General features: G+C 51.2%; 1 protein-coding gene across 1 annotated transcript; it reads left to right on the top strand.

Annotated features, from left to right (window-relative positions):
- Nucleotides 1-27,892: 27,892 nt before the first annotated feature.
- SENP5 (SUMO specific peptidase 5) lies at nt 27,893-42,043 on the top strand. Its single transcript, XM_054206478.1, has 9 exons — nt 27,893-28,983; nt 32,309-32,414; nt 32,565-32,712; nt 33,340-33,387; nt 35,261-35,338; nt 37,977-38,114; nt 39,744-39,827; nt 41,210-41,260; nt 41,350-42,043. Exons 1-9 carry the CDS (start codon nt 28,038-28,040, stop codon nt 41,458-41,460), a joined length of 1,710 nt encoding a protein of 569 aa, XP_054062453.1. The 5' UTR covers nt 27,893-28,037; the 3' UTR covers nt 41,461-42,043.
- Nucleotides 42,044-60,852: the final 18,809 nt, after the last annotated feature.

Here is a 60,852-nt window from a genome sequence, read left to right as displayed (position 1 = left end):
AACTGAATACACGGTGTCCGTTCACCTTGGCTCTCCTTCCATCAGATATAACTAAGAACATTTACATGCCATCAGAAGGTGATTTTGAGGATATATTCACTGGTGAGAGATTGAAATATCCCATGTTATTGGGTACTTGGAGGTAAAATAGAGATAGACCAGTTAAATACTATTCTTTAATTGGGTTTTACTCTGTGAGAGTCAACAGTGAGACAAGACTCGTAGGGAGAGACAGTCTCTTTCATAAGACCAAACCGGAGTTGACCTTCATTAGTCTTTTAAAAGATACTACATCTCTCAGGGAACTTTTTCATGCTTGATTTCTTCATCGGGAAGGTGGTGTAGCACTGGAACAGGTCACCCAAAGCGGCTGTGACATCTCTGGGTTTGCGTGTTTGTAAGATGCTGTCAGGCCGCGCCGCCGCTGACCCGACCCAGTGTCGGCCGTAGCTTTGGGTGGGAGGTTGGGCTGGGGACCCCCAGAGGTCCCCTCCAGCCAGCATTGCTGTCACTCTGCCACTCTCGGCACCTTTGTCCTACACGGAAGTACCAAAGTTGTTCTAGGAAATATCTCTGTCTTTGGGCAGTGGAAGCAAACGAGATAGGTGTTTCTTATCCTTTATTGCTAGTATTAAGCATTCTAACAAAGGTGACTCTTGACTAGCCCTGCTTGCTGGCTCTCTCAAAGCAAGATTAAGGATCATTATTACATTAGAGTAGATACATGATCCACTTTTCAAATGAATTTTTATATTATATCCATTGGTTTTGTGCATTACATAATATATTGGATAACACCATACTTATATCACTTCTGTATAATAATAGCAAGACAGAAAATTGCCAAGCAACTTTACAAACGTGCTGTAAAATACAGCTGAAGTCTTTGCCTTATGAGGATACTTGAGGCTGAAATATCTTCCTCACCTACAGACTTTTCAAACTAATACATATACGCTCTACAGAGTTAGCAGCTGTTACTGTTCCACTAATGGAAGTATTTTCTTGTTCTTATGTTAAAGATAAATCATTATTCACTTCTTTGTGTCTTATGTTCATGGTCTAAATAGTCCTATCTCTGTGATAGAAACCAGCAGAACTTAATTAGTCCTCTCAAAACTCCTTGTGACTTGTGTGTACGCTCCTCTACCTATTCATGCTAAACGCTCTCACATAAAGAACGAGAACTGTAGCGTAGTAATAACATGAGGATCTCATTTTATGTTTTTATGTTTGCTGCTTGTTACTATTTCATGTATATGAACTCATATAAAAAGAGCGTACATGCATATTTACAAGGATGCACAATGTAACGAATTCTGCGTGGTTCTGTTAATGGGCTTTTAAATCCTGGCTTTGTCTGTGCAGGAAAATTGTTGGCATTTGCATCTGTCATTTTGTCCTGATGCATGTATGAAAAAGGTATGAATGACACGTGCCAGGAATTAGGGAAATGAAAGCTACAGAAATTCAAGCCCTCAATGGATGTTTGGTTGTCTTGGCTTATTCCTCCTGCTGTCTTACAACTGCTACCTTACATCCATGTGAAACACCTGAATTCTCCATCCCTGCAGTTTTAGTCCTGAAAAAAAGAAGTTTCCTTTGATGTCCATCTATCTGATAATTTAAATGTTCGTTTTAAGCACAAAGGTCCAGCTTGTTCCTCTGCACCTGCATGTGCTGGGGAAAGCAGAAGGAGCCTCCCGTCCCCCGCCGTCCCTGCTGCGTGCCTTCGCTCCTCCCTCTGAGCTGCCGCCTCCAGAAGAGAAGCAATGGCAGCACCCTTTTGGCTGATGCCTCGGAGCCCCAGCACGGGCCGAGTGAGCTGCCCCAGGAGCAGCCCCAGCACGGGCCGAGTGAGCTGCCCCAGCACAGGGCTCCCGGGTGGGACTGGAGCTGATTTGTTCCACGTGCCCTTGGGGCTGGCGATGTGCTGCCCGTGGGACCCCCCACCTCCTTTCCCCAGCTACTAGAACTGTGAAATGCAGGGAAGGGTGCACGCTCTGCTGTCCTGTGAGGTGTCGGAAGGTGTTTTCCAGGGTACATAGGGTCCCCAGGAGGGAGACACGGGTGCAAGGGCCGGGAAGGGTCATTGTGCGGCGGCTGGTCCCCATCTCAGGCAGCCGGCTGTCGGTGTGGGTCTGAGGAGGGCGGTATTTGCCAAACAGGCAGCAGACCGAGCAGATGGTGCCAAATCACAGAAAGTTCTTTTACCATGGGTTTTTTTTTTCTTTTTTAAAAGATGAACTTAATAGACTGCTCCCAGTCTCAGGAGGTAGACAGCAGTGGAGGGTGCCGTGCCTGCCGGAGCTGCCTGGCTCTGGAATGACATCTGAACACAGAGACCCACATTACTCTCTCTGTTCTGGAGGGGTCCATGGACGGCGCTTTTTGCCATTATATCCAGAGTGCGTGGATTCGGCGCCGGAGCTAACAGCTGTCTCGTGTCATTCGCTGTCATGTTCTCTGCCCGGGCAGGGAGCAGTGCAGCTTGTTTCAGCAGGGAATGTCTGTCTAAATGTGTACTCTGCTCTGTTTATGTTGGAAAAGGAAAGATCAAAGCATGTGCTCAGAGCCAGAAATGGAGGCCGTGTGATTAGGGACCTCGCGCACGGCCGGTCCCATGTGTATGTACATGTACTCACGTACGTACCCCTGCCCCTCATCCCGCTGGGGCCGGAGACAGCGCACTCAAAATCGAGCTGTTCCTTCAGATGGCCATCAGAGGTCAGGGCTGCCTTGGAAGGGAAGCAGACTTAACCTCAGCTGGGATTAATTAGTTGTCTGCAATGAGGAGAGCCCCAAGATCAGGTGATGACAGTGGCTCTGTTGAGTCAGACCAAAGCCCGGTCCAGCCTGGTGTCCTGCCCCGGAGAGCGCAGCACTGGGAACACAAGAAAGAGCATGAAAGGGGGCACCGAGACAAGAGTCCTTTTTCTGATATGTCTTTCCAGCTTCTGGCGCTCTGTGTGGAGGCACTTGCTGAGCTCCAGGCTGTACCTGCGCTGCTCGATGCAGTGGCTCTTGGTGGATTCCCGCGAATTTATGTCATCCACTTATTCCTTTGGATTCTACATCCGTGACCTCCGCATTCAACTGCCGTTGTGTGAAAAGCATTTCCTTTTTGTTATAAGGAGCAAAGAGTAATCGTTCCCTGTTTGCTTTCCCCGTCCCACTCCACGCTGAATCCCTCAAGCACACCCAAGTCCAGCCGCCGGCTTGATGAGCGAATGGGTCCTTGTCTATGAAGTCTCCTCAGTTACAGAAGCCATTTGGTGCCTCTGACGGTCTCGCTGCTCCTCTTCACTCTGCGATACCTTTCTGAGATGCGTGACCAGAATTGCATGCAGTGCTCAAGACATGGGAACACCGGGGATTGGCAGAATTGCAGAATGATGTTTTCCATGTTGTTGTCTCTTCCTTTGCCATTTGTCCTTAGCAGTGTGTGAGAGTTAACGAGCAGCTCCATTGTTAGCAGAGCCCGCAGGGAGAGCCTCGCCGGCTCCTCCTGGAGGAAGGATGCTGGTAACAGGACATGATTTATCTGTTTAATTTATGTTGGGCTGTTTGATTTTGCAAAATTAACTTCCTCCCTGAAGAAAGATGTCAGATGAAATTTTCGGTTGAAAGGTGGAAGGGGAGAGTGAGAGATCAGTGTTCACCGCCGCGCAGGGCCGTGCGCTTCGATGCCTCCCCGCGCTCGCTGCCCGGCTGCGCTGGGTCTCTCGCCCGCAGGAGGAGGGTTGGGGGCAGGACCGGGGAGAGTTTCTGCCTTATCCAGAAACTGCCAGCCGGATTGTTTCCCTTGGACCAGGCCCTATCTCGGCACTTCTGTCCTTGGCTTTTCGCATGCAAATTATGAAAAGAATGCACTTTATTAAAAGAAACAGGATACTTCCCAGAGCCTGACAGCTTGCATTCTGAACTATCACCCCTAACAAGGGACCTTAAAACTGACCCCAAGACGTTAATTTAACCATTACAATTCCATTAGTATAATTTGTCATGAAACATCTTTAACTAATTACCTGCATTTGTAAGTTAGTCCACATGCCATGAGATAAGAAGTCAAGCACAGTCACAGGTCACTGCTCTGGGCGGCCATCACATAAGACAGACCCCAGATGAAAGGGAATTTGGAGCCGATAGGAGGAATCTAAATGACAGCTACTCCGTCAGTACAAGGCAGCCGGGGCCGTAATGTAAAAATCGGACCATTGTTTTAGAAGTGGTGTTTTGGAAAAGATGGGGCATGCCCTCATTAGCAGAATAAGGTCTAGGCAGCCTGAGCATAATGCATTCCCCGTAAGTGTTTGTCTTGAAGATGGAAATGCGATAAATACAGGTCCCCACTGAAACCATTTGCTAAATTTGGCGGGCAACAGTATCAAACGTTCATGACTGAGTTTAGAACTGTCCCTTTTCAAGCTGACCGGATTATGTCCTGAATGTTACTTTAAAAAGCTCATTTGGGAACGGCTGTTGGTTTCTTCAAACGACAAATGTTGAAACAGAGGGAAACACCAATTAGGAGTCCGATTAAAGGTTGCTCAAGCCTTTCACTGAGTAGTATGTTTGGATTCAGCTCCCTGTTACTCGTTGGAAATCTGCCCGTGAATTTATAGTGGGAGCTGCAAAGCGCTGCGTGCCACAAACACCTCCCTCTCTCAGATTCAGGCAACTGCAAACTTCCCTTCGCTTCTCGTTCCAGTGCCCATGGCGTTCCCCCAGAGGCCAGATGAGAAGAATACGGTATGTGATTAACGCGGGATGAAGCACTCAGAAAACTTCCTCGCTCTTGTTTGTTTCCCTCCTCGCTGAGAGAGGAGGGGCAGCGGAAGGCGGCCGAGAGCGATTCCCCCATCGACACACGGCGTCATCGTCACACCTCTGGCTGGTGTGAGGGGTGATTAAATCCCCGCCTCCCCCCAGCCCTCGGTCCCTTAGCTGATCCTTCCAGAAGCAAATGCAATTGGATTCTTCACTTCCATCACTCATTTGATCAATACAAAGGGCCAGCGACGACACAGCTGTACTGGCCAGGCCAGCCCTACTGCTGCACTCCCCGAGCACGGCTCTGCCCACGCCATAAATCACAGCCACGACGAATTATGGAGGCTGCCAGGAGAGCAGAGGGCTGGAGCGGGAGCTGCTGGGATCCCAGCAGGCAGGGGAGGACGCGGAAGCCCTGACCAAGCCGTCTCTTCTGTACTCGGGACATTATTCAGACAGAAGGAAGAGCGCGGGCCTGGGGGTCCCTGTGCTCCTCGTGCCGGCACAAGGCTGCCACGGGGGCTCAGCAGTGCCCTGGGGATACCCGCTGTCCTGGGGAAAAATCCAAATCCTCCTCCACAGGGTAGGGCAGTCACTGGGCTCAGGAGGAAACTTCCCGTGGTGGCGTATTACTGCAGACTTGATACCTACAGAGACCTCCTTTGGCATCCCTGTGGGGAGATTTGTGCCTTCCCCGGTACAAACCGGCCCAGCGCCAGGTGCTCTGTCCCCTGCGGGGAGGAGCAACGGCATCGCCGGGCTCCCCCCGGCTCTGCAGGGCTTGGTGCTGTGAACACCGCAGCACTTCTTTCTTTCCTAGGTGGAAGTTCACCTGTTATTTTCCACCAATATTCCTCCAAATCTTTAAAGATAAATGAATCTTTAGGCCTCTGGCTCTTCAGCCTGTCTGTGATGGGCACAAGGTGTCTACCAGCCTGTAATGAAAAATCACAGACAATCCATCCTTTCGATCTCGTGCTTTTACCCCAAGCTGATAAGGGAGGCCCTCCCGTGCTCGGCGGCTTTGCATTCCTGTGTGTGCAGCGTGGCCGAGTGCTGCGGATAAAGGTGAAGAGTTGAACAGGGAAAAAAAGCAGGAGCGAAGCAGCTGTTTAATGAGACAGAGGGGCTTTCCTCCTGAAAACCGCTTATCCGTATCCTGTCTGTTGGTAATTGCACAGAGTATTTTCTTTATGAAGCATGTTAGCGCTGTTTTCCCTCTTCAATATATTTTACCCTTTTGCAGGATCATCTTTTCACCTTGGTAGCATTAAGTCCCTCTTTACGAAATTGTAAGTGACCCAGAACATATTTTTTCAAGCTGCATCTTTTGTCTTCAAAGTTCAAGCTTGGATGGTCTCAGCCTATACCGAAGTTGGAGCCCTCGCGGTTCCAGGTTTGGAAACTCCTTTCCAGCCGAGCCTGTCTCAAGCTGTCACAGAACCTCCAAAGTTACAAATCCCGCTATTGTTGACCTGACTTACGGGGGTCGGCCGTGCTATGCTGGCAGTTAGAACCAAACCTCGAAAGGATGAGCTTCTTGGCGCCTGTTTTAGCTTAGTCATGCCACCAGCTGTCTGTCTTTCTGCTGGAGTTATTTTCCTTTTTGCAAACTCTTCCCTGTGCCTTGCTCTGTTTTTCAGCTCGATCCTTCATCTCCTGGTGCCCCTGAGGTCTCAGGCGGGACAGCTTCACCACTGGACCCCACGGCTCCGTCGGTGGAGTCATTTGCTGGGATCCACCTCCAGAAAGAGACCGAAGAACCCATCATTACAAAATCTGCATAAGCTTATGGGGGCCAGAGCAGCTAAGAAGGATCAGCGGGAAACGGCTCGTGTCCGTGTGCTGCCACCATACGTGCCGCTGTCCTTGGAGGTCCCTGGAGAGGTGCTGGGAGAGTACAAGAGCTGCTGGTGGAGAACAGCAAGAGAAGAGAAAGGATGCGTCTGGCGGGGAGAGACGCCGTCCTGACTCTGGCTTGGTGTGATAGAGACCTGGCTGGGGACAGGCCACGCTCCCCCCAGCTCTCTCCAACTTGCTCCTGGAGGTCCTTCCTCTGTGGCTGATGCGGACAAGCCTGGCCCTTTACTGCAAATTAGGTTAGAAACAGGAACATCGCAGGGTTGGGAAAAGAGTGATCTGGGATTTTTCTGATGCTAAAAGTTTCTGATCGCACTTGCATACATGATGACACGGTTTATATATGTATAAATGATAACGAGGGGGGTGGAGAAGTGGTGGGACCCTGGGTTGGGACAGGAGGGGTCTGCTGTGAGGTGGGGGCTCTGAAATGGCAGAGGCTTGGGGTCAGAGTCTGGAGAAGACGGAAGCCCTGGCTGGAAGAGTGTTGTCACAGTCTGGGGCAGGAAGGGGCACTGGGTTTGAGCTGTGGGACAGAAGAGAGAGAATCTGTGTCACAAGGGACTGAAGGAATTTATTTTGGGGACTTGAAGGAGTGAAAGAACTGATTTCATGTGACTGTCCCGCCCCCATCCCGTGCACATGACTGCACACAACACTCATTTTTGCTGATGGAAATGTGGTCGCTCTGTTTTCTGCCCCACCTTCATCTCCTTGTCTTTTTACTTGTCCGTACAGTATCACATACCCTGTGGCATCATATAATTAAAATAGATGATTATGCAGATGCAAATGGATCCCTAAGGAAACCTAGCACATGGACATAACACCACAGGCAAGTTTTAACTGATTATGCAGCTATAAAGAAGTTTCTTCTTTTTAAAATTAAACTTTTTTAACTGTTTTTTCTTCTTTTTTTAACGCTAACAGCTTAACCTTTTCCTCTCCAGGTGAAACCTGAAATGGCAGAGAGGCAGCTCAGGCGTGCCACGGCCGGAGTACCTTCTGGAAGTGCAGGCTGCAGCTTTCCGGCTTTAGAAACCTCTGGAGAGCACAGCTCTCCCCTGCCGTGTGCAGCGCTCCTCCCCGGCACGCAGACTGCAGACCCTGCATGCATTTGGCTCCCACACCTGTGACTCCCACCCTCCTTTTTATAAGCTGTGAATTTTTTGCCTTTCAAAGCAGAGATTCCCCCCTTCCCTGCCCCCAGGAAAGTTTTTGCCCCGCAAGCGCCCTGGGTGTTTAAACAGTGTGGAAACTCCCTGTTTCATTCCGTGTCTGTGCTGCTGCCTCCAGCTCATGATTTCCGTTCCTCTGTGGCCTCTGCTAATGCACAGCGTGGCCCGAATGGGCTGGTTTTGGCTGCAGCTCCAGTGAAAGGTGGCTGTGTGGTACAGGCACGGACAGGGATGCTGGAGGGCCTGGAGCCTTCTCGCTAGCACCGTTCCATGTCGTGTACTGGAGAAGAGGTGCCACTTTTTCCCCTCTACATCATCAGCCTGATTGTATTATTGTTACCAGCAAGCGATGGCAATACTCTTCATGTTTCCGTGTCCCAAGGCTTGATGGATACAGTCAGCGCCCATCTGAACGCCTTTCCCTTCTCAGTAGCCCCTTTATGATGGTATTGCTTTTCCAAGCCACAGTGGATCTTACAAGCCTTCACACTGGTTAATCCAACCTCTTTTGGCTGCCAGGCTTTGAGTTGTAAGGGGAACGCTCAGCAAGGATATTATCCCTTGATATCAGTGGATCCAGAATTTCTTCTTTTCTTATCTACAGGGCAGCTCATTCCTCTCCATTGCTATCAGCAATGAGGGCCGGATACTACTTACAGAATATAATCATAATTTTAAAGGGAAATAAGAAAGAAAATAAGGAATCAAAACTAAAGCTATCATCTACGTTTTCTGTCTGAATGTACAAACCAGGTGGAGCTGCCCCGACACTTGTGCTGCTGATTAAAAGAGAGCAGGTTGTGTAGAGAGAAATACACAGTCTTCTCTAGCAGTGACCTTGCCGTGAAGCAGGAGATACCACGTGTGTGGAGGGACCAAGGATTAGCCGGTGCCTGAAGCAGAGACGCTATGGGCAGCATCTCCGACAGCATTCGTCAGAGCAGCACCAAGAGCTCTGGCAGACCATAGCGGAACTTTTCTATTTCGTTTTGTGCTGAAAGCAACTGTTTTCTACTTATTAGACACTAATCAAGGTCACCCCTTCGCTGCTGAATGCTCTGCATTCACTACACTCTTGGCAGGAGGGCTTGCTCTGCTCCTGTGCACTCAGGAAAAAAAAAAACCCAAAATAAAATAAAAGGAAAAGAAACCCTTTGGCCAACCATCTGTTGGAGCACAGGCCGTGGACACAGTGCAGATACTAACGCCTGGATGCATTTTGCAGGTGTGCCCTGTGACCCATCTTTCCATGGAGGAATTCACTGGGAAAACAGATTGCACTGGACCGTTCCTGCAACTGCAGCTAATGGCGCCTTGTCTGTGCTACTGCTACAGGATTAACACAAACATAGCTCCTGTTTTCAGGCTTATCAAAGGCGGCAGCACATCTCTCTAATCTCCTATTTCCTTGCTCTCGTTACAGTGTTCAAATGAATGGAGCGCTGATGAGCAGGGATGCGGTGCCAGCAGGGAGGGTGTCATTTAATGCCTCACCATTTATGCTGTTTAATGCCTGTGTGGCTTTATGTGTCCTGGGCGAGCTGCTAGCCATCTGGCACCCTCCAGCCCCTCACAGGACAGACAGAGGTGCAGCAGCGTCTCCACTTGTCTCCAGCCCAGCGCGTGAGCAGCAGCAGTAACGCAGTGCGGCTCTGGGGTGCCTGGTCCCCCACAGCCTGTCCCTGCGGCCGCTGGGGGGTGAAGCCTGGTGGCCGTGGTTTGGTGACCCTCGGTACCCGGCACTTTGGATCTCAGCGAGCTACGGGCACACACCTGTATCTCTGTTGAATGGTTGGCACACGCAACCTGCAGTTCTCTTCCAGCTGTAAAAAGCATAACGCCACCTGCTCTGCCCTAGCACCCGGCTGTGCACCGTTCGCTTGTCAAAGGGCTTGAGAATCAGCAGAATTGTCTTTTATCACATCAGCTCCTTGTCCGAAGAGTCCTAGAGATGGATTTACTGTATCATTGAATCACAGCCTGAATTTTTAGCTTTATTACATTCACGAATCACAAATACTTGGGCTGTGTCCTCCAGGCTACTAGGAAGTGGGCTGGGATCCGCCCTCCTGCTTTCACACCGCTGGCAGCTGGCGTTAACTCTGTCATTTTCTCCTGTGAGGCCAGATTGAAGTCAGTGACCTACAAGTAAAATACTCTGTATTGTGTTAGGAAGCAGTCCCTGGCGTTGAGCAGTCTAAGTTGGGAAGTTTTCTCAGCGAGCTCTTTTGTATATATCTTCCTGTGGCAATTGTACTGTAATGGAATCATAAAATCATTCAGGTTGGAAAAGACCCTTGGGATCAGCGAGTCCAACCATCAACCCCACTCTACAAAGTTCTCCCCTACACCACATCCCCCAACCCCACATCTAAACGAGTCTTAAACACATCCAGGGATGGTGACTCCACCACCTCCCTGGGCAGCCTATTCCAGTGTCTGGCCACTCTTTCTGGGAAGAATTTTTTCCTAATGTCCAGCCTAAACCTACCCTGCTGCAGCTTGAAGCCATTCCCTCTTGTTCTATCGCTAATTACCTGTGAGAAGAGACCAGCACCAACCTCTCTACAGTGTCCTTTCAAGTAGTTGTAGAGAGGGAGGAGTGTTACCAACAATCTTTTTTTTGGTAGCAGAATTTATTAATTGCTTTCCACTTTCTCCTGTGTATCAGATCAGAGTGAAATAAGGACTTTCTTTAGTTTGTGGAGGGGCCAGGATACCCTACGGTAAAGCAGTGGTTTTCCATGATGACGTTCTCAGAGATTATATCACGGATCCCCTGATATTTCTGCAAGGAGCCGTGTTTGAGGCTGCCGGCCCCGCGGCTGGCGACACAGCTGGGGGAGCTCAGGGTGCCTGCAGCAGGAAGGACGAGGCACGGGTAGAAGCGTTTCCACAGCCAGCCCTCGTGTTTAGGGGACCACTGGTGGGCAGTGCCGACAGGCTGCTGGGAGGTGCTGGCTGCCCTTTTCGGTGCGGTTGCTGACGGTTCATTTTATTCAGCATTTTATGGAAGTGCCCAGCTCACATTGTAACTTTAATGCAGACTGTTAATACGAATAAGTTGTATCTCCGTGGTTTTTTTGTGTTTAGATTCAAGGTCAGATCCAGTTGGCCGCTCTGTGGCGGTATCTAATGAATTGCCCGCGTCCCAGAAAGCATACGATTTGAGATTAGAAGCGGCACCACCTTATTACCATGACAGGCAATTGCAAGTGGACGTGCTGTGGCTGGAAGGGCAAGGTAATGTAACGTGTGAGCGGAACAGCACTCACTCCGGGTATTAGGAAATTGTCATTCTGTGCCACTGTGCAGCATAAATGGACTAATCTTCAGTTTGAAAATGAGCAGAGCTTGACTGTTAAAGAATAGGTCATTTGGCTTCTGGCAGCAGCAGAAGATGCTGTAATATTAGCTGTAAGAACTTGTGCGTTCTTGGTAAGGAGATAAAAATGATTAAATTGCACTGCTTGCTTCTCTGTCTTCTAAAGTAATTCGTATTTGGACCTGGAGTCATCTAAGCATTTGCATAATTCCTCAGGCCATTCCTGATCAGCCACGCGTTTCGGCTTGTGCTTAAACTTAAGCAAGTGCCGAAGTTCTTTTCAATTCCTGGGGCTTCAGCTTTGCTGAACAAGGTCTTGGCCATGAGTTTACGTTTCGGTAGCTTCTGAGACTGCTATGCTGGAGCAAACTGAAGTTCGCTGTTATTTGTTGTAGTTTGGGCTGAATATTCTTTAATGACTTAAGGGTGAAGATCTTGGGGCCCTGGAGAGCACCTTTTTCTATAGACTCCTCTGTTGGGAATCCAAGAGCCAGAGAATTGGGGTCACGTCTCCGAAGAGTCCCGTGGACTCTGCAAAGCTGGCAGTCACACCGGGTGCCTCCTCCCTCCCTCCCTTCCGCTGAGTTCTTCCTCAAAAGGAACGAGCAGAGCCAAGGGGAAGGTTTTGTTGGGCTCTTTGGGACGTGGAGCTCTTCAGGCCAAATTCTGTTCCGAATTACGCTTTATTATTCCAGAGTAACTTCTTAACTTTGGTAGGGCTGTGCCAGGTGGTAACCATTGTCGACGGGAATTGTAGTTTTAAAAACATGTTTGAAAAATTGCAATATTACCGTATGTATTTCTAGCCAAACATGGGAGGGGGGGATGGAGAATACCTCGATATGCTGAATTTTTTGTTTTGTGGGGATGGAAAGTTCAGAACATACTGCCTGGCATTATCAAGCTATTGTGTGTCAGTTCGGTTTAGCACCAGAACCCGTCAGCCAATACAGTTCCACTGCTTCAGGAAGACATGTGTGGGAACTGGAAATTTTTTAATTGGGATTGACCCCAATCTAAAATGAAAAGTTTGGTTACAGCTTTTTAAAGAAAAGACAATAAAACAATTGACTTCTTTTTTCCTTTGGAAAAAATAATTTTCCAACATTTGGTAGGAAACCGTCTACAGAATAGATTTATGGCCTGAAGTCTTGTTCACAGGGAAACTGGTGGGAATTTTGCTCTTGGCTTTCATGTAGCCAGAATTTTACTGAGGTTTCCTTTGCAGCAGAAGGGATTGTGTGGCTCTTTATCTGGAAATATTAATGTAACTTCAAAGGCTCTTGGCCCATTTTAGGAATAAAAAGTGTTCTTATATATCTCATCAGTCTGTTGGAGGTCTCGCTCCATTGAAAGTAACGTGGCTTTTGTCTCTATCCCAGAGGGCCACAAGGAACTTCATATTGGTTAAAATGGAGACCAGTAACACGTTCTTCTAACGCACCGGCAGCAGAAGAAAGGGCGAATGTCCAGGTTAGTGCTCGACTTTCCTGGGCTGTCTTCAGGTCTTTGCGTTAAAATGTTTGCTGTGGGAAGGGGAATGGGTGCCGGTCCACAGCGGGATCACCCCTGCGTGCATCGCACCGCCTGTTTGCCTGGTCCCAGCGCATGAGGCGATTCCCCTGCTGCAGGCGTTCCCTGGCTGTGGAGCAGATTTTACTGGCCCCCAGAGAGGCCTGTTTGCAAGCTGGTTTTCCACCCCAAATCGGGGTCCCGCTACTAACAATCTCTTGTGAGCAAGGAGCAGTTCGTTCCGTTGCTGGGGGACTGGAGCGCTTTGCCGCCTCTGCTTTACCTGGGACGAGGTGTCAACAACCGCGAGAGAGGGGAGAGAAAGGACGGGAAGAATCAGAGGAGGGGAAGAATAAACCTCTCTAAGGGAGAAGGAGTATTCAGGGAGCAATTTTCATGAGACACACACATTTGGAAATTTGCTAAAATATGTTTCCAATGCTTTTTACAAACAGCATTAAATGAAAGTACAGTTAGTTCTGGACTTAACCTACCCATTTGTCCTTGGGTTTAGGGCTAGCTCAGAGCAATTTTCCAGTTTTGCACTTCAAGCCCATCTCTACCTGCTTTACTGGCAGGTTCCACTGCTCCGGGGACACGAAAAGAGCAGGACCTTCCATGGAAGAAGTGGTTCCTAGGAGGGGCCTGAGAGCGGAGTTTCAAAAGCACCATGTTCCCAAAGAAGGGCCAAATTTTTCCGCAGGGCTGAGCAACAAGCACTCCTGCTGTGACAGATGGCTGAGTGTTTCAAAAGATCTTGCCATTAAAGCTGGCTGGAAATTGTCTATTCTCTTGTTTTTGACAGGAACTTGGGTTTTCTGTTAAAAATAATAGTAGTGCAGAACGGGCAGATTTCCTTTCATCATTCTATTTTTATATGAGTTTTAATTGTTTTGGTCAGGGAAACTCTTGCTCCCATAATACATTCATTTACAACTCCCCGTGCTGGAAAGCCATGGAATGGACGCTTCCAAAAGTCGGATCACCTGGTGTGGTCCCTGGGTGACACGAAGCTTTGCTGACACAAGCGTGTGTGATGTTGTGGACAAAGCACTCCGGTGCGCTGCTTGCCTTCGGGGTTTTGGGGGTAAGTTCCCACTTAGGATTTCTAGAGTGGGTTAAGCTTTGAGATACTCGGTTTGGGCTCCTCAGCACGGGGGTGAATGCCTTCGCTCCCGGCCGCTCACAGTCAGGGCTGGGAGTGCTCAGCCCCCTGAAAGCCCAGATGTGTTTAGATGTAGCTGGGCACTCAGAAAGTGGGATCTTGGAACTCGAGGCTGTTTCTCAAAATGTGTTTAACTTTCCCATCCATGAACTGGAGGTAATTCTTCATCCTTAGCAAAGGACCTATAAAGTTCAGTGTTTATGCATGCGACTTTGGAGAAGCAGAAATACAAAAAAATCTTTCTCTTCCATCTGAATGTCTCAGAGCTCTTTTAAACTGTTAATTAATTGAGCAATCATAATGATGTGCCTGTGGGGATGAAGGGGGAGGAATAATTTACAGGTGGGAGAAATGAGGCATGAATGACTTCCTAGCCTTACCCGCGCCGTGCTGTTAGTCTGTGTCAGATCCAGACAGATACCTTCTGTCCCGTCTCCTTTCGCATCTGTGACGGGTGGCTGGGAACATCAGCTTCCTCCCCCCTTCCGCCTCTTCTTCCATAGGGGACCCGTTTCCTTATGGTCAGGCTGCGGTTCCATGGAAGTACAAGGAGTCCGCGTGGCCCGTCTCTTCGAGGAAGCAGGCTTGGAAGCTGGGACGTTTGTTTGAACTCCCAAGTGCCACCCGCCGAACAGGACGTGGCCCGAGAGCCATCTCCACTGCAAGGGAGAAAGGGAGTCAAGAAATGAAACCTCTGGGTGCTTTTTGGACAACTGCCCATTCTGCCTTCCTCCTCCTGCCCTTAGGCACAGCTGGAATACGGTGTGCCGTCCTCCCCACGCCTCCCCCAGCAATTCAGGTTACATCTCTGCTGCGCTGAGCAGAGCGGCTCAGGAACGTCTGGCCTGGCTCTGAAATACCAGCTCACCTCTGAGGAGCCACGCGGCCCCTCCTTGTCACCCGCTCCTTCCTGCCTGAACCCTGTACCCGGGGTCAGCAGGTTAGTTCAAATTGTTTAAAATCTGTGGGATGGGCGGGGTAAAAATACTGCTTAGGAAAAGGTCCAACGCACAATTGCATCTGCAGTTTGGCGGGGAATCCCGTTTAAATGTAAACACAGCTGTGGAACTCATGAAGATGTCACATCGGTTGCTCGCCCAGCAACCTTCATAGCCTCCCGGGAAGGCAATAAAAACACCAACAGTGCGCAGTAATTCTAAGAGGCTGCTTTGCGTCATTCTTCTGGCTGCTCCTTGTCGAGCTCCTGCAACTCAAGACCTGAAGTTCTTCCTCTAGCCAACCTGCGTCCAACTGCTTCTCCCTGTCAGTTATTCATATCTGAAAAGGAAAAGAAAAGTACTGACAGAATTTGCTCATCCCTGGAATACCAGGTTTTTTAATGTAACTGACAGGGCTTATGGTTACCTTTAGGCGTAGCTTTTAAAGGACTTTTTAGCCGGATAGCCGTGATAAGCCCTCCAGGAAAAAAGCACTGTTAAGTGGTGGCTCATGGTAAATATTTTGTCATGTTTTCTATTCTCTTCCAGTTTATGTACCTTGTAAAAATTTTCTGGAAGAGCCGCTACCCCTTCTGTGGTGAATTTAAGCCCATTGATTCCTAGCTTTCCTAAATGCATTTTACAGACCCCCTACTGCACCTGGGACCGGAGCTGGAAAGCCCTGTTTAGGGAAAGGGATTGTCCTCTGCAGGTCGTTGACGGCCCGTGTTCTGCCTTCTCTAAGCCAGGCAGCCTGCAGCCTGCTCTGAGCTGATCCCCGAAGCAAAGGGGGGGTGTTTTGTGCAGCTACAATGCTTACGCGTACCCTTCCCATCGAGCAGTGACTGCAGGAGCTGCAGGCAGGTCGAGCCCGACCTCGGCGCCCGGTGCTCGTGCTGCGGGGACGCGGTGCCTGCGAGCATCTGGCTTCTCCGCACCGCGGCAGGTGACGGGTTCCCGCCCGTCCGGCAGCCCGTGCCCACGGTTAGCACACGCCGCTGCGAGAAAGCTCATCAGTCAAAAACGCCTCATAAATAATTTAGAGGAAAGCAATTAGCACACACAGCTGTAGCTGTTTGCAGAGCCACAGTTATACCTGCCAGGGCAATCTGGAAACGGAAATTTCAAACCCATTTTTTGAAGTAGCCGGAATGGTCTAGCTTGGAGCTAGGGTTGGTGGGTAGTTGTTGATGAGTAAGGAATAATTGCACTTTCATGTCTTTTTATGTGTAATGAAATCCAGGAGAGAATTTTAGTATTTTTTGCATATTGGGAAAGGGATCAAAGGGATGCATAGTTTGAAAAACTCCAGCAGTCACGGCCTTATCCTTCCAGAGGCTCTGCAACTCGTTCAGCTTCAGCATGAAGGGGACAAGCTTTAATAGAGACTTGGACTTGCATTTTGGAGAAATCAGCTAGGTAAGGCTTGTCTATAGGCACGGACTGCCCAGGGAGGACAGGCAGGAGGAAAAGGGAGATGGTGTCGCTTGAAATATCTGAGCGTGCTTGCCTTCACAGGTCGACGTGAGTAAATGGTTTGAGAACTGCTGAATAGTGGTAAAAGGGAGAGGAACCTGCTCTTGAAGAACCTCAAGCAGCTACAGGGAAGGTGTGATGACAAGTTCGTTTGTGCAGGTGAGTCCTGGGAGGGGGTATCCGTGTTAAATCTAGAGACGGCCCCAGGCTGGGGAGGGTGCGTGTAAATACGTTTTAGGACGTACGGGCAGTTCTGGTGCTGCAATGACTGTAGCTACGTACTGCCGGAGAAGGGGTCTGGTAGTTACAATAACGGGGTCACTTGGGGAAGCTGATAATCAAATCTCTGCTGCAGGAGGTTTTTACCTCTTTTTCTTTCAAGTTCTAAGAATTGCAACGACAGCTTTGCCCTGCCACTAATTTGTTCCTTATTCCATTTCACGCTTTTGTTTCTGATGAAACAGCCCCTCGCAGTCTGATATGAGTGAAAGGCAACACAGCGTCAAAAGCAAGCCCCACGTTTGGCTGCCAAGCAAGAGACAAGATGTACCAGTAGGATGCTGGTGCTCGCAGGAGGCGGCCTTCTTCCAGCCCTTGCCCCAGTGTGTCGCTGTGAGAACACAACCAGCGCCTTTTAATGAAGAACACCGGCTGTCGGCTGGAAGAGAAGAGACCGTATTTATCCTTTCTGTAACGCCATTCGGACTGGCGTCAGTTACACGTGTTTAAGAGTTGCTGTTCACGACAAAAGCAGTGACTGGGCATACCTGCTCTGAGACCGTGGCTGCAGGTACGTTTTTGCTGGCGGAACTGGATTCCTGCCTGCCCTCCCAGCCTTGGCCGCTTCGGCCTGCCCCTGCCGCCGGTGGTCCCTGTGCAACTCCGGAGGAAACTGTGGAGTATTGGGGTTTGGGTTTAGGTTTTGGGTTTTTTTCAAGCATTCAAGCATTCCGTTTCCACTGAGCTTCACAGGTAGCAGTACCGGCACACCTGCAGGGACAGGGGAGGGGAACAGAGGTCCAGGAGTGAAAATGAGTGACTGGAGGCAAGAAATGTCCCCAGCTGGTTCCACTGCCTAAATAAACATGGGGAATTGTACCTAGAACGCGCTTTAAATTACGTAGCAGCCCCGGTGAGCTGCAGAGTGCAGCAGAGTGTAGTCACCTGAATATTTTCTGGGTTTCACAAGTGGGCTCTGCCGCGGGCGCTGGTACGTGGTAGCCTGGCGCCATGAGGCCCTGCCTGGGCTACCTGGAATAGCTACTGCAGACACAGCCGGTGCGCGCTCTCGGCGAGCTCTGCGCTCTGCAAACATGCGGCAAGATTCAGTGAGGGACTAGCCAAGTCCAAAGCTAAACACTGCCAGCGATGCCTGCCTTTCACTTCCACGGCCCCTTTTACAGTTATATCTGGGGCCCGTTGGCTTCAATCTGCTTGTTTTCAGAGCACACCCGCAGGGCCGGGCAGCAGCGCCGTCCGTGTCCCGTCCAGCAAGATCTGAAGCGCTCAGAGACTCATCTGTTTTGCAGGCAGCACGGATCGCTTGGGACGTCCCTGCTCCCGCCTGTTTGAGGGCAGTCACCAGCGCGGCAGCAGAGCTGGCGTGTGGCGCTTCCCCTGCGGCACAAGGCCGGGCATCTGCGCTTAAACCACCGGGGAGGGTGGCCCAGGCTGGTCTGACTTAATGCCAAGCGGCCAGGGAACACAAGTATCTTCTGCCCCGCAGCCCGGGCTGGGGAGGGACCAGCCTCCAACAAGTGCTGGTGGCCACCGCGGGGCGAAGCACCGTCCTGAACTGCCAGACACAGGGAGGTTCACTCCGGGAGACTGTGGTGGAGCAGGATGTTGATGCTAATACACGTCATCCTCGATCACTAAGCGTCCTCCCTCCCTCAGGAAAATTAGCCTTCCCTCTGAAATCCTTGTCAGTGCTGTAATTACGAAAGTACAGATATCTTAAATGCAGTTGAGCAAATGTGCAAGTAGCGGTGGCTTTGTACTTAAAAAGCCCTGCCTGTGTTGATATAATTGGGTTATAATCACAGAGGAGGAACTGAAAACCTCGCCCTGCAGCGATGGCAATGCCAGAGGTCCCCTCGCCCCACCTCTGCCAGAAGTAGCCTTGGATGAATTGTGCAGGCCGTGGGGCACACTCTAAACAAGCCAGGAGAAGTCTGCTTTTAAAACGTTGTGGGTTGTTCTGTTGTTGTTTTTTTTTTTTTAAATCAGGTCACTTTGCAGACCCGATTCAGTGTTTGCTGCCTACATTATATCGCCAGCCCTTGCTTTGGGATAATTGGGATGTGGTGAGATGAGCAGCTGGGAAATTGGCAAACCAATTGGAAATTGGCAAATGAGGTTTGTGCCTATCTACATGGCTGCAGTCATATAAGGCTTAGGCTTTATCAAGTCCATTGAACTTGAGCGAAGAAGAAATGCTGCTTCGTGTTATCTGTGAGGTAAAAGCCAATGTTCAAATTTTAGAAGGTTCCCCTCCGAGATCCGCTGAAGTGATCTTCCTTTCAGGAGCTGCTGGGCACTTGCCCTTGCCTGGGAGGACCCAGTGAGCGGTCGGGGTGGAGGCACCGCAATGAGGGGCAGTGTGAGCGTGCGGGTGGCCACGGGGACGGCAGCGGCAGGGACAGAGCTGCCCCGATGGCTCGGGATTCTCGCCAGGGGCTGAAAGTGCAGCAGCAGCATTGTGTAGTGGGGATGTCTGGGGTATCTCTGCTGCATGACTGCTTCCTGCCCACCCCTCGTGTTGCCGCACTACAGAGAGGTTAACCTCATGAAGTGTCTTATGGCCTGCAGAAACTTCACACTTCCCGAAGCAGGGGCCAAAGAGTAGCCGTGCTCCGTTGTCTGTAGTTGCATTCAGGTTAGAGTTCGCCTGCTGAGAACGTACCTTTTTTAAAGCTTTTTTACTTTGTTGTAATTTAACAGCAATCATTTCAGTGTATTTACTGACAAGTATGTGCTGAGACGTATCACAGAATCACAGAACGGTTTGGGTGGGAAGGGACCTTAAAGGCCACCCAGTGGCACCCCCTGCCCTGGGCTGGGACACCTCCCACCAGCCCAGGCTGCTCAGCGCCCCGTCCAGCCTGGCCTTGCAGATATGTACAGATATTTCTGCCAGCACAGTTTTTACATCACAACTTGAAGCTATGTGAAGGAATGTGCAAGCTCTTTGGAGCACTCCTTCATTTTATTCCTTTTCAGAAGTGGAAAAATAGGCAGGGACAACAAAGCACAAATTTAATGTTCCTTCTTAAACCCTGCCAGTTTGAATAATCTTTTGCTGAGTTTCCTGATGTGGCTATTCACATGCTTTCATGAATTCAGACTGGCTGTTAGCAGCCTCCAAATAAAACATGGTTACACGGAGATTTACCTTGGCCCTGTTCTTGCTTGGCGACACGAGGCGCGGAGCAGCCAACTGGTTCGGCTCATGCTCCGTGTCCTCTTCCAGCGACTGCTCCTGTGCAAGCTCACTGCTGCCCAAATTAATGGGATTGTTGCTTTAGCTCAAGATGTAGGAGTCCTGGTGTCTGTGTAAGCCATCAACGAAGTCAGGAAACTGCCTTTACAGAGCATTCAAAAGCCCTTTTATTCTGAAAGAATCAAATCCAGGCTTCTGTTAAATGCAGCAAAGGCTGCCATCATTAAAACATTGAGGCTGCAAGTTTGGCCACAAAAATGTTACAGTACTGCAGTTGGTATTCAGTCCTTTCTGTCCGCGCTGCCAAGTCTGGCTTTTATTTATTTATTTATTAATTAATTTTCACAAGTCCCATGTCTTTCCTGCATTCCATAAAGCCTCAGTGTTTACAGTCATCTTACTCATCTGAGAATTTCAGCTTCCAGTTTTTAAAGATCTGCTACTCGCCCTCGCGGGCAGGGAGGAAGCGTGAGCATGTGATAAGGCTGATCCTCGCAGGCAAAACCAGAAGGCTTATAAAACCCCACATTTAAAAAGTCAAATCATGATTTTTTAAGAGGATCTCGTGAACCTGGGCTCCCATTTATGTGTCTCAAGTGCCCAGTGTCGACTGTACTAATGATGGCCTGGGTCAGGCCGTGATTTGAGTGCAGAGATGCCGCTACGCACAGAGAGCCGGAGTGCGCTGCAGCGCTGACGGATTGGGGCAGGAATCCTCTTTCCATTTATTATGTCCCTGCTTTAACTTCCTGGCCTGAGCGTTGCCTTGTGCGCCCTGTTTACTGTGTGTTTCATAAAGGCCAGAGGACTCATCCTGTTGCTCTGAAACTGCTTAGCCCATCTTTGGCCAGATTTACTGTGCAGGAAGAACAAACGGTTGCTTAGGAAAGTGCTGTATTTAATGAGGGAGCTGGGCTGGACTTTTTTCAAACGAACAAATAAAAGCCAGCAACTCGCAGTTTGGCACCGACTTTGCTGTTTTGTTTGTTGCATCACCCCATTGTCTTCCCTATCCCTTTTTTATTTCTTTGTTACAGCATTTCACAACCCATGGCCTGGATACTGCAGTTCCTGGAGGAATGCAGAGCACCACGGATACTGCTCGATCACAAAAGAGTTCACCTCATGCACAGCTGTACAGAAACGATGCATCGTGGCTGTGTCCCAATCTTCCCTGTTTCGTCGACGTTTTTTTTTATTTGGAGAAACGCCTTTAGCCTCTCCTTACAGGGGCTCCCTGGTGAGAGGGATCACAGACTGTCGGGGTGGGAAGGGCCCTCTGGAGATCACCCAGTCCCACCCCCAGCCAGAGCAGGGTCACCCACAGCAGGTGGCACAGGAACGCCTCCAGGCGGGTTTGGGATGTCTCCAGAGTTGGAGACTCCACCACCTCTCTGGGCAGCCTGTGCCAGGGCTCTGCCACCCTCAGGGTAAAGAAGTTCCTCCTCGTGTTTAGGTGGAACTTCCTATGCTCAAGTTTGTGCCCGTTGCCCCTTGTCCTGTCCCCGGGCACCACTGAGAAGAGTCTGGCCCCGTCCTCTTGCCCCCCGCCCATTAGCTCTTGCTGAGCATCGATGAGATCCCCTCTCAGCCTGCTCTTCTCCAGCTGAGAAGGTCCCTCGGCCTTTCCCCCGCACAGGGATGCTCCAGCCCCTCAGCATCTTCGCAGCCTCCGCGGGGAGCGTCACCCTCCCGCGCCCCACGCGGCGGCCCTGGCGCACTCCCCGTGTTCCCGCTGTCTCTGCGCGGCACCGCCGCCCAACCGGCCGCATTCCCTCCCCGCGCCCGGGGCGGCGGCGCGGCCACGTCCTCCGGCCCCGACCGGCCGCCGCGGCCTGGCCCGGCCCGGCCCGGCCCGGCCCGGCGCGGCGCGGCGCGGGCGGGGGCTCCGGGCGGGCCGGCCGCGCAGGCCCCGCAGGCCGGCCGGGCGCAGGCGCGCTGCCCCGCCGGCCGCTGCCCCCCGCCCCGTCGCAGGGCTGACGCGGCGGCGCCGGCGCAGCGCTATCGGGCCCGGCGTGCGGCGGCGGCCGGGATGAGGCGGGCGGCCCCGGCGGGCGGAGGTGAGGCGGGGGGCGGCGGGCCCGGCCCGTGCTCGGCCCCGCCGTGCGGGCCTGGGGAGCGGGAGGCGGCGCCCGCCCGGGGCTTCTCTGCCCGGCTTCGGCCCGTCCCGGGGCGCCCGGCCGCCGCGGGCCGCTGTGCTGCCTCCCGGCCCTGCTGCGGCCCGGCCCGGCCCGGCCCGGCCCGCCCGGGGGGCGCCGGGGCGGGCGCTGGTTGGTGGCCCCGGGCCTTGTGGCGGCGCCGGCGGGACCCGGGAGAGCCGGGTCGGTGCGGAGCCGCTCGGTGCCGGCCTCCCCCGGGGAGCTCGGGCGGACCGGCCGCGACGCCGGGACCGGGAGAGCCAGGGTTTGGTGGAGCCGGGCGGCTGCAGAAAGGGGTTCTCGGTTGATATACATCGGTATCTTTTTTCCATCATCGTGACCCCAGCGCTCAGCCCCCGGCTGTGCCCGGCTCGCAGGGAGGCTCCCAGCCGTTCCCGCTGTGTAAGCGGAGCCGTATCTGCTCGGGTGCCCTTTCCCTGTCCCCACCCGAGCCCTCCCAGCCCGGGCTGCGCTGGCGGCGGGGCCGGGAGCCCGGCGGGGGCTGGGGCAGCGGCAGGGCCGCTCCCTCGGCTGGGGCTGGGCTGACACGGACCCCCTGCAGCCACCGCCGGGCTGGGCTCCTTCCAGCTCCGGAGAGAAGCGGTCGCCTCTGGTTATAGCCTCACCTGTACTGACCTGCGTGCCTGTCACTAACACGAGTAGAGAAGTCATCTTTTTACAAAGCTGCAGGAGCATGTGTTTAATGCTGGTGAAAATATTCTGTTTCTTAAGGAAAGCCTTTACAAAACATAAGGGAGACACGTGCGAGGACCTCGACTGAGATCGCAGTTTCTGTTCCCTTTGCAGGGCTTGGACAGCAAAGGTTGATAGACTTTGTTTCAGCTATTTCCATGCTTCTTTCTTGCTAGAGGTATTCAGGAGGGAAGGGACAAAGCTGGAGTGAAGTCTCATTGAAGTCAATTTAAAGCCTGAAGATTAAAAATTATTTATGTCCTTATGCCTTATTTGTACAAAAGTAACTTTGGGTTCTTTAATCCAGAATTTTTTTCTCTTTCATCACTCTGATTTGTGACAATATTTCTCTTAAGTGCCTTTTTATCTGATATACATATCTCCGCTCATCTAGTTTAGCCTAAAGGAGGATGTTTCCCTAAGTAAATTGTAATCATCTTGCCAGAAATGAGTTTAGCAGACGTGTAGCCGAGGAGGTGAGACTGTGGGTGAGTTCCCCAGAGCAGGAGTTGAGAGAAGGGAAGAGACCAAAGTGCTTGTAAGAGTTCAAGCCTTGCGCTGCGGTGACTGAGGTCATCGGCTCCGTGCCCTGTTGGCTTCCCGGGAGTCGGTAACTTTGGACTTTGGCCATTTCTGTGTGGTCTTGTGCTAATACTCTACGTTTTGTCAAAGCGCATTTCCCTCAGGCTTGTTTCACCTCTGGGGCAAAATGTTTGGTTAACAGCTCACAGCACGGTGCTGGGCAGGTCAGAAAAGGAAGCGAAGAGGAGATGGTTCCCGGTGCCATGACCCTGCATTGCTTCTGCGTGTGCTAACTGAATCGTTGCAGACTTCCTGGCCTCGTCGGCTGGGTCCTGGCCAGGCGGTTTGAGAGACACCCTTCCCCAGCTTCCCCTCTCTCCTTCCAGTTTTGGATTCCGGATGGGGGAGGGAGGGCATCTTCCTGCACCGTGTATCCCGCCTCTCCGACCTCAGGCCCGCGTTCGCTTTCCTGCCTGTCTCCTGCCTCTGAGAGCCTGCCCCAGATCTCCACTGGGAAAGGCTGGGATCACCCAGTGCTTGCGAGAACCGCCGCCTCCCGTGGGAGCGGGAGACGCGGGAGCCACCGTGCCTGCACAACGCCATGCTCCCAGCGCTCTTTGCTTTGCTTACGGTACTGATGCTCTTCAAAACAAGCTGATTTTACATTTTGAATAGCACTATTAAAATCTGGTCAGTCTGGGAAAAGAACCCTAGGAGTTAGCCGGTGAGCTGTGTCCGAGTCACCAGCTGTGTGTGTACCTAGACCTGCCGCCTGGCCGCGGCCCGGGGTGGCTCATGGTGACGGAAGCAGGACGTGGCCGCGGGTTTCTGCCGCTGGTGTGCAGGCAGAAGGGTGCTGCGGCCTGAGGCTTCAGCCGGCAGCTGGAAACCCCGGCTCGCAGTCCTGTCGGCAGCATGGGCTGGGACTGCCCTCTTCCTGCCTGTGCTCCCCGGGTAGACCTGGGCTTCGAAACCTGCCACAAATAAATAGGACTGCCAAGGATTAATTAACGGTTAAACTGCAACAGGCTTAAAACTGGTGAAAGATGCAAATGTGTAGTGTCTTTTCCAGTACTTAATTTCACTGAAGGTGACATAAGCTGCAGCCATGTAAGTTGCAAATGGAGAGAGCTGCTAATTGCTCTAAGGAAAATAGAGCACGTGTCTGCGCTGAATCTGTTACTCAGTAAAGGATCAAGGGCCTCGCGTTCCCCCGTTCCTCTTGTGTAGGTGTTCAGTGAATTTTATGCCAGCTTTCTGTTGGGTTGACACAAAGTCCTGCTCGCTTGTGACTTACCAGAGCTCTTGGGATAAGTCTCGGTTCTGAAAACTGGGCGGCTCCCGAATATATTTTTAAAAGCTTAGAGTACAAAGCAAATTTATAACCAGAATCTGCCATTAGTCAGACCTGTAACAGTTTGTGGTCGTCTTTGTCCAGTGCAAAAGAGATTGTGCCTTTTAATATTTAATCATTTGCAGATGGTGTCTCAAACACAGCTGAAGGGCTGAGGGCTAATGACAGTAAATCCTCTCACTTCTGGTCTCAGGGAGGTTACAGCTGTCTTGGGCTTTCCTGGGCTTAAGATTTCGCTGGTGTAGGCTGGGCAGCGGCGGTACAGCTTGTACCGGCTAAATGACTCCTTTAGTGGTGCCGGTTCCTCGGCTGCAGAGGTTTTTCATCTCTGTCAGTGTATGGGGCGAAGATGTGACTTTCTCTTCCTGTCCCTAAACTTTGGGTGGTGCTTGATTTATTTCTGGTCTCATGTTGCTCGCTTCGGTTCCTTTTCTAGCAGCGCGCTTCTAAGCTGTCCTTTCGCCTTGCTGATGTATGTTGCCAAGGAAAACCAGTAATACTCTTGCAGCACTGATGGAAAATAAGTTCTTCAAGCAGCACCTTTAATTAAATATTTGCGTATGGATTATCTTTTGTCACTCTAAGTAATACTGCTGTTAGAAAAGTGAACTGTTTCAGCTCCCAGGACTGGGATTAACTGCTCCTCGGAGGCCTTTGCTTTAAAGGGATCCAGACTCAAAACTGATTATGTTTGAAAAGGGAGAGGGGAGGGCAGGAAAGGTTTGCTTGGATTAAGTGGCTTAGTCAGGCTTTTTTCCCATTTTAAGGAGAAACTTTTTTGTACAGAAAAAACTTTTCAACGTGGACAAATTGGTGCGTGCATCACAGACAAACCTGAAGTATTTTTTAATCCTGTGAGTTATAATGCAAAGCATTTTTTTAATGATCTAAGTTAAACATGAAGCAGGAGAACAGGTGGGTAGAATAGCTTTCCTAAAGTCTTCCTTTGTTGCAGCTTACGAAGCTGGATTTCATGACACTAATGAGCAAATGAGCTATTTCGATTGCAGTTGCAATTGACTGTGTGGAAACTGTGGCTCCACTCTTGTCTCCCAGTTCAAGTTCGCCTCAAGTTCTTTTTGTTGTCAGGACTTACCTTTGCTAGGACCCAGTTCAGTGTTTTCCCACCGCGAGCGTCGGCTCAGCCTGTCCCGGGTGGAGCGGGGGCGGCTGTGGGCGTTCCGGCTCCCGCCTGACCCGGGCTGCTGGCGCCTGCTCCCGGGTGCCCGCGGAGGCGATGCTCCTTGTCGGGCTGCGCTAGGAGACGGTGTGGTGGTTTGAGAAACCCGCTACAGTTTATTGTCGTTTAGACAATTATTCCATCACCCGGTGACTCCTCACCACCCGGGAAGGGGAAGTGGGGGAAAACAAGGAAAGACAAGGTTTGAAATATAAATAGATTTAATAAGATAAGACTGAATAATTAACATTAACAACACTGAAGAACCAATATTGATCCCGATGCCAATATAAAATACACTGGGACTATACCCAGCCCACCCCCAGCAGGGAGCCGTGCACTCCCCGCAGGGACAGCCGATGTGGCACCCTGCGAGGAAGGGAAGGGCTCAGGGCTCCGGCACCGGGGCGAGGAGCGCTCAGGGTGGCAGGCGTCAAGGGAGAGAGAGAATCCTCATCAAACTTCCTAATTTCTATTGAACGTGCCATTCATGGTATGAAATAACCCTGTTGGCAGCTTGGGGCAAGTGCCCGCGTCTCGCCCCTCCTCATCCCCGCACCTGGCGAGCTCGAAACACTGAGACCTTGAATCCCACATGCCATAGCTGGCTATAAAGTAAATAATTTCACAAACTCAGACGCTAGTCTTCTAAAAGTGCGGTTTTCCCAAGCATTAGAAGAGAAATGAGCCCTGTGTCGCTCACACCAGGACGGACAGCGAGGAGAAAAGCGATGACTGCAGATGGTTCAGGAGCGCCCTTCACCTCCATCAGGGATGGCGCAGGGTTGCGGGGCAGGTGCTGCTGAGGCTCTGGGGAGCAGCGGAGCCGCCACCTTCGTGGGCTGTGCTCTTCCTCGAGCGCTCAGGGCTGGCAGAAGCCCCTTGTGTACGTGGCTTGGTTGAGAACGCTGTGGTTGTGCTGGGTCGGTTTGCCTTACCAGGATGGAAGCGTGGCTGGAATTAGCTGTCCCAGCCAGACTGTGGTTTGGCTGGTGTTTCCTGGGGGCACTGGAGGAATCTTTTGGAGGTACGGTACGCAATAGACAGACTTGTGGAGTTTGTAGCGTACAAGCAGGCATAAACTGGATCTAGTCTGGAGAAATATGTGGGTGCTAAAGAGCAAGTATGAGAAAATTGGCAGGACGAGATGTTATGCCCTGATTTTCGTGATAGCTGAGTTGTGTGGTGACTCGCAGGGGGTTACAAAACACCTATTGCAGGGCTCATACTGTTAAGCTGTGCCGTCGTGCGCATCTCTGTCAGTGCAGGTACGGCGTTCCTTTCTAGGTTGTAGGTGGTGAAGTCTGGACTGTTTTCTGTATGGTGGGGATACCTCACCGAGCACTAAACGATACTCTTCATCCTCTCCGCGTTTCTACTCCCCTCCCACTGCTCCACAAAAGAAAAAAGACACCTCCTGTTTATGGCGGAGTAGAGTGAAAAATGCAGAAGAGCTTCTTAAGTCAGACTTTAAATACCTCTGAATACCTATTTAAATACCTCAAAACACCTTTTGAGGCAAGCTAGCTAGCCGTGCTCGCTCTACAGCGGGGGATGGAGCGAGAGCCAAGCCCAGGCACAGGAGTGAGAAATGACAGGCGAGCGTGGGCTGGGGGTTACCTGGGCACGGCCTTACCCCGAGGGCAGGTAAATGAGAAGGGCTCCATTACGCACCCAGCCCTGTCAGCTATTGCTTCTTTTTCCTTCAGGGGCAAGTGAGAATGTCCTGGGGAACACAGGATTGCGTTTGGAGGACGGGTGGAATCTTAGATAGGCACGTTCCTGAGGAATGTGCCGCAGTGTTTTGCTATTGTGTTACAGTCCAGATAACTCTGAATTCCTTTCCCTTGTTCTTTCAGCTGTTTTTCAAGATCATAATGCAGCAGAAAAATGAAAAACCATAGAAGACATTTGCTTTGGAAAAGAAGTCAGTTGCTGGCGCAGTCTAGAAGATGGACCACTGGATTTGGGGAGCTTGGGAAATACTGCTTCCAAAGGCAATTTCTCCTAGCTAAGAAGAGAAGACAGAGCGCTCGGCTAATCGTGAGCTTAACTCACAACAAACTGTACGGGAGACTGCAGTGCAGAAGGCAGGCGCTCGAGCTCCGAGGCAGGTGGGCTCCACATGTGCCTGTAAATGCAGAACCCCATCAGAACCCTCCTGTTGAACCCCACAGCTTTCCTCACAAAACTACTGAGAGCAAAAAGATCCTGTCCCGATCACAAAGCCGAAAGCCCATCTGGAGAAGAAGTAAGAGAACTCCACAAAGAGTCCTTTCAGAGTCAATATCCCTTGAATGAAGAATTTGAAACTGTCGCTGTCCTTAATGGCACCTCTGGCAATGTCCATCATGTCTCATGTGGGACGCCGGACGGTGCTGCCTTACCTGTGAAGAAAGGTGGTTTTGTCTATAGCGGGAAGGAGAGCAATAATGGTGAGGGCAACACAATCCTGGTAGTTTTGAACAACTATAAAAGGAAATGCTGTTGCAAAGGGAGTGGAATGGAACTTGTGGCCCCTTGACAGCTATAAAGAGGTCCAAATCTAACCATCATACCGTAAAAAAGAGATCTTTATTTATGATGCATAAGAAACTTTCTATGGTTAGGTTTCGGTATAGAATTATAAAATCGGCGGAACTTCGAGCAAGAGGCAAAACCTGCAAATTGAGAAAAATCAAGCCAAGGTGGGTGGAGAAAGTTACGAGGGACCATCGAGAGACGCTCCAGCGGGATTTTGAAAGTGGATTGTGTAATTGGCTTTCCTCCTGGAAATCTAAAAGCAACCGTCTTTGGAACCGGTACAGCTTATCAGATATGAACAATAATACACCCGAGTCCTTAGGCGAGGAGAACGAAATAGGCGCAGCCGAGCTCTGCCGCACGCAGGACGCGTTACCGTGTGCTGAGGAGCCGGAATCCGCAGGGCAGGACGGCGGTGCGGATGCTGTCCCAGCAGAACTGCCTGCTGGAGCTTCTCCGGGGGCAGAGACCTTGCCCCGGGTGGAGACCAACGGGGCTCTGGCCGACCGTCACTGCTCAGACATTTTCGTCTCCGTGGCAGGAAAAGAAATTGCTGTTTCAGGTCAAGATGAGGCAGAACCTAATGAGGTTATGGGTGTAGATGGAATGGTACTGTTGCAATCCTCCTTGCAGGATTCTGATGTCAATGATAATTTTGCAAATGGACCTTTATCCATGGAGCTGGCACAAAATGAGGACAGCTCTAGCCAAATGGAAGTGGAGGGCTCCTTAAACCCGGACGTTTTCAGTGCAAAGTTACTAGATCACCCTTACTGTAAAAGTCCTCTCGAGGAGCCTTCACCAGAAAGCACAGAACTAAAATCAGGAACTCGGAAGGGAGGCAAAAGGACGAGTCAGAAAGCTTCCCGGGTGGCTGACGAGCAGTTGGCAGCGTGGCTTTGTGGTATACCTTTTACATATCCTAGGGCTTCCAGAGTTTACATGTTGCGTTAATTCCTTTGTTAAAATGGTTTCTTACTGTGAATTGTAAAGGGTGCTTAGCGTAACACTTGATGAAGCGAGGCTGCGAAGAGGAGAGCTGCAGGAAGAACAAACCCGTGCTTGTGTCAGGCCGGTTTGGGGGATAGTTGAATGCTGACTCTGCTGCTTTTGTTTTAGAGAGTACAATGTCATTTAATTGGAATCTTTGTGGAAAATTGCTCCTAGACGTTTAAAATGTCTTTTATCATGTGGTTTCTGAAGATGATATGGGGTTAAAACTTCCAGTTTTTTAAATGGTTGACAGTTGTTACTCTTGGTTTTTGAAACTCCTTAGTGTTCTTACACTTCCTTCCAGCCTCACCCTCTCTTCTCTTGCTCTGTCTCAGGCTGAAACTAAATCCCTTCACGAATCTCAGGTTTTGATAGCCAAATATCGCTCATTATCACTTAGTTTTCTCTCTGATTGTTCACAAAGTAGGCTTAGTGAATCTTATTAGACGATATTTTTTTTAAAAGGCAAGACTAGTTTTAGCAAAGGTTCAGCAAAAAGGCTTTGGGATTTTTTTCACTGAATGCTGAGCACGCAGTATTTGATAGTCGCTCTAAAGAGAACTGTGGTAAAAATAGTAATCGGTGTCTTGTTTATGTATAGCGGCGTACTATACACGTAGTGAGGAGCAGTGGGCTAACACGTGGTACCACCTAGTGCTGATAACCCAGTGTTCCAGTTCCGTGGTGTTCTGATAACTGAAGTCTTCCTCTGGAGAAACTGACTTCGTAGGTTCCCATGAACCTGAAGCTGGTGTTAAAGGGATTGTTTGAGGTTTGACACGCTCTGATTTTACTGCCCGCCTTTTTGTCCTGCAGTTCTGCAATTGATTCTCTAAAGCAGAATGTGAAGGAGACATTGAACCTCAAGAGGTGATTTAGCTTTCCGTATCCACGAGGTAGCGTGGGGTGTGTTTCTCTCTCCGTATCCACGAGGTAGCGTGGGGTGTGTTTCTCTGCCTGGCTTTATGTGATCCAACAAGGACTGGGCGCTGTGTGAGAAACTGTGGTACAACAGCGAACTGGCCACTTCTGCGATGGAGTTTTAAAGTTTGTCCAGCAGAAGAAGAGACGTAATCCTTCTGTGACAGCCAAGAGCCAAGATTGTATCAGGGTGGCAAAGGTTAAATTTTTGTGGTCTGATAGGCAGTCATAGTCTTGTTCATGGGGGGCCTGAATAGCTTAAAAGAAAAATAAAAAGACAGACAGCAAATGCACTAAACTTTCCCACACTTGACAATTTTAAGAGAATTCTTGCCTAGCTTCTGAATGAGAGTAGGGCAGACGAGTTTCCATTTCCCTCCGAGCGAAGGGTTCCTCCCCGAGGACAGAAGCCAGGTCTGCGCTACGTACACTCACACCGACAGTACAGCGCTGCTGAGTTTTCTCGGCCGAAGAGCTGTAAAAAAGAATTTTAATTTTGGGATAACTATGCACAGAAGTTCTTGTCTGTTCAGGAGTGTCGTTAACAATTAACTGCACCCGAAAAGGCCCTGCTGACCTGGCAGGAGTTGCTGGGTGGCTGCATGGAGGAGGTGGTGTGGGTGCTCTCGGGTTTGAGCTCTCTGCGGCAGCTGAGCTGGCCCGTTAACGGGCTGCGGTGTTTAGTGCACCCTGATGTGCTGTGAGGTGTCAGGCAGAGCTCCACGGTAAATCCTCGTTGCGATGGGTCTCTGATCTTGCACCACGCTGGAACTTCGTGTTTCCCTCCCGAGTTCCGCAGTTGCAGCAGCCCAGGCGAGGTCCGCGCAGCGAGAGGTCCCTCGGAGCTCTGCTGCTGCTGGCTGTGACTGTGAGATCGGTCCCTCCTCTGTGTGCGTGAAGAAAAAGCTTTTAAAATGTTATATATTCACGGAGAGTAAGGTACAACATGCCTATACATCTTCTGCCTAGACTTGTAGCCAGGGTGAACAGTATCCTCCCTGCCCCAGCCTGCTGAGATATGAGGGATCAAAGGTGAGGCGAGCGTGGACCGGGATCTTCCCGGGAAGCATTCTTCCTCCTCTGATCTCCCTCTTCAGTCCCCCTCCTTCTGACGCACATCCAGGGGTCCTTCCCTACGTCTTGCTAGATCTTCACTGCTTTTCTCCTTCTCGTTCTGTTTTGTTCTTGGTCTCTCTCCTTTCTTTTTTTGTTCTTTTCTTACTGCTGCTGTTCTGGCACTTTCTTCTGTCAGGTGTTCCTCTCATCTTGCTTTTTCCCATCCTGATCTTTGAAAGTTTCCAGGAAATACTGTTAAAGCTTCAGTAAACAGAGCGCTAAACGCGCACTGGGCAGTGACGCTGTGTCCCAGCCAGGCCTGAGGAGTCCTGGCTTCGGGCCGCTGCCCTTTCCCTGGGCTCTGAGCTCACAACACGTGCTTTCTGCTGCCTTTGAAAACTCATTTTCAGCAAGCCGGACAGCTCGGTCTTTTTTCTCTTATTCCCTAGCAAGTGTTGAAATCCTGTTTTCCATTCTCTTTCATTCTCAAAGTGGTTTTGGATGCTTGGGTGGGATTTATGTCTCCACTGTTCCAGTGTTATATCTGAGAAGAAAAAAAAATATCTATTTCCTAGGTTTTTTAATTCTTCCAGCATTCATCTCTTCATTATTTCCTCGCTAATATCTTTTGTTTCTGGTGTCGTGGTCTCCCAAGTGGTGGCAGGCTGACGTGGCTGTCCGTGGCACCCTCACTGCCGTCCCCAGGGTACACGGGTTAAAGCCGCCCAGGGGCTGCCCGGTGCCTCCTCCCTTCGCCCTGGGGGCAGCAGAGGACCCCACCGACCGCGGCCCTCTGCCAGCCAGGGCTGCTGGCCTTTGGGGACAGTGATTCTGCGTACCGTAAGGACAAGAGACCGGGTTTTCAGTGGGAACTGCTGCAGAAATTGATGGCTTTTCAAGTTGCAGTAAAAGTGTATAAGACGCTAATTGAAATGAGCAGTGGGACGGATTCTCCTTGTAGCACTGGTTTGATGTAGATATACCGGTATATGGGAAGGAGGGGGTCTGATCTTCCCCCGTAAAGCTGAGTCATCAGATTCCTGCTTTTTCATTTTTGTCCTCCTTCCCCTACTTTTATTTGGTGTTGCCAATTTGAGCTTAGATTTCTGAAATATATCCTTGCCAGGTGGGGTGCTGTGTGGTGGTTGGGTGCAGAATGATTGCTGCTCCTGCTTGGAAGAGGTGACTGCTTTACTGCGCTGGGGGACTCGGAGGGTTTTTTACATGTTTGTACTTTCATTTTTCTGGTGTATTTAAAGGATTCCTAGATGAAGTTATGAAGAAATATGGCAGTTTAGTTCCACTCTGTGAAAAAGATGTCATGGGAAGATTAAAAGAAGTCTTTAATGAAGATTTCTCCCATAGGTGTGTAGCAGTATCAAATTCTAGACTTTGTTAAGGACAAATTGCTTGCATTGCTACTGCACGCTCCACGTCTAACACCTAACAGAACAGAAGTCCATTTGATATGACCTTGACTTATTTTTCTTTTCTGCCTTTTCAATCCTGTTTTAGAAAACCTTTTATCACCAGGGAAATCATGAAGTATCGGGAAAAACATCCAAAAACCTCCACTTGCAATTTCCGGGTCTTCTATAATAAGCACATGCTAGATATGGACGATTTAGCTACACTGGAAGGCCAGAACTGGCTCAATGACCAGGTCAGAGATGCTTGGTGTTTGTGTTCCCTTTCCCAGCCCGTTTACATGGGGGTATCGGTGGTGCGCCCGCTGCTGCGTTCGAGGTGGCCCATCCTTGCTGCACACGTGCGAGGTAAAAGAAGTGGGGAGCAGCTTTTGCAAAGGCAGGTGCAATAGTGGTCACAAGTCTGGAAGACGGGAGGTGTCGCAACTGAACCGTTCCCGTTGGAAGAAATGATGTTGCGCTATTTTGGGAAAACAGTGGCTACCCATATAGGTTTTAGCATCTGCCTCCGTGCCCAAGCTTGAGCAGGTGACAAGAACAGCAGAGTGAAGCAGCAGACTGTGGCCCGCAGCCAAAAAGCCAAGGCGGCTGCAGTGCCCAGGGCACACACCAGTAGATTTAAATTGAATTAAACTGCATTTCAGATTGCGGCAGGCTTCAAGCAGCTAGTTACAGTCTCTCTCCGGGCCAGCCGCCGTTAGCTCCAGAGTGCGTGTCCTTCAGACTGCAGCCACGTGCTGCTGTGGCTGCTCACCTCCTCCTGGGGGTGGAAGTGTGAAGGGCCCTACGGTTTACGGGAACTTGGGAATTTGAGTTTTACAAAACTGTTCTGTGCATACTCAAACATTTACTAACTCTTACAGATCATTAACATGTATGGTGAACTCATAATGGATGCAGTCCCTGAAAAGGTGAGGGTTTTTGTTATTATGCAAATGTACCTAATGAGAGATTGAGAGGGAAGGGTGAAACATTACGTGTATCGGATACAGACTCGAGATGTGGCTCAGTGATGTTCTGAGTGGGTCCATTATCATTTGTTGCTATCTGCCGCTCAGATTTTCTTCCTTTCCTGTGCTAAAATGCAGTTTTCAGTGCTGGTGCTCTTGGTTCAGAACTTACTGGCCGGGCTCCGCAGGTGTCTGTGGTAGCCTGATGTTCTGAGGTACCTGTAGGAGACAAGTGCCCTGGTTTCACTCCTCCCACTCTCCCCTCAGAGGTTTCTGTCTCCAGCTTATCAGCTTCTAAAGAGCTTTGCCCGTGCTCTCGTTCACCAGCCAGGTGTTTCAGCTGAGATTCCCAATGAGGATGGGTTTCTGCTGAGATGACAAACCATGAATGGTGGCAGCTGAGCCGTGTCCCCCTGCAGATGCCTGCCTGGGGAACGCGAATCCACGCAGAGCTGCTCGCTTCCTCGGCAGCGTTCACTCTGCAGGACTCTCTTGGGTTTGTGCATCCTCAACAGAGCGCTCGCTGCTCTCCAACTGCAGTGTCGAACTGTTGGTGGCAGTTGAAAAAAAGAAAAGAAAAAAAAAATAATCAAGAAATCAGCCCCCCCCTTCTGTGACTACATTTGCAGCAGTGGCAATTATAAAAAGCCATCTGTTTGCTGGTAGAGCTGAACGATTTTCAGGTGAGACCACAAAGGAAGAACCAAACAAAGCCATTTTTAGATGAGCTCTGCAGAACGTAAGTCTTAAAATCTTCAAGCTCAGAAGAATGAGCGTTGTTGCTTTGATTGGTGGTGATGGTGATTCTTCATTAGTATTCTCTGTACTCCCCGAGTGTGTGCCGGGGTTGTGCTGGTGGAGATTGTATCTGTTTGCTTGTGTCTGCTTTTTCTTCATAGTGCATAATTGAAATCCTCGTGGGAGATTCTGTGCTGGTACCTCAGAATGTGGTTTTGAAGTCTGTTGGCATAGCTAATGGGTGTTAGGCTCTTTTCAGATGCTGAATTTTCTAACTTTTTTTTCAAGTAATAACTCAAGCCTTCCACCACCTCCATACTAGCAGAATTATTAAAAACAGATGTTGCAGATTTCCATTTGTATTAATCTGTTCCTGTAATTGCAAGAAGCTAAGCACAGGGAATAATAGTGTTAACCTGGAGCTAAATAATATTTTTTTTTAACAGAAGTCTACATTTTTTGCAATAAATGTAGGTTTTTAGTTACAAAATGGATGTGGTATAACCTAAAAATGCTTTTAAATAGCAGAACGTTGGTTTTGTCTGGAGCTGGTCATAGTAGTTGAATACAAATGACCATTGGATTAAATCTCATAACTGTTTTGATCAATTTTTTATTTGGGGTTGGGGTTTTTTTGGGTTTGGTTTTTTTTTTTTGAGCCTCAGCTTCCAGCAACTAAAAGCAGAAGTTACTCCCTTCTCCACACCCCCCCTTTGCCAGTCCAGTCTTCTCTTCCTTAATCCCTGTAAAGAACAACAAAAACTGTAACTCCTTATCCTGGCGTTTTTCTCCCAAGTCCATCCCCAGCAAAAAATTAAGCACGATGTGCCTGGAGACAGAAAAGTGTAAATGTAAGCGCTGCAGTGGCTCACGTCATATATTATAGGGAAATAAGGCGTGCTGTATTTCCTTGCTGAAGAACAGCAATAGTTCAGCCTTGGCAGAGCCGCTGTTTGTCCCTGCTGGGGTTCTCTTTCTAAACCTGCATTAAATAATGCCTCATTACAAGTTGTTTTGTATAAATTATCCCGGGGGAAGGGGAATGACTGTGCGTGAAGATTTCTATGCTCATTCCTCCTCTCTCTCTCTTTTTCAGGTTCATTTCTTTAACAGCTTTTTTCATAGACAGCTCGTAACCAAAGGATATAACGGGGTAAAGCGATGGACTAAAAAGGTATCCTTCAACGCCCTGTCGCCAGCGCTCTGTTCTCGTGGGCTGGGTTGAATCACTCACCCCAAACTGGGCTACGGGGTGGTACCTGCGAAGGATGGGCTTGCCGAGGAGCTGTACGAAGCGGAGAGGGGCTAATGAAACAGTGGGTTGGCACCACTCAAGTTAGTATGGTTATGTTGTGAAAACGCTCTTTGAATGCCCTCCTCGCCGGCGGTAGGTTATCTCTTTGTGTATGTTCGTGCAAGCTGCTAATTCAACTGCAAGAAACGTCTCTTACTGCGCCTGACCGTGCCAGGTACGGTAACCTACGGGGAGCAGACTTAATTCCGCTTCTTCCTTTTGTCTCAAACTGGGGTAGTTTGATAAAATTGAATTGTTACTCCTGAGTGACACGTACAGGTGCTAGAGAGCAGAAACTGGGGACCAATGGTTAATGCGACAAAGTTCGTGCGACAAGAGCAGAATTCATCTTGCTTTCCAGAACACGTACCAGACCATGGGTTGTGGTATTTTCCGAGGTAGCTAATCTGAAGAGCAGTACCCTTTTTCTGTGAACATTTGTCCTTTCTAATATGGGAGATGAGGCAAGACTAATCAAGGGCCATGCTTGAATGTATGATCTTTCTGCAGAAGCACTTAAATAGCCCACATCTGTGAAATGCTAGAGATGAACTCATTATCCAAATATAAAATCTATTCATATAATTTATTAAAATCTCTTTAAAGAGAGACTGAATATTGGTGCTTAATATTCCCAGATATTTTTTTTAAAAGATGTTCTTTTTCTCCAGCAACCCGAGTTTTGCAAAAACCCCCAAAGTGAAGGTAGTTTCTGCAGGCAGCACCTGTGTTGGTGTTGCAGCTGGGCAGGGCGCAGGGGAGAGCAGGACAGCTGCTCGGACACTTGCACTCACAACCCTGAAGAATCTCTGGAGCAGGGGTGAGAGCGAAGCGGTGTCTCTTAAGGATTCACAGACTGTTTCGTCCCGCAGTGTGCAATTAAGGGGAGCTTGTTTCTGCTTTTTAAACACGCTGGGGGATTTATACCAGGTTTTATAAACGTGCTCTCCTGGGATATGGGAGGCCGGAGCCTAGAAGGACGTGCTCTTCTCTCTCCAGCTGCAGAGGTGTCAAAGCTCCTGTTGGTGCCTGTCCTTTCTGGCCACTGACCGGACTGGCCCTGCGGCTCAGATCCGCTGTCTTGTCGGCCAGCCAAAGCCAGCCTGGCTTGCCACTGTTCTTTCTGTACAGCAGGTCTTAACTAAAGACCCTTTGAGCTTTTGGCTGCCTCTTGCCACTCTTCTGCTACAGGTTTTCGTGCCTGCAGCAATCCCACGAGTAGGGTGACGTGAGGACCCTTGAGTTTGGCACGGCTCTGCCGTTGCTGGACATCACGGGAGGTGTAGTTCATCTGTCTTACTCCAGTTCTGCTTCCTGGGCTCAGCTGGCTGCTGGCTGGCGTCTCTTTGCTTCTCTCCGAGAGTGACGGATGGCCGTGCAGCGAGCCTGCTGTGATCTGCTCAGGAGGCAGCCCCCGCCGGTGGGACCGGTGATGCTCGGTGCTGGTGACAGTCACAGTCCTGCTGTGCGCAAGGCTCGCTGATAACTGCTGTGAACGCTCCGGCCTTTTTGTGCCTTCAGCTTCCCACTGTTACTCAAAAAATACACTTTTCTTTCCTACAAAGGACCTGCCTTTGCCACTAGTGCAGCAATTATGTACTGTTTGAATCGCACGGTGCTTAAAAAGAAACAAAAAAAAAAAAAAGCAGCATAGAAATCTTACGACAGGATGAGTTCATTTAGTTCAATATTCTATTTTTGCTTATTTTCTGGACTGTACCACCAAAACCCCAGCAATTAGACAACCATTTCAAGAGTAGCGGGGAGAAGGAAAATCATGAAAGGCCCCGGCTTGACTGGCTTCCAAAAGCATAAAGGCTCATCTGCCGCACAGGCACCGGGGGAGTTGTACCCGGTCTCCGTGTTCTGTACTCGGAGCCCGTCTCCCTTGTTTGCTTGCTGTGACCGCAGCGCATCTGCTGCAAAGTCAGGTTCGAGGAAGGATGATTCTGCTCTCTCTTCACCCCCTGCCTTTCCCCGCTCGCCGAAGCACCGTGTGCTCCTCTGCCTCCCTCCGACACGTGGCAGAGCCGGGGTGGCGGCGGAGGGAGTCCCACCGCGCTGGTCTGTGGGGTGTTTGTGGTCACAACTGCCTCATCTGCCACCCCTCCACCACGCCGCTCCGATGGGAGCTGCGGTGTTCATCCTGCAGGGGTGGCACTGCTGAGGACACGTAGCTAACGCAGATTGAGGCTCGACTGCGTTACCACCCTTGCTTAAGAAACCCCACTTGGATGCAGATGTTAAAGTGCAACGTGAGCGGGCTTTTGCCACGAATACAGCGGTGGCTAACGCTGCTACTCTGCGATGCTCCTGAGCCGCGTTCCCCGCTGTCACTGGGGTTTTGTGCCTGCTGATAAGTTGTGTATGAGACAAACGCGAGCAATGTGGTGGACGAGGGGAGGGAGAAATGGAAGACTTCTGTCAGGGGGCAGAGAGGGGGCTTAGGTACATCGGTCTCTTGCTTTGCGGTGTCGTGCCCGGAATTGTCTCTAACCTGCGTTGTTCTTCTTGCCAGGTGGACTTGTTCAAAAAGACTCTCTTGTTAATTCCTATTCACCTGGAAGTCCACTGGTCCCTCATTACTGTGAACATCCCCAGTCGAATTATTTCATTTTATGATTCCCAAGGCATTCATTTTAAGTTTTGCGTAGAGGTAAGAGCTGTGTCTGCAGTTTGAACCGTTATCTTACCCAAACCACCCCACCCCCCTGTTTCTGTTTAGCCCTAAACGTTAAAGGCAGCGTGTCTGTCGTCGTCCTGCCGTGTGTGAGATGAGCATCGGCTTGTCCTGCTGAGGGGTCTGAAGCAGGGCCCTTGAGGGTCACACCACAGCGGGGAGTTGAGGTCAGATTGCCTGTTGCCTAATTAGCCCGAGGTGTAATCGGCACCTTTTGTGGCGCTCTTGTCACTCCCACAGAAAGCAGGGGCTCGAAGCCGAGTGCCACGGAGCAGAGTGGCCGGGTGGGGAGCAAAGGCAGCTCTTCAAACTGCTGAGGGACTTGTCTTGGGGAAACGGTAACCTGCACGCCTTTCCTGGGGGAGGCCGCCTGGCTGGGAGGAGAGACGGAGGGTGCTGCCCAGCGGGGTGTCCGTGTCACGGCGCTGCCGACAGCGCGCTGCCTTCTTCCCCTCTCTGCATGGGCGCGGGCTGGGCACCTCTCATTGCAACCCGGCAACCTTTCGGTGCTGCGACCTCAGCGCTGGAGTTAAATTATCAGTCTTCGTGGTAAAGAGCAGCTGGAAAATTTTTGCTGGGACTAGCAAATTGTAATGACCCTCTTACAAAAGCTAATTTTGTAAACTTAATTGCTTGCTTGATGCAGCAGCCCTCTACTTTTAACTGTGTGTAGTTGTTGGCTTACAGAAGAGTAGTAATTATTGTACCCAGGAGAGTTCCCAGCTAGGACTTCTGAATGAAGATACTAGTTTCCTGCTGGCATTTGCTGAGGATGAGGATAATGTTTGTTCTGGGAGCGAGAGACCTCGTGCTCTCCAGCTCCTGAGCTTGCGGTGCAGGGGAGGTCCCTCTCCGCAGCCCTGCAGCCTCTCCCGTCCATCCACCCCGCTCCAGGCACCGCACTTGCACTTAAAGGTCTCGCAAACACCAGCTGCTTTTATTCCTGCCCTTTGTAGGGGAATGGGGGCCATTACCCAAAACTCCAGTGTGATCCACCCGCTGAGGTGAACATTAGTGTGCTGGAGCGTGTTTAAACTGGGCTATAAACCGCCAGCCTGTTCTCAGAGAAGGAGAAGGATTTGCTTAACCCAAGACCATAGGCTCATTTATCTTGCTTCCTTCTCTTCACCCGTGTCAGACTATTTTTTCCTGTATGTCACTAAAACTCTCCCTGGAGCTTTGCTGATTAGCTGCAGAACTGGGTTTTGTACGGAGATCCAGGCAGGAAAATGCTGTCCCGGTGAAGGTAAGGGTCTTGGTGTCAGCCAGGAGAGGATGCGTGCCGGACTGCACGTGTGTCCCCGCGTGTCCGAGCACTCTGTGCCCGAGGGCCACAGCTGGGCTAGTATTTAGTATGTCAGTGTACGGGGGGGCTGCGGGGCTAATGATCCCCTTGATAGACCAAAATGAGCCTTGACGGTAGAAGGCGGAGAACCCACCAGAGTTCATCTCCTTACCTCCAGAGCTGAGCTCAGCTCCAGTGCTTAATGCTCACCTGAAATTCATCCTCCTTGATAAAAGGATCCCAGCCAAGATGTCAGTGTCTCTCTCCTGTTCTTTAGCTGGTGAATAATATTGTTGCTTTTTTCCCTTTTCTTTTTGAAGAACATTCGAAAGTATTTGCTGACTGAAGCGAAAGAGAAGAATCGCGCCGAGTTCCTTCAGGGTTGGCAGACTGCTGTGACAAAGGTAAATGGCATCACTGCCAGCTCTGGCGTCTGACTTTCTGGGAGGTTTTAGGAGGCTGCTCCTGAACCCGTATCTTTGTACACGTAGTAAATTGTTTTCTGCTGCCCACGTGGAGGGTGGTAGGAGCAACACGGGTGGTTACGCGTGGGAATTGGAGCTCTGCCGCTCCTTCGGCTCCCACCAGGTCTTTAATACCTTCTGCAAATGACTTGGTGATCTGAGCCTCATCTCTGGACAATTAAATATCCGTGCAGCAAAACCTGTACCTGGTGCCCATGTTGGCACGAGGTCAAGGGCTGAACGAGCTGGAGACTGGGCTCCCTCGCTTCTCCTGAAAGGCCCGTTCTGAGCTCTGCCAAGGGGATGGGTTTTGGGGAGGGAGGGAACAGGCTGGTGCTGCTGCTGCCTCCGTTTCTGTTTGCGGTGGATAGAGGGCTTTGGTCTCCAGGGCTGTTTGTGGCACAGTACGTTTGATCACAAGTAAACAAAGCCTGGCAACAACAAAAGAGAATAACTTGTGTGTAGTGTAAATGAGGGAATATGTGGATTGCGTGGCCATCCCATAATAACTCCAAAGATATAAAACAGGTCATTGCACACTAGAAACACTCCCAACGGCTCCCTCCTTGCGCAGGATTATTTTTAGGTGCTGCTACAATGATGACATTATTCCTCTCTGCACGTGCTGCGCAATCGGGGTTTGCCCTCCCGCGGTCTGTGGGGCGCAAGAGCTGGGAGCTGGGGGAAACCAGGGACTCTTCCAGTGCCGGAGACGGAGCGGCGCTAGTGAGTGGGACTTTTTAGCTCCGCGGATCAAAATGAAGCATGTTTGAAGAAATAGCGAAGTTTGAAAGATGGCGTTTGCGAGTGCTTCGCTGGGTCCCGTGGCCTGGCGATGCAGCACCCTTCACGTCCTTTGGGCCCCCGTGGCGTGGCTGGGGGGCGAGAGCCCCCGCCGGCGGCAGGGCTGCGGAGAGTAGCCTTCCCCTAGGGCTGGGGGACTTCGCCGGTAGGGTTTGGTCCTGTGCAAAGCAGATAATGCTGTACAAGCATTTATTTAAACTAATCGAGAAGCTGTTCTGTGTAGGTCGCTAACAGAAAATAAACTCGAAAGAAAGATTTGTAATCTGTTTTCTGTCCTACGCTATATATTTTTCTAAACGTTGGGTGCTACTCTAACAAGGTGTTGAGTGTCACCTTGCAAAGGCTGGGCTGAGAAACAGCGATGACAACTGCAGTTCGTAGTGCTGCGGAACAGCTAGCTCTGAGAACGAGACACCCGATCGATTTCCCGAGTCTCCTCTTGGCCTTTAAGCGGGACTTAGAGAGCAAAAGGATGAGTAAGGATCTAACGTGGCTCGTCTTGTTTCTTTTTCTTTTAGTGCATTCCACAACAGAAAAATGACAGTGACTGTGGGGTTTTCGTGCTCCAGGTAAGAGTACTGCTTTTTAAAACTCGTGCCCTGTGTTGTTTGTGTACGAAACGTCCTTTTTTTCAATCGAGCCTTTTCCTTTTCCTCAGTACTGCAAGTGCCTCGCCTTAGACCAGCCTTTTCAGTTCTCCCAGGAAGATATGCCCCGAGTGAGAAAAAGGATTTACAAGGAGCTGTGTGAACGCCAGCTAATAGACTAATAAAATGCAGCCAACCTAATTTCTCTGGCATTTCTGACAAGTTGCAGCTGGTGTTTGTGTACTTGAATTTCTGAAAACTTCCGTGAATTTTGAGCGATTCTCAGCTGAGTGGTGTGGCCACTGTTGTTACCTCAATTTTTTTGACGAGCTCTTTAACTGGCAGAACATAACAGAGCTGCCATAAAATATTCCTTATGTCAGTTTGGTTCTCTTATGTTCTTTCCTGTATTTAATATTTATTATCTCAGCATGCATATAGGCAAAGCATGCAACTAAAACCATAAAACTGTAGATTTGGTGCACCTTTGAGATGTAGCTAGAAATGACAAATACAGGTGATTTTGTCTGGAAACATAAAGATGCATGATATGTTTTCTGATGCAATAATGCTTTGAATGTATCAAAAAAAAATCAATGCCATAAAAAGAACAGCTAGAACCTATTTGGTAGTTCCATTGTCCCTGTTGTGGCTGTATAATACCGAATTACCACTTTTTAGGGTGGCTAAACTCATCTACAGATCTAATTTGTGGAGACCCCTTTTTTAAATAGATCGAGTTGCTAATAAAGTTTGTTCTGTTAACATTTATCCAGCTGTCATTATCAGCCTGTCCCTATAGATAAAAGCAGCCTTTGCACAAATAAAGCTTCAGCACTTGTCTGTCAAGTAAGAAGTACGAAGGTGGTCAGTCAGTCAGGGTGACGGTATGTTCCTATATGCTGCAGAAGTCTCCACGATGTGCGTATTAAGGAGAATTATAAAGCTAAGAATCACAGCTTAGATCCTAAGATAAACTCCTTGGCTGTAACTGTTTAAATCTCAGCTGGCTTTGACTCCTTTTTCAGTTCCACAAGATGCAGTGAAATGTACCGTTTCGGCATCGCTCCCTTCGGCTCTGTCTTCGAATGAACCCCCTTCCAGCTTGTCGTGTTTAACCTCCCGTTGGCTTTTGCCTTTGTTCAAATATAAATGAATTCATTTCTGCTGCATCCGCTGTGTGATTGTCTCGGATATCCCTGGTTTTGTTTGCGTCCGGTAGCACCGATGGGCCTGGTTGGGAATAAGCGCTTGTGGCGGGTGCTGTACGAACACCAGCGGCCGTGTCGGTGTGCGTCGGAGGGCTGGGGCTCCGGCCCTGAGCTTTGCTGGGTTGTTGCGCCGGGCAGGGACGAGCGAGAGCACTCGGCCCTTGAGACTTCGGGGTGTTTTGCCTTGATCTGTAAAGCGTGACGTGCTCCTTGCTGGAGAGCTGCGCGTGTTCGAAGCGGCTGTTGTATGGGACTGCTGCGGCAGCAAATGTCCTCGCTGGGTTTGTCTGCCAGGCAGAGGAGTGAGCCCAGAGGAGAGCTCTTCTGGCCGCTGACCGTCACCTCGTGCACAGCTTCACTTTGTGCCTGGCCATAGCCCCGATCTCGGCGGCGGGGAAAGCCGCTCCGAGTTCCCTGTCCTGCAAATTGGTTTAGGCTCGAGCGAAGGCAGTGCAAGTCCCCCCGGGGTTACGGGAGGGAGCGCCAGGCCCGGCGGGGCTGGGAGAAGGACGCGCGTCCACACTGTGTTGTGCTGGGGAAGGAGATCCTGCCCTATCCTTGGGTGTTCCCACTTCCCCGTGTTGGCAGCTGGAAGGACTGGCTTAAGTTGGCAAGATAAGGAAGGCGTTAAGCACTCGGTTAAATAATTTAAACAAGGAACTTAACTGAATCGGAAAGAACCTTGAGACCCAGACTGGCTAAATGTACGTTCGCCCATTGCGTGGCGCAGGGCACCCCATGGCACAGGGCTTCTCGGTGCTCCCCTGGCGTGTTACTGGCACAAACAGCAGCACCCTCCTGGGACGAGCGGCTGCCAGCAGTGCGGGGAGACTTCCGTGAAAATTGAAGCTGGGGATGTAGTTTCCCATGAGCTAGGTACGAGGTTTAGGCTGGGCTGGCCACTGAAGGAAGGATGGTTTCTGTGAACCCCTCTCCCTCCCCAGAAGCGGGGGAGAGAATAAGGGAGCGAGACTTACGGGTAGTAGTAAGATGGTAGAAGATGTAAGGCAGCGCTGCCCTTCTGGTCTCCTCTCTGCTGCTGTCACCTCAATGGTGCAAATAACTGATGCTGCCACGTGGTGGGACCAGCTCAACTGATCCGGGTTAAAACTGACCCAGCCAAAAAGCTGCTCTTAGCCCCGAGGACAGAGGAGTTCTCACCTCCGTGTAAGTCGTCACTGCGGGTGTACCAGCATGAGCGAGGAGGGAGGGTGGCCGGGAGGAGCCGTGAAGGCGGTGCCAGCGTGGGATGCCTGCGGGTCAGGCGGCATCCTCAGGCAAGACGCCCTGCGGAGTGGGGGTGAGATACCGACAGGGAACTGCACAAGCAAGCTGCCGTTATTTTCTGAGCTTAAGCTATTTGGTAAGGAAGCGTGAAACGCGTGCCGTGGCAGCGTACCAGCCTGGGAGACTCAGCGCTTCCGAGGAACACCCTTATTTTTTGTGGAAGTTGCCTTGTAATGGGTATTTTTCATCGCGTGGGAATATGTTGGAGTACTGGACCTCAGGTAGTCCTTTCCTGAAACTTGGTGCCCACCACTGGTTGGTAGGAATCCATCTTCCTCGGCACGCGAGGTTGGGAGGAGTCTTTAATCGTGATGCCTTTATCGGTGGCACCAGTAAAAGGGCGGTGTTTCTGTGAACTTGGTGTTTAACAGGACGCGGCTGCTTTGAAGCAAGTGCATCTGTGTCCCAGACCGTTGGAGGGGAGGAGGGCCTGCGTTTCAATCTGCCGCCTTGTGAATTGGGGAACAGGGTGGGGAAAGATGCATGTTGGAAAGTGCTTCTTATGTGCTTTCTTGTCATCTAGAGGTTTGCTGACAAGTGTTCCCGTTGGTTCTGGGGCAGCGCAGAGGGGTTGCACTTGAGTCTCCAGCTGTGAACACACCCGTGAGAGGCCTCTGAAAAAAAACGGAGGGGAAATTGGAAACAGAGCTAATGTAAGCAAAGTATGTTGGTGCAGGGTTGAAATTAATCACAGGCAGTCAGAATCTCAGACTCTGTAATGGTGTATCCTGTGAAACTGGACTAATTAACTCCTCCTTGAGAATGTCTTTGATGCCTTGAAGGAGATGGACTCCATAATCTGCAGTCATTTTACCAGTTCTTAAAACATTCAGAACTATGTGGAGTGTTTTTATTATGAGAGGCACATTTATGTGGATGTAGTTATGGCTGTTAGCGATTCCATTAATGTGATCTTCAGAATTTCATAAATCACTCTGAACTGGTTTGGCTGGTGCTTAAATTCCACGACTTGCTCCGAAGAGGTTGTCTCGCTGTGCTGATTTATACAAACAGTCCCAGAACTGGGGAAGCCTCCACCTCACGCGCAAGAAATTTAAGCTACCTGAGTTGTAATAAACCTTAAACGCAATCGGAAAGAAATTACTAGTTGCCATTTTGTTTGCTTTAATCTATAGTTTAAAATGGCTGTGCAGCTGATGCAAATCAAAAAAATGGGAAGCGCGGCCTTGATTCTGCAGGGTGAGTGGGGAGGTGCCCATGGCTGGCCGTTGGGCAGGAGCGGGAGGAGCGGGGGCAGGACCTTCGCGCTGCGGCTGCCTTCGCCCCTGCCCCCTGAGTGCCAGGGGACAGCCTGGGGGTTTCGCTTGCACCCGGTACCGGGCCAGGCTTGTGCGGAGCTGCTGGCTTGTGTTGAATCTCTGGCAGAGTGCTTAACCTCTCCTTTCTGTCTCCCAGTTTTGGTTGGCATTATCTGCCGTAGCATTTCGTCAAGTCGGTGTGAACACCGAGACCTTGGGAAGTGGCGTAGACTCAACTCCGCCGAGCGACAGCGCTGTTTTGTGGGTGTGTTCTTGCATGGAATGAAGCCCGTGTTCCGGTGAAGTAATAAAATTGAGTTTTACCATAAACCCTGTTTTCTCTCAGTGGTTTGGTTTCATTTTAATTTTAAAAGCAACTGATGTGATGGTTCGTAGCAGCTTGTTTGGGGATCTGCGCTATTAGGAGAAGGCTCTCCAGTTGATGAGTTCCATAACGCCGAGCTGTACGCTAACGATGCTCTCTGTTCCGTAGCCCCGCGGTGATATCGCTTACTGTGGTTTGAGCTCTGACAACGTACGAGACCGGAGATGTCACCTATTGCATAAATAAGGGTGGAAATCTTGCGTTAGACACTTTCTACTAAGGTGGCATTTAAAAAACACAGATCTGTCAGCAGAACAGGTAGGACGTAAATTGCTTTTCTAGATCAAACTAAATTAATGCCCTTCTTGTATTGCTTGTTGATTCAGCTGTGTAACTATAGAGTTAAACCTTGTCTTTGCTGAATTTTACAAAGCCATACAGCTTGTGAATTTGTGATAATGGGGGGAATGAAGCCTTAGCGAATGTCTCTTTAAGCTATTAATCGTGAGACTGGCAACATCATTGTCTTTATTACATTCATAATTTAAAAATCCTATCATGGAGGAGGAAACACGGATGCTTGTTAAATATATTCTTTCAGTGGAAAGTGCTAAGAAATCAGATCGTTAAAGTACCGAATCATGAGAGACACTAGAGCCTTGCCAGGAACAATAATTACTATTTATATGTAATAGGCACTGGGAGGGAAAGAGATGAGTCTGGTTTGCTTGTGCCTGAGCTTAATGGATTTTTATGAGTAACCAACTAGAAGGATTGGAGGATTGAATTTCGTTGTCAGAGCATGTAATACTGCAAACTGTAGCGCTAAAAACTGTTGCAAACTGAGTGAAACATCTTGAGAAATCAACTGGTTTGTTGTCTCCCAACACAAGCAAGCAGAACGCGTGCGGAGCAGCTCCCGCTCCCGCCTGAAGTTCTGTTGAGTTCTGACTCTTAACTGTTGTGTTTGATTCCACCTTTGCTGGGGACTCGTCTCCCCTAACGCGGCGCTTTGGGTGTTGCGGGCCTTGCCTCATGCTTAGCTTACCTGCGGCTCTATGGGCAACGTTGGGAAGTGGCCGAGCGGAAAAGGGATCAAAAATCCCTTGAGGAATCTGTTTGCGCGGCCTTGGGATGAACGTGTGGTGGGAGGGAGGGCAGGGGGAAGCTGAGCTCTAAATAAGATGAATTTAAGTGGATAACGTGGGTCGGGTCATGTTTACGGTGGGTGAGCTCGGTGTAGACAAGGAGGCGTCTCGTTTATGGAAACCTTTGGGCGGAAGGGAGGGAAGGGGGACGGGACGCCTTCGGCAGGGGCCGTGGCGCTGCCCTGCTCAGAGGGACGCCGTGTCGCGCCTCGCGCCCACGCGTTTTACATCAGCTTCGCGCAGGCAGCGGCTGCATCAGAGGAGGAGGCTCCCTCCGCAGCGCTCAGCTGAACCGCGCGGTGCTTTAGGACGGTCGTGGCTCGGCGGTTTGTCCTCGGCACCTCCGGCAGCTCCAGCCCATTGGAAAGCAGACCGGGGTACTCCTGCTCCGCTGAAAGCAGCCGGGCTGCCCCAGGGCTCTCACAGAGTAAGGCGATTCCAGCTCACCTTTCAGTTCCTGCCGCCTGCGGGGTTTCAGGGCTGGATTTTTTTTAATTTTTAAAGAAGTCTCCGGTACAGAGAAACTTGAAAGTGTACCTTCAATAAGTATATTCCCTTCTTGCTCAGGAAACTTGCCTTTGGAGGTCTGCTTTCGGTTTTGCATACTGGAACGCTTCTGTTTCTCCCGCAATTAGCGTGAGAAGGAAGTATTTAAATGCTGCTAGTAATGGGCAGAGACTGCAGGGGTTACTTTTTGGCAGAGTTTTGGGTTTTGTCCTTTGGTGGATCGCACTTCAGATGAATGTTTTTTTCCTTTAGAACATAAACGTAGCTAAAAGAAGCTGAAAAACTTCAGGCTAATGAAATGCAATGCCTTAAATTTATGGCTATTTAGGGTTCTTGTAGACACTGGATTGTCCCTGGCCAGGATGCCCCGTCGTTAGAAGGGAGCGGGATGTACTTCGAGAGGATCAGTGCTATTTAGAAAGCAGGGAGCACACAGATTCAGTTCCCAAAATCGCTATTTGGTCATTTTACCAGAACACACGTGAGAAACCGAGCATTTAGGTCTTGCTGAGGTTCTTGGCAGGGCTGTAGCCTGTGGCCTGTCTTGTGGCCGTGGGGGTGCCCGGGGTGCAGCCCCAGTCAGATGGTTCTTCCCGGGGTGCGTTTTGGCCACCAGATGTCACGCAAGGACCATCGGAACCGCGTCCGCTGCGGGCGCTCCAGCTCCCTGCTGGTGGGCTGACCAAGCCATGGTGTCTTCTGGTTGCGTGTCGCCTGCCACGTTGGTTGTTGTCTTCTCACACATTTCGCAGCGAAGTCTGCACCGCACTTGCAGAAGGAATGTGTATGTTAAACCAAACGCCGCCCCCACCCACCATCGAATCGGCTGCAAATCCCTCTCTATCAAACGTGTAAGTGTTTGGCTCCAGCACCGTTACTCCAGAGTCCCATCAATTTTACAAATTGGCCGAAACATTTTTTGGTAGAGAAGTCTTGCATACCAGAAGCCTCGGGTCTGATCAAACTGCTGCCCTGCTATAGATCATGACTCTTATTTTTTATAACTCTGTATTACCATGGCAAATGCGGGCGGGGGGGGAGAAGAAACCACATCAGTAGCAACTTCTGTCTGATTTGTGGTCGTATGCTTATAACTTGACATGGTTTTGCAAATAACTAAACAAAACCAGGAATTCGTTTGGGGGGGGGATCAAAACTCAAGAAAACTGCTGCATCAAATATCTTGTGTGGAGAGTCTGACTTGCTCACAATTTGGATCTTTTAATGGAAAATGGTTCAGAGCAGGAATGGGAACCAGTTGCCCTCGGTTAGGCAGCTGTGGCTGGCAGCCACTGCTGAATGCTGTGACAGCCTCTAGGCCATGCATTTTTTGGAATTTTTATTTAATTGCTGGTGTCTGCTCAGGATTTACCCTAAATTTAGTAATATTCAAGTGCTGCTTTTTCTCTGTAATACCTTTATAAATTCCCGTATAATCTGATCTCTAATTTTAAAGCCATCTGTCACTTTCGAGCCGTGTATTCTCCAGCTTCAGGAGGTCTTGTTGAAGCGACATTCAAATTCAGGGCCTACTGAAAATGCATTTTTTTTTTTTCCTTTCAATTATTCATCAGCTAAAACGCCTTTGAACTCGTGCCTGTGGGGCCGGAGAGCCGGGGGGGCGGAGGGTGGCCGCCGGCTCGGTCCCTGCGCCGGGGCCGCGGACACGCTCTGCCGGGCTTGGGGTGGCGGCGGGACCGTGCGACACCCCGACCCCGGCACCGGCGTCCCCCGTCCGTCGCACGCCGTCCCGTTCGCTAGGTGGCATCGCTTCCTAGTCGAAGAGCTTCGAACCGCTTCGTTAATTGCGGTAATGGCCGCGGGGGGCAGGCGGGGAGCTGCCCTGCCGGAGCTTCGCCCTTGGTTCCCTTTGACTCCGAGTGCCGCCCTGGTGGGGGCCTGCGGCATCCTCCCCCCCGGCTGGGGAAGGCTTGGGCTCGGGACACTTCAAAGAGCCCCCTGGGCAAGTACTGACTGTTGGTAGCCAGCGCCGTGGTCCCCAACGCATCAGAGCCATTGCCCGCCGACAGTTACTGGCCGGGTTTATCGTCTTTACTAAAAAAATAGTAAAGAAACATACCCGCTGCCTGGGGTAGCCGGAGCGGGGTCGGTGAAGTCCTGCCTGGGGTAGCCGGAGTGGGGTTGGTGAAGTCCTGCCTGTCCTGGAGCTGGAGATAAGTGACAAGAGGGTCCTTTCCCACATCTGACCAGCCCCGGAGGCAGCAGGAGAGCAAGGGGCTCCCCACCGTGGTGAGCTACTGCCCATCGCTTGGGCGTTTTGGTGCAAATTTCTTTTATTTGTTTCCCGAGTAGCCCTGTTATTTCACATTCTTCTGCCCTTCCCTGCCTCCCTCCTCCTCCTCGTCTCAGCATTAATGATCAGTCAAGTAGGGGCTGAAGCACGGTGGACTGAAGATGCCTGTCTGTTGCCAATGGGAATTAGTTGGAGCCTTTGAAGGTTTTAAAACGGGGAGAGGAAAGTTGTCTCCCCAGGCCCATTTTCGTCCCAGGAATACTTGGTTTGTCCGTGGAACACATCGAGAAGGACGACAGCGAGGCCTCTGTGAGGTGAAGTTCTCACCTCCGGAGGTGCCGGGCCCTGGCTGTGGGAAGTGGCAGGAACCTGCCAGGCTGAGAAGTGCCGGAGCTGCTGGAGGGGACAGATGCGGAGCGTGGCCGGGAGCAGGGTGCCGCCACCTCCCAGCTTCGCGTGAGTACCTTACAGCCCGACACTTCACGAGTGCTTCCCAGCGTGCGGTGTCACCGCTCTCTTCCCCCCGGCAAACCGTGGAGGTGTGACATGGAGTCGCACATCAGGGCTCAGACCTCCCGCTGCGGCTCCGATGGGACCCGGGCAGGGTGGTCGCGGCTCACCTGGGCTGGAGCCGGGCTGGGCTCCGGCGTGCCCTCGCTTGGCTCCGGTGAGAGGACGAGACAAAGCAGCCTTTGAACATGACTTTTCATGAACGAGCAAGATAAAAATAAATGTAAATTGAAGATCCTGTTTCTCATGTGTATTTTATTAAAAACTACAGAGTTGTTCATTCTTGCTGTGTAGTATAATTGCTAAAACATGATTTGTAACCAAATATAGCCGCTTGCATTAAATATGGCACTGCTTCTTACCAGGGAGGATGATATGGTAGAGGAATGCTCATTTAAACAATTACATAGTTCAATTTTTGTATTCAAAACCTTAGCTTTTTCACTTTTAAAATAGTGAACGTAGCCTGTAGATGTTTTTTAAGTTGAATTTTGCTGAACCGTGCTTGGAGGAAGAATGGTATGCAATTAAAATAAACAATATACTTTTAAAACTGGTGAAACACAGAAATGAAGCTTGGCAAAGCACGTTTTGCATTTCTAAGTGATTGAGTAAAAGGCAATGAACGTGACAGATTCTGGTCACAACAGGACGATGATGCCTTTCATCAGGTGCCCAGGGCCACGGAGAGGATTTCCAGAAGTCGCTTGCGAGAGACCAAGCTTTAGTACCTGCCTCTGAAATGGTTTGTGTGGCTTTTTTTTACTCTGAAATTATAGAATTTGTAGTTCTCACCCTTCCATGGCAGGCTCAGATTTGCTGGATGAGCAAGGACGGGAAGACTCCGTGGTTTCCCGGTTCCTTCGGAGCTGGGCTGGGGGAAGACCGCCTTGCCCTGCACTCGGTGGCTGGGCTGGAAACCGGTGGCATTGGGAGATGAGCTTTCTGCGTGACAGAATGTGCAGGTATTACAGCAAAGCGTATTAATTCGTCCTTTGTTCCAGTCTGAAGACTGGCATGGCGCTTTAGTGTGGGACGCAATGCGCTTAAGTAACCGGTAATGCATTAAAAATGTGTTAACATTTAATTAATTAATTAAATGTGGTAACACATTAAAAACCCCACATCCCCGAAACCGCGACGACCGAGGAGCAAAGGCAGCGTATCTCTCTTTGTTTAGGTAATAGATTACACTTAAGTTTTTGCCTTGGTGCGTGCTGTCGCCTTCGACTTTAAAACCGGTTATTTTTTAAAAACGACGCGTGAATGTTTGACGGAGATCACCCGAAGTTGGCCCGTTTTTAAAATCTGGTTGTCGGTGACCGGAGAGAAGCCAGCGATGGCGGGGGGTTGGTTGCTGTCGTGCTGTAGGTGAGATCTCCTCCTTTCTCCCTCGCCCCCAGCGGCAGGTCGGACGTTTGCTGGTGCGCGGGGAGATCCGGTGTCGTGTGGCGCTTCGCGTGTGCAGGGAAGGGCCCTTCAAACCTCCTCTCCGGGGCTTCCCAGCGACTGCAGGAGCCAGTCGTATCTCCACATCTCTCACCCCTGAGGACCCCTCTCGTGTGAGCTAGATACAAGCCGTTTGAGAGATGTGTCTGAAAATCAACAGTCCTGGAAAAGAGTGAACAAGTTCCCTCTGGCTCCAGATGAGCGTCTCCAAGAGCCTGTGAGGGGCTCTGGGGAGGACCGGCAACACCAGCCCCACCCCAGTGCCAGAGTTTTCTTCTGGGGGAGAAGAACAATTGCATTTCGTTTGAAATGCTCTGAGGAAATGGGTAACTCTCATTAGAATTAAAATCATATTTTTTTAGAGGTGGTGGAAAGTCTCGTGTAGTTTTAACCTTATCTAAACCAAAACGTTGAGTTTGGTTAGGTGTCTCCAAAGCCACGCTTCTGAGAGCGCATTCAACAAAATGCTTAAAGATTATATTTCTGTCCCAAAGGTGAAAGAAAACAACTTCAAAATGTCAGAAATGCTGTTACCTGACGAGATCTATTTTTTGTAAGGTCAAGAAAAAATGATGGATGCGGTAACAAGTGTTAGTGCTGTTACCTTTTAAAATATATAGGTGATGCTCAAGTTCATAAACGTCGCGCGTGCCTTTCAGAGGCTAAAATATAGCAGCAGGAGGCAGGAGTCCTTGGTCTGTTCCTCCTTGTTTCTTCTGAAATCAATTTTTGTTTTAAGTTCTTCTGGTGTAAATAATTTTAATGAAAAGGAGACAATTGCTAGGTGGAGTTTATCACCTGGAATGTATAGGCTTAGATGGTTCCTTGAAATACAGAAGACGGGTGAGCAGGGCTCTTGAGTGCCCTGGAGAAATAGTGCCCAACCCTTTAAAAAGAAAATTTTGAAAAAAAAAAAAAATAAAAAAAAAATTGGTTGTCATCCTGCAAGTAGGCTGCCCTGGCACGGCTGGGAGCGAGCGGGGGGTTCTGGTTGTTTCTCAAAACAGTCCCCCCAGGAGGTGGAAGCCTGTGTGTGTGTGGAGGGGACGGGCAATAAGGGGACCTGGGCAAGGTGATGGGCCATCCCCTGGGCATGTCCGAGTATTACAGTCCTGCTCCATGGAGTGTTTGTGGCTGGCTGTAAGCTGATCCGATTCCTTACGCGGATCAGGTTGACTGTTCGAAGGAATTTCTTCTATAAAGCGTCTTTCTAGTGGGTATGCGTGCAACGGTGCTTTTGGTGATCTCAGGGTGATACGTCCAACTCCTGCCCTACGCAGCAGGGACCGAGTTCGTTGTCAGACATGGTGTCGCCGCGGAAAGCGAGGATCTGAGCTGGTACGGTATTCACGGAATCATAGAATCATATGGAAGGGCCCTCTGGAGATCACCCTGTCCACCCCCAGCCAGAGCAGGGTCACCCACAGCAGGTGGCACAGGAACGCATCCAGGCGGGTTTGGGATGTCTCCAGAGACGGAGACTCCCCCACCTCTCTGGGCAGCCTGTGCCAGGGTCCGCCACCCTCAGGGGAAAGAAGTTCCTCCTCGTGTTGAGATGGAACTTCCCATGTCCCAGTTTGTGCCCATTACCTCTTGTCCCGTCACTGGGCACCACTGAGAAGAGTCTGGCCCCATCCTCCTGACACCCCCCCTTTCAGTATCTATAAGTGTTGATAAGTATTGCTGTTGCCTGCCCTTGTGGGCAGGGGGGACAATCCTGTCCCAGCCCCAGGACTGGCTGAAATTAGAGACTGCTTTTCTTCTCTGAACTCATAACTTAACAGCACCCGATGGTGTCATCTGCTGGCCAGGCCGGAGCTGCTGTGAGCTGGGGCAGAGGTGTGAACATCCAGCTTTGGTCCGGCTCCTCCCTTGGTGACAAGGGGAACCTGAGCCTGTGTCCTGTGAGGACCAGGCTGCTCCTGCCCCGTCTTAACCTTCTCTCTTGTGCTCACGCTTACTCTGTCTCCTGTTTTCTCCCTTCTCTGCAGCTCTGGTACACATATGGAGCCCCTCTGCTGGGAGGACAGGCTGGAGAGCTGGGGGGGTTCATCCTGGAGAAGAGAAGGCTCCGGGGAGACCTTCCAGTCCCTAAAGGGGGCCTACAGGAGAGATGGGGAGGGACACTTTATGAGGGAGTGTAATGGTAGGACGAAGGGGAAGGGTTTTGCACTGGAAGAGGGGAGACTGAGATGAGATCTCAGGCAGAAATTGTTTGCTGTGAGGGCGGTGAGCCCCTGGCCCAGGGTGCCCAGAGAAGCTGTGGCTGCCCCATCCCTGGAGGGGTTCAAGGCCAGGTTGGACGGGGCTTGGAGCAACCTGGGCTGGTGGGAGGTGTCCCTGCCCAGGGCAGGGGGTGGCACTGGGTGGCCTTTAAGGTCCCTTCCAATGTAAACAGTTCTGTGATACATAGGTTTGAAGGAAAACCATAGAGAAGAGGAAACACTTGAGTTAGGTAGGGACCACCTGGGTCCCAGCTTATCTCCTTCCAGGAGACTGTTGCGTGCAGGAATGCGTGTGTCTGCAGAGCTTTGTGCTGTCAAAAAGATCTTTGTGCTTTTCGTCTTTACTGCTGGGGTATCCTCTGCGGTAGTGGTTGAAAATGGAGCTTGCGCGTCTCCTGCCCCGCTGCCCCTCAGCTTCATCGTGGTCCCGTGGAGGATCCTCACGCTCCTGCTCCTCCACTTGCGGGGGCTGGCACAGGTGCAGCTCCCAGCCCCGGTCATTGCCCCAGTCATTTGAGTTGCCTGCTCTGCTCCTCTCCCTGTCGCCTCCGCGGGGTTTTGGCACAACGCTGCCCAGGGCTGCGGCGACCAGCCTGTTCTCGGCCACGTTTCCACTCGTGCCTCTGCCATCAGTGGTGACCGTCCCCGGGGCCGCGCGGCAGCAAACGGGAACCTCTCCGCTGACTCGGGTGGGCGTTGGAGGGGGTCCGTAATGCTTTGCAGACCAATTTTCTCTCCGTTATTGTTTTAAACTCCCCGTTAGCCGTTCCTGCTTCCCAGGTTTCCGCGTGTTTCAAATTATTTTCCCCAGAGGCATCGACAGCATTTTTTCAAATTGAATCTCATTTATTTTCTACCCAGGTTTCCAATCTCTCTGGGGCCCTTTGTATTATTTCTCCGTCCGCACTGCCGTGTACAATATATCCTAATTTAGTATCGTCTGTGAATTATATTACCATGCCCTTTAGTTCCTCTTCTATTTAATGAAGATATTTTCAAGGAAAAAAAAATAAATCTATGTTTTATTAAAAAAGAAGGTAGAGCCTTAAAAACTCCTTTTTGGGTTTCCAATATGAACTCTAAATCTTTTTCGAAGAAATCTTCAGCTTTTTAAAGAGAAATTAAACCCTTCAAAATATCACAGTCGGTAGATGTAAAAATTAATCAGTTTTTCAATTATCCAAGACCTCTGTCCCCATACAGCGAGCTCTGCACAGTGCGGTCTCCAAGGGTGACGGAGATGCCATCTATGTATTTGCAGCAGATATTTTTTTTTTTTTTAAACCAGCACCAAACATATGTTTGAATTTCTCAATAAATTTGTTCGCTTTCCCTTCCTGACCTTTTTGGGTTTGCTGTCTGTGGCTGTTCTAGCAAACATGTACACTGGCAGGAATGATGCTGAAGCAGCACGTTTTAATGCAAACTGTGCCGGCTTATTCGTAGGAAGTGATTTTCAAATTCATAATCATGAATATTTGCACTGCAAGGTTGATTCTGCTGCGAGCTTTTTATTTATAAGCTCAGAAGCGCTGCCTGTTGGTGCCAGGCTGCGAGAGCGTCGTGCCTCTGTGGCGGGGAGCGAGCCGGGCCGTGGACGCTGCGTGTCCTATCCAAACAGCTCCCATTTCTGACTGCGAACAGGGAGATCGCATCGGCAGCAGGCAATTTGCCGGGGATACGTATCCTGAAATATTTGCTGCATAATTTCTAGCAATGAGCAATTTCATGGAGACTATGATCTGCTTGTGAAGAGAAATAAGGTGTAAATTGGATGAATAAATTGTTCTCTGCAGATGGCTTGCTCGCTCTGGAGGACCGCTCTCCTCTCGGAGAAGCGCTGCTGGTGTCCGCGGTCCTCTGGGTCTCTTGACCCCGCATGGAAATTGGTGCTGGGGAGGGACGTCTCAAACTCCGTGAACTTGGGCGCTCACCCAAGAGCCCGTCTGGGGCAGTGTGACCCCCCCGGGACCTGCACCCCCGGGGAGGAGGTAGCCACGCTGAGCAGGGCTGCGGACGTTGCCGTGGTCAATCAGAGGGTCCATCAGCCGCTGGGAAAACTGCTCTGTTTTATCCTGGGCAGCCCGGGAGCCACAGGGATACGTGCGAACGGGGATGGGTGGTGCTGGGTGTCTTCCCTGCCCCTGGGGGGTGCGGGGGGGCTGGTGTTGGAGCCTGCGAGCTCTCCCCCGGCGTCTTGGCTAGCGGGCTTCGCTGCCTGCCTTTCTCCGTCCCCTTTGGGTTGGTGTTGCTTCCTTTTGGCGTTACGGGATGAGCCTTGCTCTCTGCGGATGTAGGGGCTTCCCCGGGGAGGAGGAATCCCGGGCGCCTGGGGCTGTGCCACCAGCCTCCCCTCCACCGCCCCGGGACGGGGATGCTCCGATGCCGCCGTGCTGGTGTAGCACCAGCTGCAGGGAATTAGAGGAGCCTTGGGGCTATTCTGGGAAACACCAAGGGAGATTCCCGAGGTTTCCAGAGCAGAGAGCTGGCTCGGAGCTGCCTGCCTCCATGCTGGGCAGGGCTGATGTGGAGCTGGGCACCGAGCCCCGCCAAGAGAAGGATCCCGCCGGCAAAACAGCAGGATCCCACGGAAGCGACACGGCGTCGGGGACCGCTGAGACAAGCGATGGTGGGTCTGGTCCCGGTGCTGGTGGGCCGTGGGGTCCAGCCAGGATGGCCAGGATGTCCCTGGCATGGCCCGGCGGCTGATTCAGGATGGGGTGTAGGATGTCGCCTGCCCGTCGCCTGGGCCAGAGAAGATCCCGCTGCTGCATCGCCTCCGGGGGTTTCGACGGCACTAAAGGTAAAACCTTGCCCCATTCACCATGACTTGTGGGAACTGTAGCCCTCGGGACTTTTCCGTCTCCGTTTCTGGCTCTCGGCTGCAGAGAGGTGCCTGGCTTTAAAAAAATACCCGTTTGTCTTGTGAACAGGGACACGGCGCTGAGCAGATGAGAGCCCGATTGCTCGTCCCCTGTGCCAATCCCATGGAGCAAAACCCTTCCAGGAGCGGGTCTAAAATCCACGTGTTGTGGAGCGGTGATGGTTGCACGGGGGCTCCCACACGAGGACGTCCGGGTGTGGAAAACGCCGGGCCCCGCTCTCTCCTCAGCAGCGTCAGGCCTGACGGAGTTGTGCTTCGTTTGTTCCACGTGAAGGTTCGGTCGGCTTTTGTCCCTGAAACCGCCTTCCCGTTGGGTCCTGGTGACGGCGGAGGCTGCGGCGTGGTGGGAGCTGCATTACTCGGGCAAGTGTCTCGGGAGCGGCACGTCCTGGGGGACAGCGGTGGCTTCGTCCCGGGGGACAGCCCCGGGCCTGTCCTCCGTGGGCCAAACACCGACTTCTCTGACCGAGCGGCCTTTCCCCGCTTTATCAATAATTTTAATCGTTTTAATAACGTCCCCTCGCACGGATAGGATTACGATTAGAAAATGTCAGAGCCTTGTTATCATCTAATTAGAGTCACATTTCAGCGGAACAGAAAGGCAAATCTTCAAGCGCCGCCGTGTGCAGTGAAATGGGAAGAAAGTGATGATTTAAACCAGCTGGGGGCCGGGTCCCGCCTGCGACGCGGGGCACGGCGCGGGACCCGGCGATGGTCCCCGGCCGCAGCCCTCCAGGCAATCAGCGCGAACCGCTCCCAGGTCTCCTCTGCGGAGCGAAAAGCTCCGCCGCCGTCCAGGAAAAACAATCAGGCTGTCAAGTTTGCCGTCTAACAGCTGAGGGGGTCAGAGCAGCAACACAACACAAACCAAAATAAACACCACCTCGCTCTGCCAAAAAGCCTTTATCACTCTTCTGGGAGAGAGGGAGGCGCTTTCAGATGGCTTTAACTTTTTCCATTTTTTTTGTTGTTTGTTTTTGTACGCTTAAATGTGAGCGGGGAGCTGGGCTCTCTTCCCGCCCTCCTCCTGATGCCATGGCGGCAGGCGGAGGTGCCGGGGCTTTGTCCTGGGGAGAGCCTCTTTGTTTGCCTCTGGCGAGGAGGAGGTCGGCAGGCAGCGGGCGTGCGGCCCCTCAGCCCCTTGGGAGCTGCCGGGGGGGGTTTGCTGTGCCTGAGCTCGTCCCCTGGCCTTCTCAGCACGTCCCAGAGCGCGTCCCGTCTGGGGAGGGGGATGCATGGCCGTGGCGGGGGCCAGGGCTCTGCCCCGATGCCGGAGCATCCGTGTCTGCGTGGGATTTGCCTGGTGGAGGGGGGGCTCGGCTGCACCGAGTTAATGACCCCGTGCGGCGGCAGCACACCAGCGACGCTGCAAAATGTTGTTCTGTGTACGAATAAGGTTTCGCAAGCGCTGCGGCTGCTTGGTAGCCCGGCCGGCCGCAGGGAGGACTGTGCAGACACCGCGCGGAGCCCCGCCGGGATGCTGCCACCAGCCCGCCCGAGGAGGGGACGCCTGGCAGGGAAGCGGGGTGGCCGCCGGGGAGCCCTAAAACCTGGACCCACTGCAGCTGCGAGCCCGAGCCCCGTGGGACGAGCAGAGCTGCCTGCGCTTGGCCACAGGGTGCGGGGAGAAAGGTGGAGCATTTCCCTCAAAAGCAGCTCCTGGCTGTGCATCACCCACCCCGCACGGGCTGAAAAGCAGCAGCGTTTTGGTGTTTTGCTGGGGAAAGCAGCACCTTGGTTCCCCCACGGATTTAGCAACCTCAACCCCTCTAAGAGCCTGGGCTTAAGCATCCTCCCTGGGGCCAAAACGTCCCCCCCAGTGATTCTTTGCCTCGGGGACCCTGTGGAAGGAGCAGGAGGACCGTGGCCACCTGCTTTCGTGGTGCTCACCTGAGGCTCGCCAGCGTCACGCCAGCGTTTCACGCCGGGAACACCTGCTGTGCCGAGGGGGCCAGACCCCGGCACCGACCAGCCCCACGTAATAAATAACAACAGTAAAAATAGTTATCGCCTAAATAGCGCTTTACGTCCCCGGGATGCTGTAAAACCCCGACTGCTTAATCACAAGCCTCTCTCTTGATGTTTACAGGGAACTGAGATTTTTGCTCTCGGAAGAGAATGTATTTTCTGGTGCCAAGAGCTACATGCGGCCGGAGCGGGACGCGGGCACGGCGGAGGCAGGTGTGGCTCAGGTGTCCCATCGGACAGTCCGAGGGTCTCGGCGGCGGCCAGGGACTGTTCCGGAGCCAACACCGGCCCTGCCTTCCCCGCGCCGCCGCTTTGCAGCCGCCTCCGAAACCCCTGACATTTGGGGACTTGCTATATTTGAACAGGCGGATAGTTCAGCCGCGGCCGGCAACGTGGCAGTGATGGCTATTGAGAGTGGCACCAGGCGGCCCCCGCCGCGCCGGGGGCCAGGGGTGGCATTTCTGCCAGGCAGAGCTCCCCCCTTCCCAATTAGGGACGCTGCTAATTTTAAACGAGCTGCCGCCACCAAGTAGCAGCACTTGAAAATCTCACCCAGCCAAAGTGTCTGCGGAGAGAGCCGGGGGTCGAGGGGAAGGGGGGCGAGCCCCGAGGGCGGCTCCCTCTGCGAGCCGGGATGGGCACAGCTGGGGCAGAGGATTTTCTGCGGGTCAGTGTTTCCCAGAGCTTGGGGAAGGAGAGGGGTTTTTTCTTTAATCAAAATGAAAACCATCTCTGATTTCATTCTAAAGCATGCTAAAAGGTTTTATTCGGCCTGATGCAAAGCGTTGCATTTCATTTTGCGTTTTAATTAATTTTGTGATCCTTTAATTAGGCTGATTTCAAAGAAAAAATGTTTCTCTCAAAAATGGAAGTCAAAACATTTTGAAGATCATCTCTCTGCCTCTGAAACGCTGCTTAAAAGCATTAGACGCTCTGCTCTCTTTCTAGAAACGCTGGTTAATTCCTGCCTTGACAGAGTTCCCAAACGCTTTGGGAGTTCAACCGAAGCAGTGCTTTGAAAAGGGCCCGTGTTCCTCAGGAAGGGAGCTCTGCAGCCCGGCATCCCGGGACGGAAGGGGCGAGGGTCTCAGCTCAGACCTTCCCTGCTCCCAAAAAAACCCAGGGCCCTGGTGGGTACGGAGGGAGCCGGAGCCCGTCGCCGGACGAGGCCCCCCACGACTTTCCTCCGTTGGGGAAACTCCAGCGATGGCAAAATCTCACACTGCCTGAGTCACCGCGCGGTCAGAGGACACAGCGCGGGACCCGGGATGGAGCCTCTGGAGGTATTTCCTACCGAAAAGGCTTTTTTCCCCCCCTGCGTTGCTCAGCTGCGGCAGTGGGCTATGAGTTGAGGAGTCGTCCACGCGGGGAGCCCTGGGCTCGGTAGCCAAAGGGCTGAGCCTCGGCCAGCTCCAGCTTCAGGCCCCGTTGGCGCTGCAGGTGTCCAAGGTCATCTGACAGTTCCTCAGATCCGAGTTTTGCTTTGACGCATCGCCTTTTCCAGTCAATTAACAAAACAGAATCACAGACTTTAAAATCCATATATGTTTACATAGTGCTGTGGCCAGTAAATCCCACTCTGAGGTCCCATGGGTTTCCCAGAGCTTGATGCATTTCTATGTGTAGAAGCAAAAAAACCTAATTACTAGAGAAAAGTGTTAAAAATCTGGATGGACTGCTACAGCTGCACCACGGGCGCAGGGGACAGATGCGCGGCTGCTGCTCTCGTGCTGTCCCTCGGCACACAAGCGTCGCCGATACCGGTATGAAGGAGACCTTCAGACCCCACCGAGCCCCCAGTGAGGAGAGACCACCCGTCTGCTGGCCCCCGGCAGAGCTCAGGCACTGCAGGACTTCACCAGAGAGCCGCTGCCCTGCACAGGTAGGTCTGTGTTTGTCACCCGGGGGTACTGCTCCCTGCTCCGCCGAGGCAGCTCCAGCCCCCTCGGGCTGTTCCTGGAGCTTGTGGTGGGTCTCATCTTCTTGGGCTCCAGGGACCGGTGGCACCCGCCTGCCTGATGCCCACGTAGGGCGAACGGGCTCAGGCAGGCACCGCCAGATGCAACCTCCAACCCCACCGTACCCATAGCTCCCATTTAAAAAACTGCAGGTGATGGGAGGAGGGTGGCGGGCAGAAGGCCACCTTGCTGATGCTGAACCCATGAGACGAAGGGAGATTTCAGGAAACTATAAAATTATTGGGGAGTTTAGCGGCACCCTCACCCCCGGAGGAGGTTATCACAGGGCTGGCACGGTCGGCTGTCGCTTTATCCAGATCCCTTGTTGGTGTTTGTCATAGAATTGTTTAGGTTGGAAAAGACCTGTAAGATCATCAAGTCTAACCGTTTGGTGTCTGTGAAGTTCAGCTTATCATTGGATTGCCGGGTATCGATCCAACTTTGTCTTGGGCAAAAAGTCTTGCTGGGACACTGGGAAGTGGGCGATGGAGGAGCTGGTCGCTGTCATTTGTTGCTTTTCGTGTGTGACGTTGAGAGAAGAGGTACCAGACGCACCAACCGCTTTCGGGAAGGTTTAGGGTCCGTCAGC

This window comes from Rissa tridactyla, chromosome 6 (genome assembly GCF_028500815.1).
Source record: "Rissa tridactyla isolate bRisTri1 chromosome 6, bRisTri1.patW.cur.20221130, whole genome shotgun sequence".
NCBI lineage: Eukaryota > Metazoa > Chordata > Aves > Charadriiformes > Laridae > Rissa > Rissa tridactyla.
The sequence above is the reverse complement of the archived record's forward strand: the minus strand, read 5'-3'. Positions and strand labels throughout refer to the sequence as shown.

Excerpts from the sequence above, each read along its gene's own strand:
- SENP5 (XM_054206478.1), top strand. The coding sequence starts at position 28,038 with ATGCTGTTGCAAAGGGAGTGGAATGGAACTTGTGGCCCCTTGACAGCT. Across the intron at positions 28,984-32,308 it reads GTTGGCAGCGTGGCTTTGTG|GATTCCTAGATGAAGTTATG; the intron begins GTATACCTTTTA and ends GTGTATTTAAAG. Across the intron at positions 35,339-37,976 it reads TAAAGCGATGGACTAAAAAG|GTGGACTTGTTCAAAAAGAC; the intron begins GTATCCTTCAAC and ends TCTTCTTGCCAG.